General features: G+C 37.8%; 1 protein-coding gene across 2 annotated transcripts; it reads right to left on the reverse strand.

Annotated features, from left to right (window-relative positions):
* Positions 1-14,608: 14,608 nt before the first annotated feature.
* On the reverse strand, positions 14,609-16,449 carry LOC147641749 (purine permease 3-like). Of its 2 annotated transcripts, none has more exons than XM_086817601.1 (3): positions 16,337-16,449; positions 15,958-16,119; positions 14,609-15,755 (listed from the first exon to the last, which is right to left on the reverse strand). In XM_086817601.1, the coding sequence occupies exons 1-3, from the start codon at positions 16,350-16,352 to the stop codon at positions 14,689-14,691; spliced, it is 1,245 nt and encodes a 414-aa protein (XP_086673727.1). In that variant the 5' UTR covers positions 16,353-16,449; the 3' UTR covers positions 14,609-14,688. The 2 variants fall into 2 exon arrangements, with proteins under 2 accessions (XP_086673727.1, XP_086673643.1); XM_086817517.1 differs by having other exon boundaries at positions 16,243-16,449.
* Between the last annotated feature and the right edge of the window lie 55,640 nt (positions 16,450-72,089).

The following is a 72,089-nucleotide window of genomic DNA, read 5'->3' on the forward strand; positions in this document are numbered from 1 at the left end:
CTCAAGCAAATGATAGGCTGACTACATAGCTAGGGGGTTTTGACTAGTACCCTTGTTTTGTATAACCTATATATGGCGGCATAGTGTTGAGGAAGAGCAATTTTTAGTCTAACCTTTCCATTATGTTAACATCCTGAGCTAATGCCCCAAGGGTACCTCCTCCTTTGTTAATCATCTTGGGTTTCCCCCCTCTAGACTCAAACACATTCGCATTCATTATTCCACATACACATCCACATTCGTACATCCACATCCATATCCACATCCACATCCGCATTCATACATCTACGTCCATATCCACATCCATACATCCACATCCACATGCATATATCCACATGCATATATCCACATCCATACATCCACATCCACATCCACATCCATACATCCATTTCCACATCCACATATCCACATCTACATCCACATTCCATATCTACATCCATACATGCACATGCACATCCACATCTACATTCATACATCCACATCCACATCCACATTCCATATCATATCCACTTCCACATCCATACATCCATACATCCACATCCACATTCATACATCCACAGCCACACATCCATTTCCACATCCACATTCATACATCCACATCCACACATCCATTTTCACATCCACATTCATACATCCATATCCACATTCTCATTCATACATCCACATCCATATCCACATCCATACATCCACATCCACACATCCATTTCCACATCCACATTCATACATCCATTTCCACATCCACATCCACATTCACATTCATACATCCACATCCATATCCACATCCATACATCCATTTTCACATCCACATTCATACATCCACATCCACATTCCATATCATATCCACTTCCACATCCATACATCCACATCCACATCCATATTCATACATCCACATCCACATTCACATTCACACATCCACATCCACATTTACATCCATTCATCCATATCCACATCTATACATCTATACATCTATACGTCCACATACACCTTCACATCTATTCTTTTACAAACACATCCACATTTATACATCCACATACACATGCATATCCCTTCTTTCACATATACATCCACATTCACATCCGCGTACTTCGCATCTCACCCTTGCACATATCCTCTCATCTCTTTCTCATCTCATTATTCACATTTACATCTATTTCCATTACCTCACATCTTATCCTATTTTCATCTTATCACATTCATTCACATCCTATCGCATCCCATACACACATCCATTCACATGCTATTACCATTTAATAGCTTTTTTCTAGATTGATACCGACAATAGGACTTTTTCTAAATTTTTGCCAATTGCTTGGCCTAATTAAAGATTCTTTTTCTGACAACTATTTCCGTATTCCTTCTTAATTCCTCAATTGAATTATATTCAATATTCTTCTTTTGAATAAAAGAATTCATGGGATTTGTAGAAATCAATTCTACCCATATTTCTACTTTTAGTAAATAATCATAAATTGATTTATACTAGAAATTCCTCTTCTTCTCATTTAAATTTCTTGGATCTTAATTACCATGGGAATTCGTCTTTTTGCATTTAATTATTTACATTCCAATGTCATGGGAATTCCTCTTTTCCCATCAATTATTTCTCATAAAATAAATTTATCTAAATTAAAATATCCATTACTTCGATATGCTAAAAATTTCTCTTTGCCCATCTAAATGATGGAATTCCAAATTTCATAAGAATTTCTTTTTTGACATTTAATTATTTCTCATAGATAAATAAATTTATTTAAAAATTTATCTTTGAATTTAAATAAATTATCCCAAAATTTTAATATACTAGGAATTTCTCTTTTCCCATCCAATTGATGGAATTCCAAATGTAATAGGAATTCCTCTTTGAACATTTAATTATTTCTCATAGATAAATAAGTTTATCTAAAAATTTCATTTTTAAATTTAAATGAATTATCCAATAATTCCAATATACTAGGAATTTCTCTTTTCCCATCCAATTGATGTAATTCCAAATGTAATAGGAATTCCTCTTTTATCATTTAAACTTATCTGTGCAATAAGATAAATTTAACTAAATTTTCTCTTGAAAATTGAATAAAAATATTCATTAATTCCTTTGCACTAGGAATTATACTTTCCTTATTAAAATATTTGGATTTCAATATGGTGGGAATTCCTCTTTCATCATAAAAATTTATCTATACAAAAAGATAAATTTAACTAAAACCTTTCTGTAATTTTTACATAAAATATACATTATCTTAGTATTCCAATTTTTTCTCTTAATTCTTTGGAATACATGGATTTCCATTAACATGGGGATTACTCTTTTAACATAAAAATAAATTACTAGAATTCTCTTTTTTCTAATTTATTAATTAAGCATAAACATAAAAATCAATTTCTCCATGATTTCAGTGAGAATCATTCAATTAATCTAGGATGATATTCCTAGAATATGGTAGGAAGTCCTCTTTTCATATTATGAATGAAAATGTTTTATGTGTTTATTTTACAAAAATTTTACCATAGCTCTGCTGGTGTTATTACTGATAATTCTCAATTTAATTGAGAGAATGAAGTTTAATATGATTAGGATGATTAGAATGACCACTAATTGGATCATTATCCAATTATGGATTGATTCATAATTTCTCTATGAAATAAATCTCATAAAATCATTAAAAAGCCATTATTTTGGTCTCCAATTAAACAAGCATAAAAATTACTTTTAGATTAGAGAAATGCTTCATGAGAAGCTTCATTTGGATTGATAATAGGTTCTTTGGGGGGAGAGAGAGAAATGCTTAAAAACCATTAAAATTAAGCATAAATAAAAATTTATGTGTTTCTTTATTACAATATATCAAAGAACTTCAATAGTATTCAAAAGCCATTCAAATTAAGCTTCTCAAGTTTGAGAGGGGTTGAGAAGAGAGAAACATTTAGAAATTATAGAAAAAAGATCATAATCCACTCTTTACCTTCTAAATTGCTTGATTCTTTGATCACGGTGTAGAGGCCCCCAACTAATCAATTGGTTTGGTATGTTGATGGAGTCACCAAGGAATATTGAAGAGAGTGGGAAGCTCCAATTTCTTCAATTTGGAGAGGATTTTTAGAGGATAGTAGAAATTATCATTATTTCAGCATAATACTGGCATAGTATATTTCTCATATTTTTTACAAAGGCTAAGGATCTATTTATAGGTGAGGGAGGCCTCTAACCAAGTCCAACTAATTTCTAGCATTTTCCAGGTTCAGTTTGGTTGAATTTGGACAAGATATGGACCTAGTTTGGTTCCCTTTTGATTTGGTTTGATCCAAGAGAGAGGAGAGATAAAAATATCACAATATTTTTGAGTTTAAAACTCCACCACACATGTGAAATAGGCACCTCCTTGAAGGGACCCCTTTTCCTTACACATGTGTCAAAAATGAATCATTATACCCAAAATATCTCATTTTTTTAGTAATACTCATAGTTTTTTACTAATAAACCTTGTACATAGTCAACTCTTCATCTTATGTGGGCATTTACTCATTTTTGGGTATCTTTCTTTTACAAATTGGATTTATCTCCTTCCCACACATAGATTGATCCTATTGGCCCATAGGAACCTTAATTGGACCATAATCCAAAATTTTTGAAAATCTAGACCCTTCGGCGGCTAAGGTCCAAGGGGCACATCAAGACAAGCATTGCAAAGATAAGACTTGTGCAAGAGGCAGTTTCGGAGGTGGCTATATAAGTGGTCCAAGGAATATACAAATGGATATCACCAAACAACTTATATTGGATACAGTTGACATGAGGCATACAAAGGATGGATCAAATATTAGTAACATGGAGTTGTCGCTATTATTGGAACACATGCATCCCCTAATTTAATGTCAAAGGTAATGTGTATTCCATAAATTCTTTGATTATTCTTCTCAACTTAAGTTTACATAGTTTGTTAAGTTCTCTGATTCTCTTGTAGATTCAGGAGGATGGTACATGCTTCTAGGATCAATGGTTCAGTGCAAGGTGCAGAGTCAAGTATCCTAGAATTGAGGAGATAATGAGTTATTGAGCTCTTCCAGTAGCTGTTTTCCTGGGAAGCTTTTGACAAGTCACAGCGGTGTTATATGTTTAAAATGTCAACCACAGGGCTTGCATCAAGTTTGGATCTGGTAAACCATATGCGCTAAATAGGAGACGATGATTTGAGGAGGGCTTGGTTTTATTTTGATCACGTCAGGTGTCTACACGGATGGACAACAATGGCTACACATGTATATGATCCAAGGTACATTTTGATCTTGTCAAATTCTTTAAAATTATGAACTTGTTTTCGGCTACTTTCCAATTGTTATATGATGGCATGCAGCCTACAAGAGCTTAGATAATTGCGACTTGTGAAATGAAAGAGGAGGACACAGTGGCACAAGTTCTTTTCTGGGAAATGATCAACAATGTTATGGTGCAAAAAGGCTTTTCCAAACCTAAACTTTTTGGCTTCATGGTTGATGAGGCAGGGGCCAATTAGAGGGCAGTCAAGATAGTCTATAATAATGGACTAGAGAATATAATGGAAGGTCGTTAGTGTTCCTGTCTTTTTCATTGAGAACAAAGCTTGAACATCCATACAGTACAATATGTAGTTAGGAATTTTCAAGAAGAGCATAAGCGACTATGCCGTCAGTGGTGTTGTTCATTGAGTGAACAAGAGGCACTCTTGAAATACAGACACATTAGATCATGGTGGATAAATGGTAAAGTTGCTAATGTGAGCTTACCAGCAATGGATTGTTGGATTACTAGATACCCCTATTGGAGAAAGCACCTTGTAGGGGTAAGTATAACTTTCTTAGATTTGAAAACCAATATCTTGCATTTGAAATCTGAATTGTAAATCTAGTCTTTTGTTATGGAATGCGGTTGGAGCTTACAACTTTGATTCTTATTAGCAGTTAATCTTTTGTTCTAGGGGGCAGACGACACTGCTTTGTCGAACATGCCGACCACCAATCTAGCAAAAAAAAAACATGCAAGTTGGTTAGCAGGAGAGGGTTTCAAGGGAACCATCTCTTTATATGATGCTTCTTTTATTTCAGATCTTGTCAATGCCCTCTTGCAATCCACAAAGAAGCATGAATTCATGCAACTTGGTAAATATCACGGAGCAAACCCTAAAATAGCAAAGTTGATGGAGAAGGCCAGAACATGTAAAGCTCCAAGTCCATCAAGCACCAACAGCAGATTGGTGGGGGAAGTAGTGAGTGGCACTCTAATGCATGTACAACCAAACTATATTTGTGATAACATTACAGTTAGCCGTCGTTGAAAACCCACATTTATAAATCTTGAGGAAGATAACTCATCACATCGTCCGAAGTATGTCACAAAAAACCAACCATGTAAGAAATAAGGTAGGAGATTAAACTTTTCACCCACTATTCCTACAACTGTAGAAGGTGGTCACAATGTGGAGGGATTAGCAACTAAATGTGAGGTGCATTAAATTTTAGAGGATGACATACATGACTCAATGTGGGCTATATGTCAAACACCTCTACTACACAGCAAGGTCACTTGCTAAGGATGGTTAGGTGGCCAAGCTGGCAAGTGTAAGAAGAGCATCAAGAACTGTGGGCAAGGTGTTCCAGCTCCATCTTTCTATGGTATGACAGAGTGGTCAGGGAGTAGAGGCGTCAATTCATATGGTTTTGCAATAGTAGCGTGGATCATAATTGAAGAGTATGTAATACCATCTGTCAAATAACCTACTAGACCCCCAGTTGTATGGCCAGTTGTGGATGAGATACAAAGCTTACTATGAATGAGGTTTGAACATTGGAGGCTGGTGGATTTGTGTTGCAAAAGGGACTACGCCAAGAAGCAAATGATGTAGCCAATCAGTCAACAAAGTATAGAATTGGCCTATCGGATACGGCAACCAAGAGAATAGATTCGACAATTTCAAACACAATTAGTCTTTGAGCATTTTGTCATTAAGGCTGAACAGATGGAAGTGTTTGTAATTGAGACTGAGGAATCCCTCCTACGTAATGAAAAATATCGGGTGACTATGGGAAAGAAAACATTATGCACATGCCTCGATTTTCAAATTAGGGTAGCTGGTGCTGGGTAGAACATATTATGCATGCAAGCACCTTTATTTTGTATATTTGTGTATCTTTGGGTTAGATGTGAACCATAATATATTTATACATCAACCCACTCTAAAAAAGGAGGACATAATGAGAATGTTCAGCAGTAGGAGAATAATCTAAAAAGGACCTTGTACTATTGATGTCATTGTATTATAGTTTTGAAAAGGTCCTTTATTTTGCAATAATAAAATATCCTTTGTCTCTCAACTGTAAGACCCCTACCCTGTAGATTAACTAAAAAACACGCAGCGGAATAACGACTATGCAGGGTAGAGCGACTTACTTGGGGCCTCGCCCCCACGAATATCCGGGCAAGAGACTCATCCCTCGTTTCTTTCCAAAAACGATCCTAAAAAATTTTTCTTGCTGGGAAAACGTAGGCGATTCCTCCAAGTAATTTCTTTTCGAATCTTTCTAACGTAATCAAGAGCCTTAACTATCCTTTATATTCCGACCGAACCCGCAGGTCACATGGCCGAATCAAAGGAGGAACTTGCACTTGGTTCATAGATCAATGCTTTTTTCCCATTAAGTGAGGCACAACCGTTGATTCTTTCCCATAGAACAAGAATTATCCCGTGACTTACTTCAACTATCGTAACTTTGAACAGAATTGAACTTTATTGTAGGAATCCACCGATCCAGCCGCCAACCACCCAACCACTGTATTGGTGGGATCCCTCTTTATAAAAATTTGGTTGTGTTTTATCCTGGGTACCAAGTAAAAGAGTTCCCAGGCCCCCTAGCCGGCGCTCATGCAAAAATATTAAATAGACACACCACCACTTACACACCCAATATGAAATTGCCTTTTTCTCATATTCAACTATTTTCAAGATAGAATTGCAATAAAACCACAGTGTTTCCATCATAATCCTCAGTATTCTAGTTCCAGGTTCCAAGTTTCAACTTTTCCAATGTCCAACCATAAAATCCAAATTCCATTCATACCTACCTCAGCGTGCCTATGGCATCAACCAGAGCGTCCACCACCTGGTCAATCCCTCTAGGTTCACCTAGTACTTCACTCAGGGGCCGTTTCATGGTTCCTAACTCATAGTACCTAGGAGTATGATCTCTTTTATCCATAAAATCCATAAGGACTCTCCATTGAAGATCAGCTAGATCAACCAACGAGATCAACTAGATCAACCAACGAGATCATACTCCTAGGTACTATGAGTTAGCTAGATCAACCAACGAGATCAACTAGATCAACCAACGAGATCAGCTAGATCAACCAACGAGAACCAGTTTACCAAAAAGGAGCCATGGACTCATCCGTTGGAAGACCAGCAAGGTCAACCAACCAGAATCTAGACCTGTGTTCAGAAAAAAAACTCCAACTCAATGTTCCATTTCTTCCTCGACGCACGCGTGGGTATCCTAGGCAAACCGTATGGCCAGCACCTAGGATTCTTTCGCAGGTGACCTAGCGCTTTACTCATAGTTCGCTTCCTTGGCCCCTCATCCACCGTACTGGAAGCTCACCATTTTAATCGAGGCTGGTTCAAGACCTCGGCCGACCTTGCCACGCGAGACGTCCTTCTTTGACTCTCCGTCTGGCTGTTGCAACATTCTCAACCTAGGTCCACGACCTCTTTCCAGAAGATAGTCAAAATGCTTCCTCCAGCATTCTTGGCATAAAACAATCTTTAAAAATAGGTTTTACATGCAAATACATTTTTCAAGTAAGATTCCCATCTTTACACATCATTCCTCGTCATTTCTCATCATTTCTAATCATTCCATATCATTTCACATTATTCCACATCACTCCACATCATTTCTCATCATTCCACATCATTCTACATTATTTCATATCATTCAACATCATTACACAGTATTTCACATCATTCCTCATCATTTCTCATCATTGCACATTATTCCACATTACTTCACATCATTCAACATCATTCCACATTATTTCATATCATTATCATTTCACATTATTTCACATCATTCCACATCTTATTTGGATTTCCACAAACAAGATAGTCTCTTTTGGCTCAGATTTGGCTATCAACTTTCCTTGATCTAGTTATTAGAATTTTTGTTCCATAATCAACTAGGTTAAGAGTACAGTTACTCTACTTTTCATGCTGACAGAACTTTCTAAGTCTTGGCCATTACTTGGCTTTGTTAAAGATAACTTTATTCTCGACTTAATTCAATTAATTTTGAATTTTCATTCACTTTTGGATCCTCTATCCTTTCAAGAATTCCAGAATCCTTTCCCAGGGAATCTTGAAATAAGTTAATCTCAAGTATTTACATTCATCCAACTAAGCATGTTTCTAGTCTTTTTTTTGGGAAATCCTTTTCCCGTCAAAAACCTAACCAAGAGACAGAATACGGGTTGGATTAGATTCTTTATCAAGCTATTTCAGTCCAGTCTCAACCAATTCTTTAATCATCGTAGAAAGCCTTTATGTAATTCCCTTGTCCATAAATCATTAAATCTGATTATGGTGGAATTCTTGATTTAACCAATAATTTTGGTAAGAGTTTCCACTCACCTTTTTCTCGTTCAGAACGTACTTAAGATTTTATTTTTCGAGAATCTAAACGTATACTTCATAATTCCAAAAGTTAAATATGTTCCTGATTCCTCTTTCTAATTAAAAATATTTTCACTTTCTTTTCTCAATTTTTCCAAAATGAAATATGCTCAATATTCCTCTTTTTGAATAAAAGATTTATGCATACATTCTTATGGGATTTACAAAATCAATTATACCCATAATTCCTCTTTCAATATAAAATATTTATGCACACATACTAATTCATTTTTATCTAAATGAATCATATTCATAATCCCATTTGAAACTTAGAGAAGAATTGTACATAACCTTCTCGTAATTTCTAAAATATAATATACTCAAAAGTCCACTTTTGATGAAAGAAAAAATTTATGTGAATCTTTCCATAATTCCCATAAATTGAATGAATCTAGAAAAAATTGTGCATAACCTTCTTTATTTTTCTGGCAAATGAATAATGCTCAAAACTCCACTTTTAGCATAAAATTTATTATGCATAAATTTAAATTCATTTTCTAATGAATAATATTTTTGCCATAGCTTCCCCGCATTTTCTATGAAATGAGAATGCTCAACATAACACTTTCCATGTAGCAAAATTTCATTTATGCATAGATTCTCAATCCATTTAACTTACCATGTTTAGAGCATCACTAATCCTTCTAATCAAGAAAGAGATTAAGGAAATTTTAATCCATCATTAAAGAGATTAATCTAATCCATTTATGATTCTAATAAGATTAGTAGGTTTGGAATAGAGAGAAGATAGGAAAAGCCTTTTCAGGAGGCATAACCTTGAGAATCCTATTAATTTGTTCCCTTACCCATGCTTAAAGCTTGGAATCAAAATTCATCAATCAAAGACAATCATTCCTATTGCTTAGAATAGAATTAAGCAAGATTATGAAAGAAAAACTCATTAAGATAATGAATTCATGAAAATTGGGAGTAAACCTTTCAAGATTAGGCTTACTTCTTGATTTTCGAGGTCCTTGGGCTTGAGGAGAGAGCTTTCTTCCACTTCTAAGAGCAACTTTGCCAAGATTAGAAGAGGTTAAAAAACAAGAGAACAAAATTGATTTATGGTAAAAATCAATGTGTGCTGTTAAGAAATTATGAGGGTAACGGTGTATTCACACTGTTAAATTTTCTAAAGGGGGAGCCCTCTATTTATAGGAAAAAGTGAGCATCTAACCAAGCAAACTGATTCTAGAATTTTTCGGCTTTGTTTGGTAATTTTTGGACCATTTTTTTTGTCTAGTTTTGATCCAATTCAATTTAGTTTGCTAAGGTGTCATCCACATGCTTGAAAATGCTGAAAACAAGGAGGGAAAGACTTTTTTACTAGGCACCTACATAAAGGCAATCCTTGGCTCCTTGCAGTGTCTCGCAAGCTGGGTAAGGTGTCAAAATTCACATTTTTAGACTACTAGTCAACTCTTCATCTTATGTGAAAATTTACTCATTTTTGGTGGATTTTCTTTTCTTCTTACATTTTTCTTATCCAAACACTTGGATTAATCCCATAGGCCCATTAGAACACTCTTTGGACCTTAATCTAAAATTTTCTAAAAACAGGTACCCCTAGGTTAAGGTGCACATATTCAATTAATTTCTAATGCACATTGGAAAACTCTTTTTAAACTTCTATTTTAGGGGAATTCATCTTACAGGGTAACTTTATATCCAGAAATATCTCAAAATCGTATTATCTCTCTCTAAGTCAATTTAAGAGAAAATGAGCTATTTCAAAGATTAAAGTCAAGGAAAAGTTATACAGTGATGTCTTAACCTTCTAGATACAAAAGAGGAGGAATCTTACATTAACTCTCTAGAAAGGTCTATTTACTTTTCTTTTTTAGATGTTTTAGTAGGACAATCAATATGGTTGTATGTCAAGGGATGGAATATGTTCATTTATTATTTCAAGGTCTTCTTAATGTTGATGTATACGTAGATTTTCTTGAATATATTACTTATTCATGCAATTCCTCTTTTTACACAGAATACTTATCCATGCATCTACTTTTCTAAATTTAGGGAATAGGCATGCATCTAGTTTTCTAAATTTAGAAAATATCCATGCAAAATCCCTTTTTGCTTTTAGCTTTGTGTATCTATAAATATGATCCCTAGCTCTTACTCTAATCCTCACTTCCAAATCTTATTGCCTACCTCTCCCTCTTATTGTATTTCTCTCCTTGGCCATCGTTCTCTTCCTTAACAACCCTCACCGTCATCAACTAACCTTTGTTGACCTCAATTATGTCTTCTTCTAATGGCCCCAACTACACCATAAAGGATACCCTTGATAGGGTTTGCAAAGATTTGTGCAAAAAACAGGCGAAGATACGGTAGAACATCTAAGAATCATGATAGAGGCTTGTAATCTTTGGAGCAAGATGCTAGCGGATGAGTCTATTGATTCTGGAGATTTGTATGTATGGAATATGAAGATTGGAAGTGCTATTGACAATTGGAAGAGTTATGGATACATTGCCGAAGAGAAGGAGGAGCCCCTCCAAGAGGAGTTGAAGAATAGAGTAGCCCATAAAAGCGCATAGGTGTAGGAACCCTAGGTAGTTATGGTATATTATCAATTGTAAAGAGTGTTTGATTGCTGTAGCCCTTATAAGTACGTAGATGTTTTTAGCCCAATAGGATGATATATCAGAATCATGATAAGGCTTGTAATCTTTGGAGAAAGATGCTAGAGTGGATGAGTCTATTGATTCTGGGGATTTGTATATATGGAATATGAAGATTGGAAGTACTATCGACACTTACCAGAGTTATGAATACATTGCCGAAGAGAAGGAGGAGTCCCTCCAAGAGGAATTGAAGAAGAGTAGCCCTTAAAAGCGCATAAGTGTAGGAACCCTAGGTAGTTATGGTATGTTATCAATTGTAAAGCGTGTTTGATTATTGTAGTCCTTATAAGTACGTAGATGTTTTTAGCCCGAGAGGATGATGTAATAATCTTTCTAGAATAAAGTGATCTTTCAACTATCATTTGCCTTGTATTTTTTATTAATTTCCTTGTCAAATTGGTTTGAACTGTTGTTTTGAGTAAACAATATATGATCCAAATGAAATTTATTTTCGAGAGTAAAATTTTCTCTTGCCCATAATTGGCAACTATATTAACCTATTCAATTTTGTAATGTTCATTGTTCTTCATGACACACTCACTCTTTCCCAAAAAAGAAAGAAAAGATGTCTTTATTATTGGGGTGTAGGATTTTGAGGAAAGATGCTTTTATTATTGACATTAAGAAAAGAAGAAAGGTATCATTTTTTGTTTGGTGCAAAAGAAGAGCACAACACCTCTCCCATTACTATAAATACACAGATAACCTCCATACAACACCTCTCCCATTACTATAAATACACAGATAACCTCCATACAACTTTGTTAACCACCATTTAGCTTAGCATTCTTAGTAGAGCACACCATCCAAAACCCTCCTTCATATTATTTTTGATGGCCTCATCAAAAAGTAGCATTGAAGTTGTTATTGTTGCACGTATTACTAGGGAGGCCACCAATGTCGAGGTCAAGCAAAAGACTGTAGATGGTGCACTTGAGCATGGAAAGCTCTCACATCCTTACCACTTCCTAGTAGAGTGATGATGATATTTCTTTAGTAGTGTAGACTAAAGTGGTGGGATTAATTACTATATGGTGAGCCCATGGTTTTATTGATGATGCTTCTGAGCGTCTCTTGCTAGAGAAAGTGTGGAAGGGAATGAACATTGTTTGCCTACACCTCGGAGGATAAGCAATGGCCATAGAACTCTTGATGGAATTGAATAACAGTTATGATAAAGGATTTGTATTTGCAAATTGTTTGTGTTCGATCCTGAGGATGTAATGTTGTCATGTTGTTCTCTCTCTCACTCCCTCTCGCTCTCGCTCTCTCTCCCTCTTCCTCTCAAATAATTATGCCATGACCTTAATAATAATTATAATTTTTTTAACTTTAATAAGTTTACATTGTTCACTGTTTTTTATGAAATAGTATGCAAGGCATACTAGATATCTTTCCTAGAATGAAATTATCTTGTATGTATAATTGTGTACATTATTTACCTTGTCAATTGTACTCGCATGCAATGATATGAAGTCACATGCAAAGGCTTCAAATGACATACAACACTATGCAAAGGGCAAGTAGTACCATGCAATGACATGCACATGTAATAACATCCAAATGCAATGCCATGCCATGCAATGCAATGTATTGTATTGTAATGGCACATACATGCATTGACATAAAAAAGAGTAAGCAATGTCATGTAAACACAAAAAAATAAATGCAAAAATTAAACTCACATCAATGCTATGCAAAGGCATGTGAAGATGAGGTGAGAGAGAGAGAGAGAGAGAGAGAGAGAGAGAGAGAGAGGGTGAAAGAGAGACAGGGGGACAAAGAGAGGGAGAAGGGTTGAAGATAAGTGTGAGAGAGGAAAGAAGAGATAATGCATACAGAGGGAGTGGAAGAGAGAAAAGGGTGGAACAAGGAGAGAGAGGGCAGGTGGGAGAAGGAGAGAGAGGGAGGGAAGGGAAATGAAGGAGAGAGAAAAGGGTGGAAGAAGGGGAGAGTGAAAGGGAGGGAGGAAGAGAGAAATGAAGGAGAGAGAGAGACGGGAAGGGAAGAGGGTGGGAGAAGGAGAGAGAGGGAGGGTGGGAGAGTGAAAGGGAGGGAGGGAGAGGGAAATGAAGGAGAGAGAGAGAGCAGGGAGAGGGTGGGAGAGGGAAAGAGAAAGGGAAGAGGGTGGGAGAAGGGGAAGGAGAGAGAGTCAGAGGGAGGGTGCGAAAGTCATCATGAAGGTCTCTAATATGACTTTAAGTAAGAAAGGGTGAGAGAGAGGGAAGGAGAGATTATGCATAGGAAGAGTGGGAGAGGGAGAGGGCAAGGAAGGAGAGAGGGAAGAAGAGGGCGATGAGGGAGAGGGAGAGGGAGAGCGAGAGAGAGGGAAGAGAGCGCGAGAGGGAGATAGGGGTTAAAAGAAAGAGAAAGGGGGAGAGAGAGAGAAGGGAGGAGCTAAATTGGGCTAGAGGGGAGAGAGTGGGTTGGGGGCTGAGAGGTGGTGGGGGAGGTAGTTGGAGGAGATGGGAGGAGGTAGTGGTGGAGGGGCTGGAGAGAGAATGTCCACATTTTGAAGAAAGAAGTTGCTAGAAAAAGCTCCCTACCCCAAGCTCCGTCCAAAGCTCTCGTTACCAAGCTCTCTCAAAAATTATACTCGGGTTGTCGTTGGTGACGTTCTTCAAGGTATAGAGCATTGAGAACATGCTCTATGTTCATGTGTTGCAAATAGCTACAAGATAAACGCGCGCACACACACATATACATATATACATACACATATATACATACATACATATAACTTTGTAATGAATAGGATTTTCACGCATATGCAAGGTACAAGAGAGGCATACGATCATGGACGTCTGAATGACATGAATGACAGTAAAGTTTGTAGTCTCAGATTTGAGCAGCCAAAAGTGACCGCCGGGCCAGAAAAGCCTTTTTCGTAACATCATGGGGGGATAAGAGCATGGGGGGGGGGGGGGGGGGGGGTGCGGAGGGGGATCATGGGGGGATAAGAGCATGGGGGTGGGGAGGGGGATCATGGGTGATGGCAGAGGGGGTAATAAGCGTCACTGTAAGTGCCATTTGCCAATTAGTGATTGGTCCTTTCACGCCGTCCATTTCATGTGAAAGGGGCTCATCAAACAGGCATACTTAATTGTCCGGCCTGATTTTGTCAACAGAGGCCCATTTTTGTATCTCCCAGAATTAGAGTCCAAATTGAGCCCTTTGGTCCTACTTATTAGAGCACATAATCATTGTGTTAACCCCAAGAATGTTTTGTTAACTCCAACAAGATACTGCCTCGTTAGAGGCCATTAAGGCTTTCTTAACCATCATTAGAAATAAACATAACATCAAAGCAATGATACTGGGCCTTTTACAGACTGTGTGCCATCTTTAACACCCTTTTAAGGTACTTGAAGCTCAGTGGATTTCTTCTTGGCTTTGTGTACAGTGTAGCCATCATATATGTAAGAGATGAAGCCCCAGATGGAGAGCATCATGGCAATGCCTTTGAGGACTGAGAAGTTGTCATGGAAGAAGATGACCGCCAGGATGGGCAGGATGGGTATCATGGCAGTCGTGAAGACACATGACATGAGGGAGGAAGACAAGAAGATGATGCCAGAACCACCTAGAAAGCACAATTGCCACCCAATTGCAGACCAGAAGAGTGTCATGATGTAGCCATGCAAGCCCACATCAAATCGCATGGCCTCTTGACGCATGGCCTTGAAATCACCATTGACCCACATGCCCAGCAAGGAGCAGGCTGCAGCGACTGCGGAGATGGCAACCTGGACCTCGAGCACCACCACAAAGCTGGCCTTGCCCACCACTTTTCTGTAAACAAGCTCGATTAGAGGCAGCAGGAGAGCGTAAATTGCAGAAGCTGCAATGGTTACGATGAAACCCATCATGTATTCCTTCTCTGTGGTGCCCTCTGGCTTATCAGAGCCTGCGCTGACGCCCAGAAGCACTGTGCCTGTGCTTATCACCACAATGGAGTTCATCACATATGGTGATATCTTCTGCCCCACTAGCGCATAAGAAAACACTGCATTGAAGGCTAGCTGGCTTGAGCAGACCAGTGAGTTTGTAGAGACTGGCAAATAAGAGAAACCCAGAGAGTAGAGAAGATTATCGAATGCAGTTAAGCAGCCCAAGACTAAGTAGATTAAGCATAATTTGGGTGTCACAGGAGTTGGGCTCACGGATTTCTTCCCATAGCAGAAGAGCAGGGGCACTAATATAACTGGCCAGCCTGCACTCTCTATCCATGTGTAAACCCACCTTCTTGAGCCCCCATGCACGAAGTAAAAACGCCCCAGAAGAGAGGCTGATGATAACCCAAGTGTTAGCGCTAAGCTACTTGCCAGCATTAAAGCCCAATATGAGAAATGCTTTCCAAAGAATGTCGCCCTAATTGCAGAACCATTCACCACAACTTCTCCTAATTTGCAGCCATTAATCCCTGCATTGATACAATTCTGATGTTTAGTGAACTAGAGTACCATATACACTCAAATTACTAATCCAATAACTAATAATCGACCCAAGATTGTAGCATTAGTAAGCTCAAAACCAACATTAGCTTATTAAATTCAAAATCTACAAGCAGCTTACTATAACTGATTCCAGAAAGGTGAATGAGAGTGATCAGAGAGGCAGCTAACCTTGCTGATGAGTTGATTGACCATGCTGTTCTTCAATGGAGATTTGTTCTAAAGCAAGCTCCTGCATTAGGACTGTATGCTTGCTGTGGGTACCTGCCTCTGCTTTCATTTTTTCACTGGTTGGCAGATTTTCTCCAAGCATGCTTCTTTTTTTTTTGGTACCTTAGAAAACAAGAAAAATAGTGAGAATTTGAATATATTGAAGAGAGTGTGAAAGGCGGTAAGCTATAATTATATTGTGTTAGGCCTTGTGCAATGAACACTTGAGACGGCCTCTCTCTCAACCTTGGGAGTCTTTACTCTCCACATTTACCAAAGGTCTAGAAAAGCCTAGATTAATCATGAGCCCAAAGGCCATATAATAAGCCTCAAAACCTACGTTGATTAGATCGCATTAGTACAAATCTATGATGGTAGTTCCAAGGTTTTGAAGGCAGAGCTGAGGGAACAAGATCATGGTAGTCAGAAGAAAGTACCAAGGTATATCTATTAATAAAGAATGCAAAGCTCAAAGCGAGGAGAGCTTGGGTTCACATTATATAAAGGCCAGCTGACCCTCCCTTCTATAAAAGACACAAATTAGGGGAACTCCACGACTACCCCTAATTTTGGTTGTGTAAGTGTTTGCTCATCTGCCAACTTGCCACCTTTGGGACGCTCACACACACCTATCTCCAATTTTCATCATTATTGGTGGCGAAAAGGTCACATGTCCCCCCCCCTTTTTTCTTTTGCATTTTGTTGTTGGTGCAAATGTTGCAATCGGCTCCACATACATCATGATTCATGATGATAATGATATGATACCAATGTCAAACAAGTCATGTTCTATCCAATGCTACCAAAAAACTTTATTTCCTAGCTAGTGAGAAAAAAGACAAGGTTGGATTGTGGCCGGTTTTCTTTCAACAAAACCATGTGATCGATTGGTTTTATAACTAAAAACTTTAAATTTTCACCGATTTTCTTCAAGTCAAGGTCAAAGTTCAACCAAGATTTCAGCAGGTACAAAATACACTAAAGGCCAATTTTTTCCAAGTATTGGTTCAGCTTCTATCCCCATACTGATAGTTAAAAGCACCCATATAGCTACCTTAAAAGAATTCTACAAGACCTTACTAAAAAGCACATTGTTGGACATGTGAGTGGGGAAGTCCTGATAGGGTTAGATGTCATTATTGCTATCCTATTTTCAAATCACTATAATAAAAAGAGGAGTGCTAAACCTCTAAACTCGTGAAGGACTCTCAAAAACACAATGAAAAGTACACTAAATTGGATTTGTGTACCCTTCCCATGCCGTTATTATGCATCATCCACTCACTTTAACATCAAGATATAAAGGTGCCTACATTGCTTTGTCTTTTGTTGATGTGGTTGCCTTAGTAAATTTCTATTCTCATCCCTCATTGAACAGGATGGGTGGAAACTAATGCAATCTTGAACATACATGAGAGTTTGAATTGTTGGTAAACGTGATGTGTGTCTTGTTGTGCTACCTTATTTAGAATATGTAAAGCAATTTGAAGGATTCTCAATTTAATTTCCTCTCTTTTGGTATATATAGCCTCTTAAGAACCCTTACAAGCTATCTATTAAGGGTGTCTCATAATTATCCTTATAGGCAAAAGCTAACCATTTCAAATGTGTACACATTTCTTTTACTAAGTGTGAGTTAAACAAACCCCTACATATGTGATAGCTATGGAAACTCTTTTCAATGGAACTTTCAATAATTGGTATGTCTATCTAGCCAAGCATCAAAGATGCCCCTTTTTCTTGGATGTGCCTAATATCCAAAAGAAAGAAAATGGACCCATTTACCCTCTACATCGGCGGATAAAGGGCAACTTGTCTAGAAAAAAGAAATGAACCACTTTGTCAGTCCCTGATCGATTGAGTCTAGACCATAAAGCCTAACTACCCACTATGTTATTCAAGAGGATGTTTTTAACATTAACACGCTCCATGAAAAAAGGTATTTGTTTTTGACAATGTCATTGTAGAAAAGTAATGCACTACCAAAGTGATCCTATGCTTAAATTTTTTTCTTTATTGGATATCTTTTTCGCATGTAGGTCAATTGATATCTTTTCTACATGTAACTCAATTGATAAAGACTATAAATTGATATACTTACTCAATTGATAAAGACTATAAATTGATAAAGACTATAAATTGATATACTTACTCAATTGATAAAGACTATAAATTGATAAAGACTATAAATTGATATACTTATTCAATTAAACTCATTTGATTTGAAATATTGTACCAAGTTAGTATTAATATATCAACAAGGAGAGTTTACTAAAGGTAACTTTGATAATTTGCAAGCTTTGGGGGTTAGTTTCAAAGTTACTATTAATATATCAAGGAGATTTTGCTAAAGGTATCTTCATAGAACTTTGATAATTTTCTAGCTTTGGGGGTTAGTTTCAAAGTTTGATTTTGAGGGAGGGATAAGGAAAAACACAACATTGTAGAAAACCATGTTTCCCCACCACCAAGGCAAAACTAATCATGTGTGTGCAACAATGTAGAAGATAAGGTAGTAAAAAGTGCAACATGAGGATCTCGTTTTGAGATGGAACTTGCGAGTGTAGTTGTGGAAAAAGTACATAGTACACTAAAAAACCTTTCAATTATGAAATGTGTACATTTAAGGATATTACACAAACAAAAAGGGTTGGATGCTGATTTACTCTGTCTTGGAGAACAAAGGAAGGTTTCTTTAGAAGAACCTTGAACCTTGCTCTAGAAGATTAAACTTTGCTTTGCTCGTTTTCCCAAGAATGAAATGTCTATTTTCTATGTATCATTATATGTTAGTATAATGACGATAATATTTCAACCTCCATTTGTACCCTTCAAAAAACGGCTTAAAAGATTTGAACGTATAGCGGCACTCTCATATCATGAATGGATGAGTGCCTTAGCATGCTCAAAGTGAAATGTGAATTCCCTATAGATGACTCGGGTATAGGCTACCTTGAGGATATCCTCCTGCCACCATTGACAAATTCCATGGAGGACACAATGGAGATTGCACTAGAGGCAGCGAGGAGCATGAAACAAGCTCATGTAATTGAGGAAGAGTTTCAGACTGCCTAGAAAAATCTCCAAATTGTGGACGTGTCGTGTTGGGAGATGGGTGGCGGGAGTCTAAAGAGGGTAGATTTGGATGAAGCACGAGGTCCAAGATTGATTTGGAACGCAAAGCCAACATGAAGATTAAAAGCAAGAAGCTGTAGTGAGGGTCGACACAGTTGGACCATGCAAGGTGGGGGGTTGCGTAGTTCCACTAGCCCATACGCAGCCCTAAACCATTATATTCTCCATCTCCCTGTGGATGATTTTGTTATAATCCATAAGGACTTCACCCTGTCAACCACTTTCCCACTTTTTGCATTGAAAGCATTGTCAAAGCAGCTGGGCGTGGCCACTTTAGGCCAGACAATTTAGCTATGTCATATTAGTTAAGAAGTCTCTTGTAATGACTACATTTGGTACCAACTATAGAGGCAAGGTGTTGGCCCACAATCCATAGGCCAAAACTCACCCTAGGACATAGTAGAAGCAATCTTAGCAAAGGGACTACCCATAGCTAAAAAGCATTGGACAACCCTTGTAGGAAAAATCCCACCATCTCATATATAAACTCTTTTATAATCTCTTTCATAATGTTATGTTGCAATCTCTATGAATCATTGTTGAATTCAATTGCATTCTAAATTGTAATTCTTCTTTTGTGGAGTTTGTATATGATTCATCTTTTTATGTTTTTTTAAATTGTAATTCTTCTTTTGTGGAGTTTGTATATGATTCATCTTTTTATGTTCTCTATGAGCTTCTCCGTGCATTTGAATTGCACAAAACATCAAAATCCATAAGGGCCAGAGGGGTGCAAAAATGCCCAATGCGGGCCTCTCGCATAGGCCTTTTTTGCACCCTTTTGGCCCACTTGTTTTTTCATTTATTTGATATTTGGTTGATTGTTATGGGCTACCACACCTCCAAGAGGGGACTCAATGAATTCACCTAAAGGATGAGCAATAGAGCACAACTATCGTAGGGCACTTACCAATACTTCGAACTTGAGTCCCTTGAGGCCTCCAAGCTCACTTGTTAAGCTCCAAACCTCCAAGCTCCACCTCCATGCTGTCACACCGTAGAGTCGCTCGCACCGTTGCATAAGGCAATCACTCTCTCTCACTCTCCCACACAAGCATGAATCATACAAGCATAGAAGAGGAACAATGCTAGAATGCTCTCTCTCTCTCAATCTCTCTTAAGACACAAGGAAGAGCTCTCTATAGCACAAAAGGGGATTGTGTATTTTCATTATAAGAAAATGCCTTATATACATTTGGCCCTTATTCACACTTGGGCACCCAAAACTTACTTAACTAGGCCTTGGATGGCCAATATCTCATAATGTACAACTTTTATAGTGCCGTTTCATGACACTATTAATGTCCTCAATTGGAGGATCATGTTTGTTAATCTAAAATGGGATTAATATCCCCCCTTCCTAATGTAGGTTCTATCTGCACAGAACCTGTTACCGAGGTCTAAAGACCTGGTCACCGAACTCATGTCGGTAGAAATTTCTTCTTGACTGGAGCTTTCTGAGTGTGCCTCGGAATGCTGATTGGGAGCGCCAAAATCCTGTGTCCACCACGTCTTCGAACATTACATGTATGTAGCCTTGAAGACATCTTAGACGGTGGTAGTAGAGCATTATGCTCCAATTGTTCAGCTTCAATTGTTTAGCTTCATAGCCATTGTAGGGCTCCTTAGGTTGATCAATCAACACCACCAACAATTTCAAAAATCTGATGCTCGCCACAATTGCTGGGTCGTCTGGAATTCTTCGGCATGCTTGTATCCATGTAAGCATTAAATGCTGTCTTTGCTCCTGTATGTCTACAAATGTTGTTGGCATGAAGATTGGAAAATTATAGCAAACATGGGAGTCGTGCCTTTTGGCATCCATCTTCTCTTAACTGGCATATATAATGGGTCAACCCGCTGTGTTGGTGGCACGCACATATAGACCTGGCTGTACTCCGGAATTGTCAAGTACTCCTTCTGCCAGTCTAGTTGTAGTCCAAAATCTTCCAATTTGGGTTGCACCTCATCGATGACAATGGTGGCATAGCCGCCTCTTATGTGTACAGGGTGTGCCTTCCTCCACCTGCGGGGCGGACGATCCTTATTTCCAGCAGGTCAGCTAACTGGGGGTTTTCCAACTTTGTGTGCTTTGCCACATTTGCCCATAATGTGCCCTCTCCAGCCAAAGGAATTAATTCTTCTAAATCAGGGCATGGAGCTTGTAGAGGGTATGGCACATTGTGCTGTTTTGTTGGTGTGATCTCGAAGTAGGCTTCTAGCATGATCCGTCGAGTTGGCTCAAATGGAATAATTTTCATGAGGACCTTGAACATCAATTTTGGCTTTAAAAGAGGGTTGCCAATGTGAATGAAACCCTCGTCCTCTGCACGTGACAAAGATTCCAAAATTGTGTCGTCAGTGAAGGCTTCAATATTATCCTGTGGAATAGGATAGCGTACTTCTTGAGGGTGCCATTGTGGGGACGGGTGAGGTGCCAGTATCTCCTGAGGGTGAGAGGGTTAGTGGGAAAATCTATCTATTGAGGAACGAAGGTTGAGAAAATGCAGTTAGCTTGAGATGTGTTAGTAGGTGGTGTATTAGGATAGGGGTTAAGTAGCTTACTATAGCGACATTAGAATAGATAGGGTAAGTTGACTTTGAAGATGAGGAAGAGGATTCTTCTTGACCCTGACCTATGCTAGGGGCAGGGTGGCTAGGCTTGTGTGACTTTATAAATTCTTGTAAGTCAGGGATCTCCTCGGGATTGATAGTTGGATATTCAATGTGGGTAGCATCAAAATTGTATAGTACATTTGTTAACATATCTTCTAAGTGCTTGTAGATATTAGAGTATAGCTTTAGAATGCCAAAAGGATAATATAAAGTAGACTCACATAAGTTTAGATGTTGGTGTGAGTATTATATACTTCGAGCCACCCATGACTTATAATCCACTAGTAACTATGTGCTACCACCTCATAGTTGGCATTTGTCTTGGTAATGTCATCTGGGACAAACATGTCTAATTTTTCGACACTGTTGTCTAGAATTTCAGAATTTTGGAGGATCCGACACCAACTACAAAGGATTAACACTATAGGATGTAAAAGGTAAAGAAGATGTCTTGTGGATTAGTTAAAACTATGTCCCCCCCGCAAAATTCCCATTATTATTGTAGGGTCACCATCTCGTTTAGTATTTTATTTAATTAGGGTTAGTTCACCTAGGCCTATGTCTTCAAATAGATTTATATCATACTGAAGTAAAGAGAGGGTTAGTGGTGTAGACAAAAACAAAGTGAGTTTGAGGAGGGGCCCGAGGAGTTATTGGCAACAACTTACCCAACTTTGAGGCATGCTCAAGGAGTAGGCGGAGGTAATCGTTAGGCTCCAGCCACTGACTTCTGTCTTGGATCGCCAACTGAACTTCTAACTCTTATAAACGAGAGTTGGTTTTGCTAGGAGGTTTGAAATTGCAGTTTTTCGAACCATCCTTGCAGCATCTAACTCCTCGAATCTTTGGGTTGCATCCTCTTGGACACGCCTGGCCGTTGCTTCTCTTTCTTGAGCTTCAGTGCTTTGTTGGACCCTTTTGGCAGCTAGCCTTTGAATGTCTTGTAGTTGCTGTGTAAGATGTGTCATTGCTTCTTGGTGGGCCAATTCTTTCCTTTGCACTTTGACCTAGTTTGCACTTATTGTGTCATTAAGTGTTCTTATTTTTTCTGCATGGGCCTTGTTTGTTTGTTCCCTCTCTTGTTGTAAGTGAGTTGCCCTCTCCTCCGATGCCTTTAGATGTGAGGTTAACTACTGGATCTAGCTTTGCAATTCTTCTTCTTTGGCCCTGGCATTGGTTTGGAGCTCCTGTACTTGGTGGGCATGAAGTGTAGTGAGCTCATTGGTGTGGGCGACCTCTTTCTAAAGCTGCTCCTTAGCTTGTTCTAACTTTTCCTTGAGGTCCACATTTTCCTTGATTCTTTGTACAATTGTTTGGCTTAGGACCATGTTATTGCTTTCCAGGGCTTTATACCTATTCTCCTGCTCCTATGTGGCCTTCAAGCTTTTCATGTGATGACATCTTTATGTGTAGCTTCAGCTGCTGCCAAGTGGTCTTTCAAGGTTTGCACTCGTATGCGCGTTAACCCGCTTCCAAAGGGCGAGGATCCAGTGGTGTTAGCTTGAGTTGCAGCTAGGGTCTCAAGAACTTCCGACTCTGAGGCTGACATCTGTATACATGAACAGCACATCAGTCTTCCAATTGGTGGGGTTGATATCATTTTTTCATTTTTTCATTTTTTTTTGTTAATGGGTAGCTGTAGTTGAAATGAGGAGTGTGCTAGTGTAGGAGCAATCACATGGGTGTGTTAATAGATAGGCGAAGGCTGTGGCATGAAGGTGCAGGGTGAGAGTGGTTTCGTGAACCTATAGGCCATGAAGTTAGGTTTCGTGAACCGGTGAGGTTCTGTGAAACAGTGGGGTTCTGTGAAATGGTGAGGTTCCATGAAACACGGTTTCATGAGGTTAGGTTTTGAGAACTAGTTAGGTTTCATGAAACATTAAGGTTCCTTGAAATAGTGGGGTTCTGTGAAACAGTGAGGTTCCATGAACTGGTTAGGTTTCGTGAAACATTGAGGTTCCGTGAAACAGTGGGGTTCTAGGAAATGGTGAGGTTTCATGAGGTTCGGTTTTGTGAACCAGTGAGGTTCCGTGAACTGGTTAGGTTTTATGAATTGGTTAGGTTTTGTGACACGTTGAGGTTCTGTGAAACGATGAGGTTCCGTGAAACATGGTTTCATGAAACATTGAGGTTCCAAACCAGTTAGGTTTTGTGAAATTGCAAGTTCACGAACCTGAGGTTCCCTGAAACCACATGGTGATAATATCGTGAATCTTTAGTGAAGGTGTCATTTGTTATGTTATTGGTTTTTCATTTTTTCTTTTGTTGTTAAGATGTCTACTGTGCTCAATGCATGTGAGGATATCGTGAAGAAATTTTATGATTCTGTAATTTATGTACAATAAGCATTGCCGACATCAATCATGAAGATTAAAAAACTAAAAAGAAAAAGAAATGAAAGGGAACGGATCGAGTTCCCACCTCGATAGAAGACAATCTATTATAGCCCAAAATTTGGGATGGAAGATGCACAACGATCAGTAGCGGAAGCGTGATCGAAAAGCAAAGGTCACACAATGAAAAATGACAAAAAAAGGAAAGAAATTTGATTTTACAACGTAGTCGTATGACAGGACGGCTGCCTTAATGAAGAAAACTATGTGGTGTTGTTTGATTAGCCAGTGAGAAATGACTGTTTCATGGCGTGAACCTTTGTGAACCAGTTCACGGCGCGAATGTTTTTGAATTGGTTCATAGTGTGAACCTTTATGAACCAGTTCACGGCGTGAACGTTTTTGAACTGGTTCATGGCATGAACATTTTTGGATCATGAATGCATAATATCGATACCTTCTCTTTTTTTCTTCATGCTGAAGCAGTTAAACATGAACATAATAATGAGTGAATGATACCCTGCTTACCTTATACCCATCGTGTAACCATTGGATACCTTTTTGTTTTACTGCCACACGAGAACCAAGGTGACACCTGGGCACTTATTGGTATTTGTTGATGTAATCGTTTTAGTTATATGTGGGAGTTTTTAATTGTAGATGTGGATGTGGATGTATGGATGTAGATATGGAATGTGGATGTGGATATGGATGTATGGATGTAGATGTGGATATGTGGATGTATGAATGTGGATGTGAAAATGGATGTATGGATGTGGATGTGGATGTGGATGTGGATGTGGATGTATGAATGTGGATGTGGATGTGGATGTATGAATGTGGATGTGGATATGGATGTAGATGTGGATATGGATGTAGATGTGGATGTATGGATGTAGATGTGGATGTGGATGTATGAATGTGGATGTGGATGTGGATGTATGAATGTGAATGTGGATGTGGATGTGGATGTGGATGTGGATGTGGATGTGGATGTATGAATGTGGATGTGGATATGGATGTATGGATGTAGATGTGGATGTGGATGTATGAATGTGGATGTGGAAATGGATGTATGGATGTGGATATATGAATGTGGATGTGGATGTGGATGTATGGATGTGGATATGAATGTGGATATGGACGTAGATGTATGAATGCAGATGTGGATGTGGATATGGATGTGGATGTCCGAATGTGGATATGTATGTGGAATAATGAATGCGAATGTGTTTGATTCTAGAGGGGGGAAAGCCAAGATGATTAACAAAGGAGGAGGTATCCTTGGGGCATTAGCTCAGGATGTTAACATAATGGAAAGGTTAGACTAAAAATTGCTCTTCCTCAACACTATGCCGCCATATATAGGTTATACAAAACAAGGGTACCAGTCAAAACCCCCTAGCTATGTAGTTAGCCTATCATTTGCTTGAGGATATGTTTACCAAGTTTTCAGTGGGCTACTTAAGTGGGCCAAATTTGGGGCAAAGGTTGTGAAGAAAGTGACATAAGAGAATCACTTGTCCAGAAAGGTATCTCAATGGATGGTTGTAAACAAAGAGTCTCCAGGTCTGTTACATGATATACCATCCACTCTAAGACAACCCATCTGAGAGCAAGATGTGGGTGTTGAAGTCAACCCGAGAGGTGTAGCAATCGCTAGATGAACTTCTTGTCGAGGTGACATAGAGAGTACAACAAGCGGTGGGAAAATATAATGAAGCATCTGAGAGTGTGGAGGAAGCAAAGCGCAAACTACATCGGATGGAAGGTACCCTTGATGTGATGATGTCTTTTCGTGTGAATGCTGGTGGGCTAGAAGAAGCCAAGGTGAAAAATGATCCAATGATTCAAAAGTTACAGGAGAAAGTAGAGACTACTATGAGTGCATTAGGAAAAGGATAGGTAATTACATAGTCCACTATAACAATTAAGTATTTTCATCCCCATTGTTTTTTTAAGGTAATTTTTATCCTCCTTTGTAATAGGCTAATCTAGAGCAAAAGTTGCAAGATCGTTATGAAGCCATGCTTTAGCAGTCATTTATTATGCCATGAAGAGTGAACTATCTCTGTTCTCTATTGTTCTACAACCACCGAAGGTTCCTAGACATAGCCATAGCTTGCTAGTTGTGGTTGATATGTGCAAGGGTTGTGGTCTTTCTTTTGTTGACAAGGACAATGTTTTTGGTGTTTACATACTGCCATGTAAACACCAATACTATGCCTTTTGTTTTGCACAACTTTGTGCTTAAGGCAAGTGCCTCTCAAAGAGTTGCAACAGTCATTCCTACAAATTCAAGAGAAATGGTGGTGAAAGAGCATGTAGCTAGCCCAAAGGTTCCCAAAGGAGGTAAGAAACATTCAAACCAATACTAGACTAGTTCTCATCTGATTGCTCCTCAGAGACACGTTCTACAGGTATGTTAACATTTCTCCATTGGTGTCCAACCAGTGGGTTAACCAAGCATCCAACCTCTACTACATCATGGCTACCAGTTATAACTTTCTTCTATAACTTTGACACTTTAAATGTATATATTGTAGCCAATATTATGACATCTACCAGCAATTGTATCTTACCAGTAGGCTTCATACTAGCTTTAAACCACTATGCTACTATTCACTATGCTATTGATACCATTACTATATTGGTCTCAAATTGATATAATACTGGTCTCAAAACGGATCATAGTTAAGAAGTATGGAGTGTCACCGGTACTATATTGGTCTCAAACCGGTATAATATTGGTCTCAAACCAATCATAGTTAAGAAGTGTGGAGTGTCACTAGTACTATATTGGTATTTAGCCTATCCATGAAGTTTCACAGGTAATTACATCTAAGCAGTTGGTATCATAAAGGTTTTCGATCGGTATGATACTGCTCACAAACCACTTGGAACGAGATAAGAAGTGTGAAGTGTATCATAAAGGTTTCCAACCAATATGATACTAGTCCTAAACCACTTGGAACTGGTACCATAAAGGTTTTCAACTATTATGATACTAGTCTATACAATATGGTACTAGTCCAAAACCATTCAAAATGACATAGGAAGTGTGGAGAGTAGGTGGGGTTATACCTATATGAGTACCAAACCAGTTGTATTACACTTGATCCATAAAAATGTGATCCATCATCTAATTTAATAATGTATGTTGGATGTTAGCAGGATCAACTCAATCCCTATCCTCTGCTCAGGAACCAATGTTCAATGATGTCAATGAGACCAAGGCTACCAAAGGTACTCATATTAGCATCACAAGATATTTATTTCTTGCAAATGCCTTACTGGTTTAAGTTTCTTTTGTATAAAAGTTACAGAGGATGGTTAGTTCACACAAAGGCTACGTAAGTGGTTCTTCTCATCATGAACCCATTAGTGTTGAGGAATTCATGGATGACTACATTGAGAAAACAAACTTTAGGTCAGGTGCTCCATTAAAACATAAAGGTTTTGTGAGGGATAATCATGTGTTAAGGTCTGAACGTGTTGTTTGCACCATGATGCCAAGAAAGCGAAGTGAAGTTGATGACTATTCATCTAGTGAGTTTTGTGAGATGTTAATTTTTAGTGCGCAAAAGTAGTCCACCTCAGTTTTGTGAGATGTATTGATGAGAACTTCACAGATGATTGCACAAAGAATCCTACTTCAGATAGCCCTACTGCTACATCAAACCATGAATATTCCATCAAGGAGGGTGCTATGAGAATCCCGGTGGAGAGGTTTGGACGTAACTATGACACCAAGCAAGCAAAGCAAATTGGACGATTTCCCATCTGGTGAGTATTTGTGAGATGTTGATTTTCAGTGTGTGCGAAAGTAGTCCACCTTAGTTTTGTGACTCATGTGTTTATGAGAACTTCATGGATGATTGCATAGAAAACCCTACTTCTGAAATCCCTACTATTCCATTAAACCATGAAGATTCTATTAAGGAGAGTTCTATGAGAAACCTAGTGAAGAGTTTTGGACGTAAACTTGCACCAAGCTTTGGAAAAACAAGGCATGTCCCTAATTCATTCTAGATGACCTTGTACGGCAAATCATCAAAGATCAAGGTGTTGTTTGGATCTAGCTGAGGCCATGTTTTGTGCAGGTCATTTAAGCTTTTGTGAAATACAGGTTTTTCCTCACCAGTTTTGAAGCTAGAGACCCTCTGGCGGCACAAGCCTTGCCTGATTATGCACCCAAATCTAACTGCATGTTTTGGAAAGCATATAATGTACTCCACCTTGGGTAATCTAGCACAAATCCAACCATCTAAAGTAGAAATCCAGAAACACTTTAGTATCTGGTTGAACAAGAATGACGCCATAGTTGTGACAATACATGCGTTGCATACCCAATGCATTAGAGGAGTCCTTGGTGTCTTATTTGAGGAGCAACCCATTCATGTCTAGAATGAGCACTCTTCTTTGCTGGGTAAGTGGTGGTGGTGGAGCTGAGAACCTTAGAGGCTAAAATGCCTTTTGAAGCACAAACAACTTTGGATTTGTTAACACATATTGATTCTTAAAACACTTTGAATATGGCTTACAAATCAACATGATCGAAGGTTTCCCTAGCACATAATTGTGACAAAACAGATAAGCCTGTGCCATCACCTACATCTATGCCAATATCCAAGCATGTGCCATAAAATTGACATGATTAATTCAAATAACATAAACTCAACAATTGACACAAGAAAAGAGACATTCAATATTGAGAGGAAGAAGGCACCAAAAGCAAGAAGTATGCATTACAACCAAAAGTTGTACATAGAAGAGGATGGTTTTCTCACAAGTGCTTTTTAAGCTTTTGGATCTAGAGTTTTGGATCTAGAGTACAAAAAAGAGGATGGTTCACATAGAACGTAAAAAAAGCTCTACAAGCACTTGTAAGATTTGGGTTTAGAGTATAGAAAAGACGATGGTTCACACAGAATGCAAAAAAGCTCTACAAGTTTTTGCAAGCTTTGGGTTTAGCTGTTAGACAAGTGGCAGTGTTTTCTTCATCAACTGTGTTCAACATTTATAGCTCCATGTACTGTCTCCTTCTTTACATTCTCTACTCTATAACTGCCTCATTTTTCTCTCCTTCATTTCTTATCTTATCATCTGTGGTTTCTGCCTATAGTTTTGCTATCTATCTTTTTATGTGCTCTACCTTTAATAGCAAGTGGCACAATCTTGTACTTCTTTTTCTTTTGCCCCAATTATGCCAATGTTACCTCTAAATAATTTGTCTCCACCTTAGCTCCATCAACTGCAAGCAGCATGCTAAGTCAGTGAAAATAACTAAGGTGGACTACTTTTAGACACTGAAAATTAGCATCTCACAAAAATCACTAGATGGGTAATCATGTACTTCACTTTACACCAGAGTGAAAATGCTTTCTCAAGGACACTATGGTATATTGGCTCGCCATGTGGCTATGTGCGAAAGATCTGTGAGAGTTCACATGCAACACAGTCACCTACAAAGACCTTGATGCAAAGACTATGTATATCAAGAGGTGCTACTGGAAGATGAGGCTGAGAGATATCAAAACAAGAAAGTGTTAAGGCCCCACGTAGCCAATTTTGCATACACACAAAAAACTTTTGTATATTTTACAAGGATGTAATAACTTTTTCCTGATATATGAATACAAGCCTCATTTCTTTTGGTCACCTCCCTTTGACGCGACTGGTTTTGGGTGTTGTTAGTCTTTAATGAAGTAAGTGTTAAAGACAACGCATGCAAGTGTAAGTCATAAATGTCGATTGTACACAAGTAGAAGCCAATCATAAAGTCATTATAAACCGGTTATAGTTGTCTATCTTGTCTTTTTTAAAATGTAAGACATGCAAGTGTGAACACAAGAAATACGGGGCTATAACTGGTTTACTTTAACTACTTAATTTATTTTTCTAATTTATTTAATGTATTTCAACATTATATGGTGATGTCCACAAAACCTTACATTTCTATGTATTAGATGATGAGCATTATATGGGTCTCCAACATCAACGCACAAGGATATAAACCAATTTTTAAATCTATAAGCTGATTATAAATTAGTTTATAAACTTATAAACCACCGGTTTAAAATCAATTATAAACCAAAGACAATCAAGTTATACACCAAATACAAACTGCTCATAAACCGAGTAGTCTGAGGCAAAAAAATTTAACAATCTTTACACTATGGAATCAGTTATAAATCGAATAGTCAGACAAGGAATGTTTTGATAGACTTGTCTTACCAATCAAAACAAGAGGCTATGGACCAGTATAAATTGGTGATAAACCTTAAGAAAACTGGCTACTAAAAAATGTAACATGGGGAACATTATATGGGTCACCAACATCAAAGCCAGATGCTATAAACCGTATACAAATGACTTTCATCAACCAGTCCAAAATACAGCAAAAAAATGTAATTAGTTGAGTAGTATATATGTCTCACCAACATCTCAATTTCTACTTAAGCTTGAAGGGGATGCTATTGTCCACATCTTCATTGATGTCAGGAGGCAACATGAACAATTTCTTGTTATGTTTATGCGAGGGAATTTGAAACTTGATTGCTCAAATAAGGTGTGAATAGATAAGTACCTCAGGCTGGTCATCCCATAGCTCATAGATTTGCTCGGTCTTTCTTGCATAGTACACACCTCTAACTATAGAGAAGACCCTCGAGCAATGACATTTTCCCAATGATCCTTTGCCACCTTTTGCAAATTTCCTTCTCTTTGATGCATTTGAGGATGTAAAAGTCAATGGTTTCTTTATTTTTCTTCTCTGCAACCATTGCAAAATTGTCTCCGACCACAAGGGCATCCCTAAATGTGTCATGATGCCCTTCAAACATTACATCATCAGCAAGTTGATCATCAATATTGTTGTCATTATTACTGACATCTGCCAAAGGCTCCATAATTATGTAATCCCAACTAGAAACATGTGAGTGATTTGAACATTTCCTCCATCTCGGCGTTGAATACAAGCACTGCAAAAGCATAAGAGTGGATGGGTTTTCAGTGTTGTTGTATCGCTTTTAGAATACCCGCACAAACAGAATGTAGTGACCGAGTTTTGGGCATAGCTTTGGTATCCCATCTCTTCTCTCTATCCACTTCTTCCACTTGAATCTCCCAAAAGACTCTAGTAACATGATGAGACTTTTCATACGTGGATTCAACTCCATTTATCAAAGTTCTTCTCAATAACTACACACCATTAGCATCACATTTTAGCTTTGCACCATCCACCTTCAATTGTTCTTGGGTTACTGCTCTTTTAACAACAGCTCCTACACCATCGTGCTCTCCCTTTCCATGACCGGAGCCAAAAAAAATTCTATGTCATTTCCAAACCTTTCAAGATAGTATACCTAGAAACAAAGTAGAAATCCTACTTTGATTTGAATTGAGATGGTGCTCCATCAAACTAGACCCATGAAAAGATGCAGGGGGGAAGAGAGCTTGAGCTCTTGCAAGCACACACACACTTACAAAACCCTAATAGAGAACACACAAGGTGAGAGGCTGAAAATCTTCTTCTTCTTCACATAAGAGTACTCACAATATGAAAGGTACTCAACCAAATACATACAAGGGTTCTCTATAGTGTGAACCCAACTAAATGAGCTGGTGCTATAACTATGCCAGCCTCTAGAATGGCTCACACAGCCTGTCATCCCACTGGCCGCATATCACCCAATATCTCACCAACCATGCCAATGGTGTAAGTGTGGGGCCTATCCCCCAGGCGGGTCATCAGTGTCACCATGTGTACACAAAATTATGCTGGATAAACCTAAAACTGGCTATGAACCAGTAAAAGAGGGGTTTACAATAGGTTAAAAACTTACATATAGAAAGATTAAAACTCATTATAAACTAGTAGAAGAGAAGTTTAACCACCAGTATAAAAGAAGTTTAGAGCAGTTTAGAATTGGTTAAAACGAGTAAAATATGGGCTTAGAGCAAGTTATAAACCTACACGGAAAGATTAAAACTGGTTATAAACCAGTATAAGAGAAGTTTAGAGAAGGTTAAAAGCTTATATAGAAAGATTAAAAATGGTTCTAAACCAACTTATAAATGGAAAACCAATTGTAAAATACAATCAATTTCAAATTGATTGTAAACCAGATACAACCAATTGTAAACTAGTTATCAACTAAGTTCAAATGGGCTTGTACTATAAGGGAGGTTCAAAGAATTAATGCAACCACTATAAGAGAGGTGTACTAGGATAAACTTATAAAACTATGAGAAGGAGATCTCACTCCCAAAGGAATCTAGCCACATGAATCACACATTTCTAAGCCTCCTAGGTTTAAGCCATATTCTAAACCCTTTGAGAAACCCAAGTTAGTGCAAGAAGCACAAAGGGGTGTGGTTGGGAATGATCAGCAGGTCTAGTCTCAGATTCTAGTGGTGGGTCTACAATACCATGGGGATTGTGTGTTGCACAACCTTAGTGCGGGTACTCCATTCATGTCATGGTAAGTCCATGTAAAGCAATCCTTATATTCCTTAAGGAGAGTAATGAGTTTTGTTTTCTGACTTTGGATGAGGTCTTTTTCTATAAAAAATTGTTTAGGGTCTTCCCAAGGTTCAGCCAAGTCTACTTCTTTTACTTCAGCTGGTGGGCCATAGACTTGTCCTACCTCACTTGTTGATTTTCATGTGACATTATTAAACACACTAACTTGTGGTCTCCAATTGTAAAAGATTTATAGTGCTCCCGTGCAGGGCACAAGTTAGGTGTTGGCTCATGATCTTCTTTGGTTGCTTTAGCTCTGTAGCTTCTACTTCCTTCTCCTTTTGGGCTAGCTCTCTATTTTTATTTTGTCTGGTTGAAAGACTAAGTTTTGGTTTGTCAATGATATCCATTTTTGCTATTAACTCAGTGAGAGGAGGGTGGCTAGACATAACCTTTTGTAATTCCTTCCCTTAATTGTTAATAAACTTGCGATATGCATCAATTGCACCAATATAATGTAGTCCCATTGGGTAGTAGTCTTCCTTTTGTGTAGCCTTTTATGAACTACCATTTTTTGAGATATTTCTTGGTGTTTTGAGAATTCTCATTCCTTTCTTTAGATTGGGACTTAGTGTCGATTTCATAGCTACTACTCTCCATTTTAGTTTCACTTCCCAAGGTTTCTTTTGATATTGTTAGTTGTGTTTTGTTCTTGGTTTCTACAAAGTTAGTGTCACTTTTGGTTTCCATCTCATACTCATCACCATTGGTGCTTGTGTCATCTCATGTGAATTCAAGCTCACTATATCCAGTCTCTTCAATGTAGAGTGTAGAGCATGAATCATTTGGAATGGTATAAAATTAGGGAGTTCTTCACCCTCAGTGGTAACCCATGTAGATCCTCTTGTACCCCAACTATCAATTGTGGCCATCATGTGTATCTAATTCATATTATCTTCAGGTTCTATGGCTTGTTTTTCAGTATCCTTGTAGGGTGGGTCCTTTGGTATCTTCTTTGCAATTATAACAATATTTCAATGGGGCTGAATGGATGGTGGTGTGTCAAAATAATTTTCAAATAATCCTCCATTACCCATAGGATGTACACAACTGGAAGATCATCTTGATGATCGAATGATTACATTGGATGTAGACATGTATCTATTAAGGTCAAGGAGTTAATATTCTCCTTTTGGGTGGGTCATACTCGTGTGTCATAAAAAAAAAGGGATGTGTGCCAAAAGTGCATTGGCAGAAAGTCTTATGTTAAGCATCTTGTGCACCTCTTTGAATAATCTCAAGTAACAACCACAATAGCTTGTAGTACTATGTAGAATACTGGCTATCATATTGCTATATATTGGCAGTTTCATTAGAGATTAAATTATTTTCTAGTTTAGTCATGGTTTACCTTCATGTATGCCGCTAATATTCATCGTGGCTATTGGATGGTTTATTTAGGTAGTCAAAACCTCTCTTATATAGTGGTTCTAACTTGTCTATGTAACTCCCACTTGCATTATACCTCTCTTATAGTGGTTACCCTAATTCTTTGAACCTCCCTTGTCTATGTAACTCCCACTTGCATTATACCTCTCTTATAGTGGTTACCCTAATGCTTTGAACCTCCCTTGTAGTATGCGCCCATATAAAGCTAGTTTATAATATGTCTATCTAATTTTAAACCTTATCTAGACCTCTCTTATAGTGGATTTGAACTAGCTTGTAATTAGTTTTAATTTTTTTTATGTAAGTTTATAACTTGCTAAAATGTCTCTTATGCTGGTTTATAACCGATTTTACTCTTTCTATGTAAGTTTATAACTTGCTCTAAATAGGATCCAGGGGATTCACTCTAAGTAAAGGGGGGACATCACTTGCATGTAGAAACCTCTCAAAAACCCCCTATCTATGAACCTTATAGGGCTGATATGACCCCCTTGTTGACACTTATACAATATATTTCTAAGAGTTGTTTCATATCCCCTTTATTAAATGTACAATTTTTCTACACCTTGTCTACATTAAGACTTTTTATTCTACACATTGTAAAAGGGTATGCAGGGCTCTGGTATCTACTTAGGAAATGAGTTGTGCCAAATTTCTTTTTAAAAAAGGAATCTATTTCCTTTCTTGTCAAGGTTTACCCATTAGGAAGGGTATTCCAATCTTCAAAATTCTACCTCCACCTCCCTTCCACCCCACCCCTCTCCTACCCCTTCCTTCTCCAACCTACCACCACCCCTTCCTCCTCCAACCTACCACCACCCCTCTTTGCTTCCCCTCCCCCCCTTAATTTAATCTAGGAAGGAGAAAATAATAGGGGGCTACTCCTAATGTATACGCTTATATCCATACTTCAAAAAACCCCCTCCCTCACACTATACGAGCTTCCATAGTGAATCTCCCATGGTTTGGGAAAATCCCCATACTTTGGGAATTCCAAATGGTGGAACTTTTGAATCTACTTAATAGAGTAATTTAAGCACACCAACTCCAAATTTATTGGTGATTTTATATTTAGAGCCTACACGTCAAGATTTCCAATTATATGTCACATGACAAAAGATTGATAGGGCTTACCATACTCCCCATTTAGAGATATTTACAAAGCAAGAATTGGGAATTTTCTGAACTCCCTAATATTTCTTTAAATTTAATTGAGTCATACTTTGACTGCATGGTCCGTTGAATATGCTAATGCTTCCTCCAAGGAAGTTGGATCATGTGTACTCTCATTATCTTAGCCACCATTAAGGCTATATTCACAATGTAAGCAAAGGTCCTTTTTACTCCTCTATTCTCTTGGATCTACGAACATCTACTAGCTCTTATGTGATTTCTGGTGGAGCTATCCCATCTAAAAGCTGCTTCACCCATTTAGGATAGGGCCCTTTTAGGGTGTTGAAGGCTTCCCTCATCCATCATCTGATGAATCTACCTCTTGTGAAGTTGGTACTATCAATAGTGATTATGTCTACTAGGCTACTTCTTCATTGAAAGATAGTGTAGATGGAGCCTTCTCCTCCACCTATAGGAGGATGTTCCTCAAGCACCACATCACGACTTATAATTATCTTCTTTGCCTCTAGGTCGTATAGTCAATAATCCTTTGACTCCATACTATACCCCAAGAAGATACACTTCTTACTCTTAGAACCCCACTTTATTTGGATGCATGTACAAAACAATCAAACCAAATGTCCTAAAATAAGCAACTGCTTATACGGACAAGATTGCCTCACTCCATTAAACTAGATAAACCCTATCGTTAGAGTAAAGATCTCCAAAACAAACAGATGTTGGATAACATGGATCAAAAAGGATATCAAGGAAACTCAAGATCATCAGAAGGAGTATGTACATCCAAACAGGTTCGTTTCGTGAGTTTAAAGAAGGGAATATGGTGTTCATTCAAGTTTGATCCAAGAGAAGCTTAATTTCCTTAGACAAGTACAAGAAACTATCACCAGGATATTGTAGACCATATGTGATTAATCACAAGGAGGTTGGAGATCAAGCATATGAGCTTTTCTACCTGCTTACCTATATGTCCACAATGTATTTCATGTCAGCTTACTTAAGAAGTATGTACCTAAGGTCAAGCATCTGCTAGATGATGAATAAACAGTTCTCCTCCTAGTCCAAGGTCAAGTGAAAATAATCAAACCCAAATCCATTAGACATCCTAGAGAAACCACTTCATAACAGAATCCTTTGAGAATGCCTAACTAAATGGAAGTACTATCCAGTTGAAGATGCAACTTGGGAAAATCTATTATGGGTCTATACCAAGCTTGCGAGATGAAGACATCTCGAATATTCAAGCGAGGGAGAATGTCAGATACCTCCTTTTTGGTTGTACTGCTAAAGAAAAAATAATAGAAGAAGGAGCCTTCTTGTCTTATAAATTAAAAATAAAAGAAAGATATTGTGTATAATTAAAGTGATTATATGATATAAAAGTATAGGACATTTCTTGTAACCCAAGATTTAAAAAAAAAAGTGCATTAGAAAATTAATAGAGATCCTTAGAGGTGCTCACATGCATAAATTCTTAAACATTAGTTTAGAAAATCGGTTAATATGTGTAAAGTTGGGACATAAGCTATTTAAATTATAAATATAAAAATAATAGTAAAAATAATAAATTTACATTAGGATTTAGTAGGGAGATATACAAAGATAATGTAAATACATGATTAGGTAATCTCCATGCTAAGTATTTAATTAAATTGTAAGGTTGGATGGTTGTACGCTCAAAAATAAAGGATAAGTAGACTAGATGGTCCTCAAATCATAAAGAGAGTGAGTGGTGTCATAAAGAGAGTGAGTGAGTCCTTAAATCATAAAGAGAGGAAAGGGTGGTGTCATGCACTTCTTTGCCCAAAAAAGGAGGAGAAAGGGATGCCTACATGTAAACATCATAAATCAAGGGTGAATGGATAGATAGCAAGTATTTTGAGAAAATCAAGCCTGAAAACATGGGGAAAGAAGCTAAGGCTATTCAAAATGGTCCAATCTTAGTCTAGGGGATTGAACCCCATCACTATTTTCCATAGAACAATTACTATCCAGGATTTACTTCACCTAGCGTACTATAACAGAATTGAGTCTCATTTTACGGATTCATCAGTCCAGCCTAACCCCATCCAGTCCCATGGGTTAGCCAACCGCCCAACCACTGTAGTGATGGGATCCAATTAGGAATTTGGTTAGGTTTTGTCCCGGATACCAGAGGGAAAAGAGTTCCCATGCCCCCTAGCCGAATATTCATGCAAATTTAACGCCAGCCACACCACTTACACACCCAATATAAAACTGCCTTTTTCACAGAGTCAGCTATCTTTAAAACAATCATCTAATGAAACCATAGTGTCACTGATTATAATCCTCCAAAATATCCGGTTGAATCCTAATTTCCAATCATTCCTTCATCGGTGTACCTATGGCATCATTGGCAACCAGAACGCTCACCACCTGTTCCTTAGGGGCCTTTTCGATAGTTCCTACCTCATAGTACTCGACAATATATTCACAAAAAAAAAGTCAAGTTGGAATCTCCGTTGAAAATCAGCAAGATCAACCAATAGCTCCATATAAAAGAGCCATGGACTCATCCGTTGAGGACCAGCAAGGTCAATCAACCAGATCCATGCCCGGTTTTAGAAAACAACTCTTACTCCTTGTTCCAATATCTTTCCTGACGCACGTGTGGGTATCTTCAGCGACCCAGAGCCTGTGGTCAGCACCCTCTAGGATCCTTCGCAGGTGACCTAGCGCTTCACTCATAGGCTGCTTCCTTGGTCCCTCATCCACCGTACTGGAAGCTCACCATTTAAATCATCGAACTGAGGCGGTCGACCTTGCTACGCGAGATGTCCTCCATTGACTCTCTGTCAGCTATTGTAACTTTATTAGTTAGGTCACCCCACGACCTCATTCACAAGATGGTCAAAAATGCTTCCCCAGCATTTTTGACATAAAACAGTCATTTAAAAACAAGTCATAAATACAGTTCCTATAATGAACTCTCGTCTTTCACATTGTTCCACATCTCTCCACATTACTTAATCCATATCCAATTCATATGTATACCCATTCTCATCAAATCACATCATTTTCCATCATTCATATGTATACCCAATCACATCATTTTCCATCATTCATATGTATATCCAATCACATCATTTTCCATCTCATCACATTTTTCCTCATTTATTCTCATCACATCTCATCCACTCGCATCAACCCATATTCACATCCCATCACACCTCATTCATTTCACATCTATCTCAATTTACATCACATCTCATCTCATTCATTTCACATCTATCTCAATTTACATCACATCTCATCTCATTCATTCTTATCCCGATTCACATCACATCACATCACATTTCATTCATTCACTCACATCGATATCACATCCTTTCACATACATATCCACATCCATTCTTCCACATCCATTCTTCCACATACACATCCGCATTCATTCTTCCACATACACATCCACATCCATTCTTTCACATACACATCCACATTCATTCTTCCATATACACATACACATTCATTCTTCATCCACATTCATTCTGCCACATACACATCCACATCCATTCTTCCACATACATCCACATTCATTCTTCCACCACATACACATCCACATTCATTCTTCCACATATACATCCACATCCATTCTCATCCCGTTTACATCTTATCACATCCTATCACATCCCATACACATCTTATCGCATCCTATTTTTACCTTATCTCATCCATTCACATGCTATTCCCATTCACAATAGCTTTTTCTAGGTTGATCCCGATAATGGGACTTTTTCTAAATTTTTGCCAATCACTTGGCCTAATTAAAGGTTCTTTTTCTCAACGACTATTTCTGTATTCATTCACAATTTCTCAAATGAATTATATTCAATATTCCTCTTTTGAATAAAAGAATTCATGGGATTCACAGAAATCAATTCTACCCATATTTCCACTTTTGATAAATAATCATAAATTGAATTATACTAAAAATTTCTCTTCTTTTCATTTAATTTCTTGGATCTCAAATACCATGGGAATTCCTCTTTTTGCATTTAATTAATTGCATTCCAATGTCATTGGTATTCCTCTTTTATCATCAAATATTTCTCATAAAGTAATTTCATCTAAAATAAAATACCCATTAATTCAATATGCTAGGAATTTCTCTTTTCCCATCTAAATGATGGAATTCCAAATGTCATAGGAATTCCTCTTTTAACATTTAAATATTTATCATAGATAAAATAAATTTATCTAAAATTCATCTTTGAATTTAAATACAATACTCATTAATTCCAATATGCTAGGAATTTCTCTTTTCCCATCTAAATGATGGAATTCCAAATGTCATAGGAATTCCTCTTTTAACGTTTAAATATTTGAATTCCAATATGGTGGGAATTACTCTTTCATCATTTAAACTTATCTATAAACAAGATAAATTTAACTAGAATCCTTCTTTAATTTTTTAAATAAAACATACATTATTTTAGCATCACAATTTTTCTCTTAGTTCATTGGAATACATGGATTTCCATTGTCATGGGGATTACTCTTTTAACATAAAAATGGATTACTAGAAATTCCTCTTTTTCGTATTTAACTATTTATGCATAAACATAAAAATCAATTTTTCCATGAATATAATGAGGATCATTCAATTAATCTAGGATGATTAATCCTAGAATATGGTAGGAAGTCCTCTTTTCATATTATGAATGAAAATGATTTATGTGTTTATTTTTTAAAAATTTTACCATAGCTCCGCTAGTATTACTGATAAATCTCAATAAATTTGAAAGTTTAGTATTATTCGTGTGATTATAATAACCACTAATTGGATCATTATCCAATTATGGATTGATTCTTATATTTACCATAAATTAAATAGCATAAAAGTATTAAAAAGCCATTATTTTGGCCTCCAATTAGACAAGCATAGAAATTACTTTTAGATTAGAGAAATGCTTCATGAGAAGCCTCATTCAAATTGAGAATAGGTCATAGGAATGACCATTCTTTGGGGGAGAGAGAGAAATGCTTAAAAATCATTATAAATGAAAATTTATGTGTTTCTTCATTACAATACATTAAAGAACTTCAATAGTATCCAAAAGCCATTCAAATTAATGCTTCTCAAGCTTGAGAGAGGTTGAGAAGAGAAACGTTTGGAGATTTAAGAAAAAGAAGACAATAATCCACACTTTACCTCCTAAATTACTTGATTCTTTGATCACAGTAGAGGCCCTCAACCAATCAATTGGTTTGGTATGTTAGAGAAGCTCCAATCTCTTCAATTTGTAGAGGATTTTTAGAGGATAATAGAAATTATCATTATTTCAATATAATACTGGCATGGTATAGTTCTCATTATTTTTTACAAAGGGCTAAGGATCTATTTATAGGTGAGGGAGGCCTCTAACCAAGTCCAACTAGTTTCTAGAATTTTCTAGGTTCAGTTTGGCTGAACTCGGAAAAGATTTGGACCTAGTTTGGCTCCCTTTTGATTTGGTTTGATCTAGGAGAGAGGAGAGATAAAAATATCACAATATTTTTGAGTTTAAAACTCCACCCCACATGTGAAATAGGCACCTCCTTGAAGAGCTTCCTTCTCCTTACCAAGGTGTCAAAATTGAATCATTATACTTAAAATATCTTATTTTTTTAGTAATACTCATAGTTTTTTACTAATAAACCTTGTCCTTAGTCAACTCTTCATCTTATGTGAGCATTTACTCATTTTTGGGGATTTTTCTTTTATAAATTGGGGATTTATCTCCTCCCCACACTTGGATTGATCCTATTGGCCCATAGGAATCTTAATTGGACCATAATCCAATTTTTTTTGAAAATCTAGACCCTTAGGCTAAGGTCCTTTATACTCCTTTTCAATTAATTCCAAATGCACATTGGAAAGTTCTTTTTGAATTTCTATTTCACGGGAAACCATTTTAGACACTCGGAGGATTTTCATATCCAAAAATATCTCAATTTTGAATTACCTCTCTCTAGATATTTTCTCTCTCTAGGCCAAAAGAGGGTAAAATAGAATCTTTCTTTTATTTCAAAGAGGGGAATAATTACAAGATCAAAAGGGGAGGTTCTTACACCTGTACACCTCAAAAGCTAGAGGGAGGAATCTTACACTTGTCATCTACAAAAGAACTGAGACTAATTTTGTACCTTAGTAAGAGCTTCTTCTAAGTATGTTCTTTTGAAGGGGAGAGGAGGCATGTAGTAGTCTACATCAAGTACTTGCACATCCCCCAAGACAAATAATCAAAGGTATTTGCACCCTAAGTTCAAAAATTAACACTTATACTTGGTTTTTTGTTTTCAATTTAAATTTGTTGTATTTATTTAAACCATAGTCAACTCATATTTAAATTTATATTCCTTGCACAATTATAAAAAGTAGAGAGTGACTTTTGACCTTAGTGCACCCTTAGTTAATTTATTCATGCCTAAATCTTAGTATGACCCCCTAAATCTTAGTATGACCCCTTAAATTAATTTTAGTGAACAAATTGGATGTAGGATTGATTTGTGATGATGATGGAGAAATAAAATATGGATTAGCTAAACTCTTGACCCCAGAGGGGGGGGGGGTAATATGTGGTTCTTATGGTCTCTAGATCACCACCTACTCCCAAAAAAAGGGGTGGGGAGGGCTACAGTGCCAGTGGGTGCTATAGCCCTCATCCCCATTTCTTTAAAGCACTTTAATAGGTCGATCATGAGGTTTATTTTTAATGCCACAAAGGGTTGATCATGAGATCCTCCATCGCCACCTACTCCAAAAAATTTAAAAAGGGGAGGACTATAGCACTGGGACACCATGAAAACCCTCCCTCCCCCTTTTTTAAATCACTTATAGGTCAGTCTGAGGGTTATTTTAAACGCCCCTGGTAGTCCCAGCCTCCTACATGTACCACAACAAGGGCTAGGCCTCTCTCCACCTTTTCAACACCACACACGACTATAACCCCGTAGGTATGCCACCTTCCAAGTCCACCTCCCACAAGTAGAACATGACATTAGGTACAATTAGACTCTACTTGCATGCATAGGTGTGTGGAAAGGGTCATGGGGAAGGAAAGGAGGAGGGCTCTTTGTGTGCAACTTATGCTTAGCCAATATTGTTGGTAGGATGTAGATGTGAGGGGGAGACATCATGCGATTACTTAGGGAACCCAATGGAAAATTGGGAAGATCAATCTCACTTGCCTACAAAGACAAAGACCTCCATCGCCACTTGCATTCAGTGAGAGTCTCCAAGTCATCACCATCTCCATGGCCACTTGTGTTTTGGTGTCTTCTTTAAAAGGTTTTGAAAATCTCTCTCTCTCTCTCTCTCTCTCTCTCTCTCTCTCTCTCTCTCTCTCTCTCTCTCTCTCCATCAACCCTTTAGGGATCGCACCCCCTCTCTCTCTCCCCTTCCATCAACCCTTTAGGGATCACACCACCTTCTACATGTAGGTATCCACATGACTAGTGCCCATGACATGGCCATCACCATAATTCACCTCAATGCTCCATACAAGAGTCCCTACATATTCAAAGAGAAACCTTGACATTTGAAGAGAGAAGAGCAACATTGACATTCAAAGAGAGAAAGTTGGTCAAGATCCCATCTAGGGCATCTACTCAGTTGAATATTGAGGAAGATGTGGTAGTCGAGTCTTTGTAAAATCAATCGATGACCAATTAATAATTAATCGTGGCTTTACATCTGGTCATGGTATGCTCATAATTCCTTGACAATGGCTTTACATCCGGTCCTGGTGTGTTGACAATTTGTAGAAATGGAACATGTGCCATAAATTACTTCTATGCATGGGCATCCTTTATTTAATGGGTAACACAATGCATAGCTCTTTGCTAAGTGCTTAACTTAAGCAAACACTTGGGTCAGAAATCAAATGCTATATACTAATTATTTTGACGATGAGATCAATTTTGTGCAAGTAGTTAGAGTGGAGGAGCTCGGGATCTTGCTATAGAGAAGAGGTTACCTTTATAGTAGCCATGGTGAGGAAGAAAGCCAATGAAAACATTCCAAGGTGCACTCTTCGTTGAAGATGATTTTGATTTTGATTAATTTGTGTAGGTAGTTAGAGTGGACTAGCTCAAGATCTTTCTACAGAGAAGAGGTTGCCTTTACAGCCATGGTGAGGAAGAAAACCAGTGAAAACATTCTAAGGCCCACTATTCATTCAAGGAAGACCCTGAACTCCCTCCCACCTCTGATTCCCAAGGCACATTCTTAGTTCACAACCATGATGAATAATGATCCACCAAAGGAGCCCCCTCAAGATGTCTCTCAATCATCTATTCTGTCTCACCCAACATGTAGCCTTCCTCCCCTATCTCTACACCTCCTCCAGGGTCAAAGTGGTTATGCTTGATCGATATGGAAAGTGGCATGATATTTTGATTCCACTAATTTGTTCTGTAGTATCCATCCCTATTTCTAAAATTTGTGTTAAAGGTTGTGCTATTGGTCCCTCTCAAACATTCTAGGTGGTCATGCTGGGGCCTCGAACATGCAAGGGGGTGATGTGAAGTAGTTTTCAAGGAGGGGATTGGCACATAGGAGCCGGTAATAGTCATATTCTCATTGGGGACACTTTAGTAGAAAGTTTAACAAGAGGAGGTAGTTGGATAGCTGGATGCACTTGGTAGGATGAAAACGGGTGGTTTGGGACAAAAATCACCGAGTGAAGGCTTGGATGTCATGGATTGAAGAAGGTATGTTAAATATATTGATACAAGATGATCATCTCAAATCTTACTATATGGTAAACATCACGCATACTTTTGCATGCAGCATTCCACGATGAGAAGGAATGATACATCCGTGTGCCTTGCACAATCATCTCCTTCATAAAAAGGGGGATGAGAGAAAGATGATTTTGGACCTTGATTGTATGAGCAAGTATGGAATCCCTCATCCGCTCTCGTGTGCTTACACATTATACTCAACACAATTCTCTTGAGAGTCTTCAAAGAATACACACTTTGAAGACTCTCATGGAGTGAGACCTTCCTCATGCAAAGATATGGGATAGGCAAAACATGTCTTGAATGAGGATATAGAGAGCGAATCAATGGAGACATGCAACAAGAGAAAAAGCACAATAAGAATGTGTGGTGTCAAAGGGGCTTCTAATGCAGCATATACAAGGCAATTATACAATTAAACAAACACTTCTTTTCTCTCTCTTCTTATGTAGCTCATATACAAGGCATATACAAGGCAAGTACACAATTGCACACCTCTTTTCTCTCTCTTCTTATACAACACATATATACAAGGCAAGTATACAATTGTACATCTCTTTTCTCTTTCTCTTCTATATACTTACACCTTACCTCTCAAAAGGTTCTTATTATGTTCCCTCATCACTTTCCTATCAAATGAGATTCTAAGTGGTTCTGGTTTTTGTTGGAGGAAGAAGAAATAGAGAGACTCCCTCTCCTAGGTGGTGGAATGGTGATAGAGCACATATGTAATGTCACTCTTTCCATGTGCAAGAGAGGATACTCATGTTGTTTGTTTAGGGGGTAGGCATTTATCTCAACAAACATACACAATAATTTTTGAAAATGTAAGAACATTGATCCAACTAGCAAATCATATTGTCTCATGTTTCTTCATAGGCCTTGAGAGAACCATCAATAATCATGTGTTTGTAGGACATGCAACTCATAGTATGCATCTTTGCACGTTAGTGGGCAAAGACCCCCTCCATTAGAGCATGAAATTGCATGGGGCTTATGTAATGAGGGCATGATATTCACTACAGAGGACTTCATGCAACTTCATGTGGGAAATAATCGCAATTCCAAGTAGGTCTTTATTACAACAATGAACCATGATTCTACAACACCACTTCGAGGTGGCACAGAAAGACATCCCTTTGGCACATAAGTCTACCTTGAAAATCAACAATTTAAAGTTTCTCTCATCATACAAATGTAAACTTGAGTGAACCACTATGTATGTGGTTCTCTTGTTGTATTGTGCACAAAGACAAATGAAATTATCATTGACTGCTCAGTAGGAGTTGGGAGCATGGCTAGAGTTTGCACCCACACGGCATCCTCTATTCGCATCGAGAGAGATCTTCAGTGTCATAAGCACTGCCTGAGCTATATTGGGACACGGTTTCATTTGTGTGAGTTACCTTTACCATGTTTTTATGAGACTAACATCTTGTCACTCTTTTCTAGTCTAGGTAATTCAAGTTTCATTCCATATGAGAGCACGGGTATGTAGGCTTTAATGAGTTTTAATTTCATCTATGTACTTTTTGTGTTTCAAGAGCAATGAGCATGCTTCAAAGTTTTCACCGGTTGCGACAATAGTGTTAGCACTCTTTGCCACCAATAGTGCCTACAGGCAAGCAACACTTCCACCTTGATCCAAATATATTCTTCAAGAGGACAGTAGTCATTAGCCAAGAACATATGGAAGTAGTCATTCACCGGTTGCGACAATAGTGTCTAGCACTCTTTGCCACCAATAGTGCCTACTACAAGCAAGCAACACTTCCACCTTGATCCAAATATATTCTTCAAGAGGACAGTAGTCATTAGCCAAGAACATATGGAAGTAGTCAATCCAAATCTCATCCTTGACAGCATCATAGCCAAAGCCACTCCCTCAAGTGAAGACAGTCATGGTGGTGGCTATGGGGCTAGGAAACATCACCTTATGATGAGTAGTCAAAGCCAATCTTGTCATCACCATGGCTATAAGTGTCATCGATCCACTAGCAAGAGCCATCAACATCAACATAGTAGCCATAGTAGTAGTAGAGGCAACTATCGTCACAATTATACACATAGTAGGTGAAGCCATAGATAATGCAGCCCGCAACCAACCTACATTGGGGCAGCCATGGTCATAATAATAAGAGAAGACAAAGTTTCCCAAGAAGCCGTTCTAGCCATCGCAAACCACCATCACTTAAAAAGATATGAGAATGAGTTTTTGCTACTCTGATGAGTAGAGGAGCTAGCAACACGCTCATTTAGAGGTGTTTCTAGTTCTCCTAAGATGCTCATGATCTCAGCATCATATGCCTCATCTTCATAATAAACAACGAAATCACATGAGATGGATTCACATATATTACAAAGAATTTCATCCTCTTGCATATATTAAAAACTTTCATGTCCTATAGATTTATCACTAATAATAAGGAATGTTTTTACATCATAGGTACTATTGCATCTTGCTTTCTTCTTCTTTTGGATGAAGCTCCATAAACAAATATTGGATCACTCATCTGCAACTCTATGAAGGCATTTTCTTCATCTAAAAGCATTTCTTTGTTCTCAAGCTTCTCAAAGTTTACCTTGCATAGCTCTCTTATTTCTTTGCTCTACAAGTTCATGTTGGGTGTTTGCACATTATGCGTTCTCACTTTGTAGAGAAGAAAAAATAATATAGCCATGTCTCTCTAGCTTCTTTTTCTTATTTGGTGTAAGCCTATCTGTGAGATCTTTTATGTGTCTGGTAATGTCTATAGGGATTGACGTAGGCTCTCTATCTTCTTTTTCTTATTTGGCATAAGCCTATTTGTGAGATCTTTTATGTGTGTATATATGAGACATAAAAAGAAAGGGGATGATAGATAGATAGATATGTGTGTGTGTGTGTATATATATATATATATATATATATATATATATATATATATATATATATATATATATATATATATATATATATATATATATATATATATATATATATATATGGGATATAGAAAGTGAGGGGATGAAACCACTCACCCTAAATTAGCCTCTATACTTAGTATATCATGTGATTCTCTCTCTCTCCTCTCTCTCTCTCCTCTCTCTCTCTCTCCTCTCTCTCTCTCTCTCTCTCTGCCTTATCGCATGCACACCATAGAGAGAGAGAGAGAGAGAGAGAGAGAGAGAGAGAGAGAGAGAGAAGGATTTGATAAATTAGAGAGTAAAATTATAGCAACTCTAATAACTTCACAAAACCAAAAGGGAAAATTTGTTAAAGGGGAAAAAATCATTAAGGTCAAAATTATCATTATGCTTACTTTATCCCAAAGTTTATGGAAAACTAGGATACACCAAGCAAAGGGGTGTAACCAGTAGCTCAAATTATCCTTTGCACTTAGTGTATCCTTAATATATATATATATATATATATATATATATATATATATATATATATATATATATATATATTTGTGGTCTCATCGTGTAGGTTGCCAAGCCTAGACTAGACATGATCAATTGCCTTTTTCCCATCGTTTGAGGTCTTGAACTATATAATAATAGTCCTCAACATCCTTTGGTTCATTGTTTTTTAGTCACAATTTCCTTTTTCCATTATTGATGAAGAACCTCCAGCAATTGGTACATATAATAATGTCGATCCTCCAGCACAGTTGGGACACATGACAAGAAAGGCGTACCACCAAAAGAATAAGTCGATGAAGCACATCGTGAAAGATCATCACACCATAAAACCATGCCAAATAAAATGTAAGCATCTGCATCAGCAACTCATGGATGGTCGAATCATCCACCGAGGAAATTATCACAGGACCCTTTTGTACTTCTTGAAGAATTAATTAAAAATCTCACAAATTACATCATAATTAAAAACAAAGACTTAAATTAGAATTGATAATTAAATAACTTAGCATAACACAAGGCAAAATAATTAGAATAACATCAAAATCAAATAATAGAGAATCCCACACAGTAAAGCAGATTGGGTGCAATCTCCCCCCTCAAGTGTGTAGCTCCACTTCTATGACTTGAATATTTAGAGAATTTTATTCATAAAAATAGCCCAAGGAGCTAAGAATAAATGAGCGTACAAATTAGGCTTTCTTTTTCCACTTTTGGGGTATTTCTTTACATATTTTTAATCATATCAAAATCCCTAAGGTTTGTACACGTAAAAACCTTTGCCCAAATATAATTGCTAGTCGGCCTTGTTACATAAAATGACTTTGAGTACATTTTCACATATAATAATCTTGTGCACATTCCATTAAGTTGATTCTTACACACCATAAATCAAGCATATTTTTCTTTGATTATATTATTAATTCATAAAAAATATGATAAATATATACCTATAAATAGTCCTCCCATTTGAGGGAAGCAACTGTCCTCGATTGTGTAAAAGAAAATGCTACAACATTAAAAATCTCGTGCGACACCTAAATTAGTGATCCTCGCACCATCATCAATTCACAAATAATAATAAATAATAATAATATGATATAGACAAGATCCGTTATGTGTGACACACTGTAAGATTCCTCCCCAGTCTCTTAGGATGTCCAGTATCATCCCCTCTAATCAAATCCCTCTTCAAAAATATAAAAGATCTTGTTTCTACCTGTTCTGGCTTAGAGAGAGAAAATGTTCTAGAAAGAGGTTATTCAAATTTTTGATATTTTTGGATGGAAAAATATCTCTTCTTATTAAAATAAATTTCCCCAAAATAGAAGTTCAAAAAGGTTTTCAGAAGGTGAATTAGAAATCAATTATAATCTGTTCAAAAGGCCTTATCCTGGGGGTCCATATTTTTGAAAAATTTTAAATTAAGGTTTTGAGGGGCCAATCAGATTCATCCAAATATGTGGAGAAGATAAATAGAAGAAATAAAGAAAATCCCCCCAAAAAATGAGTAAATACTCACATAAGATGAAGAGTGGACTAAGGACCAGGACTAAGGACCAAAGGAATTACTTAAAAAATAGATTTTTGACACCTCAGAATGGGAATTTCCCCCTCATGAAGGAGGCGCCTGCTTCACATGTGTGGTGGAGTTTAAAATTATCAAAAATTGAGATATTTCATCTCTTCTCTCTCCTAATTCAAGTCTAGTTCCAAAAAGTAAGCTAAACTGACCTAAAAATGGTCAAAAATTGACCAAACTGATTTGAAAAATTCTAGAATCAGTTTTCTTGGTTAGAAGCTCACTTTTTCCTTTAAATAGAAGCCTCTCCCTTTGTTGAATCTTAATAGTGTTTTATGCATTGTTACTTTGCTCCTCCCAAGAGCCAAGAACTGTGAATTGCTTAATAATTCACTAGTTTTTGACCATTCCCTCTTCTAAAGAATTGGTGGCCACTCTTGTTGCAAACAAGAGTAGATCCCTCAAACCATCAAGCCAAAGGAGAGCTCTCAGAATTTCATGTAAGTAAGAAATCTTACTTTTTCTTATTCTTTAAATGGTTTTCTAAATTGTTTGTTATTTTAAAATGATAAACAGATGCTATGCCTTCTTGGAAAGGCTTTCCCCCTCTCTCATTCTTTAAATCAGCCCTTCTTTATCCTAGTTAAGTGATCTAATTGTTGGAATTAAACTTTTCATATTGTTTCTCTCTTAAAAGTGAAAATTGATTAGTTTAGAATGATTTAAACCAATTGGGGATCATTCCTAAGTAGGATAAGGTTAAAAAATTTGAAAAATGGTCAGCCATACAAAGGAGGCTATGGAAAAATTTTCTAAAATTTTGTGAAATAAAATTCATCTTTTATAAATCAAAAAGAGTAATCCCCATCGTTTGTGTATTCTAAAAGTGTCGTTTTCATTCATAGAAAGATGCATATTGATTATTTTTTATTGAAAAAGAGTGATATTTAATAGTGTATTCTAAAAGTGTCGTTTTCATTCATTCATAGAAAGATGCATATTGATTATTTTTTATTGAAAAAGAGTGATTTTTAATAGAATTAAATTCTATGCATAGAAAGATGCATATTGATTTTTTTAATATAAAAGAGTGATTTTTAATAGAATTAAATTCTATGCATAGAAAGATGCATATTGATTTTTAATAGAATTAAATTCTATGCATAGAAAGATGCATATTGAATATTATTTTTATTATAAAAGTGTTACTTTCATCAAAATGGATTTTATGCATAAATAGATGCATAAAAGAATATTTTTTTTATTATAAAAGTGTTACTTTCATCAAAATAGATTTTATGCATAAATAGATGCATAAAAGAATATATATTTTTTAATTATAAAAGTGTTACTTTCATCAAAATGGATGCATAAAAGAATATATTTTTTTAATTATAAAAGTGTTACTTTCATCAAAATGGATTTTATGCATAAAAGAATATATTTTTTATTTTAAAAAGGTTGCTTTCATCAAAATGGATTTTATGCATAAATAGATGCATAAAAGAATATTTTTTTAATTATAAAAGTGTTGCTTTCATCAAAATGGATTTTTATGCATAGATAGATGCATAAAAGAATATTTATTTTTATTATAAAAGTGTTACTTTCATTAAAATGGATTTTTATGCATAAAATGATGCATAAAGGAAATTTTTTACTGTAAAAGTGTTACTTTTACTAATATTGATTTTTATGCATAAAATGAGGCATAAAAGAAGTTTTTTATTACAAAAGTGTTGCTTTCACCAATTTTGATTTTATGCATAAATAGATGCATAAAGAATTTATTTTTATTCCAAAAGAGTTATTCTCATCAATTTTGATTTTATGCATAGAAAGACGCATAAAGAAATTTATTTTGAATTCAAAAGAGTTATTCTCATTAAAATTGAATTTATGCATAGAAAGATGCATAAAAGATTTATTTTTATTTCGAAAGTGTTATTCTCCTTAAAATTGAAATTATGCATAAATAGATGTGTAAAGAATCTTTATATCAAAAATAAGGATTCTCTTGCATTCTAAGAATAGATGTGATGAGATGTGATGCGAATCAAATAGATGAGAATGAATGGATGGATAGATATGATGAGAATGAGAGGTAAATAGATGTGATGAGATGGGATGCGAATCAGATAGATGGGAATGAATGGATGGACAGAGGTGATGAGAATAGATGTGATGAGAATGAGAGGTAAATAGATATGATGAGATCTGATGCGAAAGAATCAAATAGATGAGAATGAATGGATGGATAGATGTGATGAGAATGAGAGGTAAATAGATGTGATGAGATGGGATGGGATGCGAATCAGATAGATGAGAATGAATGGATGGATGCGATGAGAATAGGAGTGATGAGAATGTGAGGTGAATAGATGTGATGAGAAGTAATGTGAATCAGATAGATGGGAATGAATGGATGGATGGATGTGGATGTATGTGAATCAGATAGATGGGAATGAATAGATGTGATGAGAAGTAATGTGAATCAGATAGATGGGAATGAATGGATGGATGGATGTGGATGTATGTGAAGAATCCCTCTTCAGAAATAGAAAAAGATCTTGTTTCTACCTGTTCTAGCTTAGAGAGAGAAAATATTCTAGAGAGAGGTTATTCAGATTTTGGATATTTTTGGATGGAAAAATATCTCTTCTTATTAAAATAAATTCCCCTGAAACAGAAGTTCAAAAAGATTTTCAGAAGGTGCATTAGAAATCAATTATAATCTGTTCAAAAGACCTTATCCTGGGGGTCCAGATTTTCGAAAAATTTTAAATTAAGGTTTTGAGGGGCCAATCAGATTCATCCAAATATGTGGAGAAGATAAATAGAAGAAATAAAGAAAATCCCCCCAAAAAATGAGTAAATACTCACATAAGATGAAGAGTGGACTAAGGACCAAAGGAATTACTAAAAAAATGGATTTTTGACACCTCACAATGGGAATTCCCCCCTCATGATGGAGGCGCCTACTTCACATATGTGGTGGAGTTTAAAACTATCAAAAATTGACATATTTCATATCTCCTCTCTCCTAATTCAAGTCTAGTTCCAAAAAGTAAGCTAAACTGACCTAAAAATGGTCAAAATTTGACCAAACTGATCTGGAAAATTCTAGAATCAGTTTTCTTGGTTAGAAGCTCACTTTTTCCTTTAAATAGAAGCCTCCCCCTTTGTTGAAGCTTAATAGTGTTTTATGCACTGTTACTCTGCTCCTCCCAAGAGCCAAGAACTGTGAATTTCTTAATAATTCACTAGTTTTTGACCATTCCCTCTTCTAAAGAATTGGTGGCCACTCTTGTTGCAAACAAGAGTAGATCCCTCAAACCATCAAGCCAAAGGAGAGCTCCTAGAATTTCATGTAAGTAAGAAATCTTACTTTTTCTTATTCTTTTAATGGTTTTCTAAATTGTTTGTTATTTAAACTTTTCATGTTGTTTCTCTCTTAAAAGTGAAAATTGATTAGTTTAGAATGCTTTAAACCAATTGGGGATAATTCCTAAGTAGATTAAGATTAGAAAATTTGAAAAATGGTGAGCCATACAAAGGAGGTTATGGCAAAATTTTCTAAAAATTTGTGAAATAAAATTCATCTTTTATCAATCAAAAAGAGTAATCCCTATCGTTTGTGTATTCTAAAAGTGTCATTTCCATTCTTGCATAGAAAGATGCATATTGATTATTTTTTATTATAAAAGAGTGATTTTTAATAGAATTAAATTCTATGCATAGAAAGATGCATATTGATTTTTTTAATAAAAGAGTGATTTTTAATAGAATTAAATTCTATGCATAGAAAGATGCATATTGATTATTTTTCTTATTGTAAAAGAGTGATTTTCAATAGAATTAACTTTTCCCATCTCAATGATGGAATTCCAAATGTCATAGGAATTCCTCTTTTAAAATTTAAATATTTCTTATAGATAAAATAAATTTATCTAAAATTCATCTTTGAATTTAATTACAATACTCATTAATTCCAATATGCTAGGAATTTCTCTTTTCCCATCTCAATGATGGAATTCCAAATGTCATAGGAATTCCTCTTTTAACATTTAAATATTTCTTATAGATAAAATAAATTTATCTAAAGTTCATCTTTGAATTTAATTAAAATACTCATTAATTCCAATATGCTAGGAATTTCTCTTGTACTAATACAATTTATGCATAAACATAAAAATCAAAATTTGCATGATTATAATGAGAATCATTCAATTAATCTAGGATGATTAATCCTAGAATATGGTAGGAAGTCCTCTTTTCATAATATAAATGAAAATGATTTATGTGTTTATTTTTCAAAAATTTTGCCATAGCTCCGCTGCTATTATTGATAATTCTCAATAAATTTGAAAGAATAAAGTTTAGTATTATTCATGTGATTAGAATAACCACTAATTGGATCATTATCCAATTATGGATTGATTCTTAATTTTACCATGAATTAAATAGCATAAAAGTATTAAAAAGCCATTATTTTGGCCTCCAATTAGACAAGCATAGAAATTACTTTAAGATTAGAGAAATGCTTCATGAGAATAGAAATTACTTTAAGATTAGAGAAATGCTTCATGAGAAGCTTCATTTGAATTGAGAATAGATCATAAGAATGACCATTCTTTGGGGGAGAGAGAGAAATGCTTAAAAACCATTATAAATTAAACATAAATGAAAATTTATGTATTTATTAATTACAATACATTAAACAACTTCAATAGTATTCAAAAGCCATTTAAATTAATGCTTCTCAAGCTTGAGAGGGGTTAAGAAGAGAAACATTTGGAGATTTAAGAAAAAGAAGACAATAATCCACACTTTACCTCCTAAATTACTTGATTCTTTGATCACAGTAGAGGCCCCCAACCAATCAATTGGTTTGGTATGTTGTTGGAGTCACCAAAGAAGATTGAAGAGAGAGAGAAGCTCCAATCTCTTCAATTTGTAGAGGATAATAGAAAATATCATTATCTTAGTATAATACTAGCATGGTATAGTTCTCATATTTTTTAACAAAGGGCTAAGGGTCTATTTATAGGTGAGGGAGGCCTCTAACCAAGTCCAACTAGTTTCTAGAATTTTCCAAGTTCAGTTTGGCTAAATTTGGACAAGATTTGGACCTAGTTTGGCTCCCTTTTGATTTGGTTTGATCTAGGAGAGAGGAGAGATAAAAATATCACAATATTTTTGAGTTTAAAACTCCACCACACAAGTGAAATAGGTACCTCCTTGAAGAGCTTCCTTCTCCTTACCAAGGTGTTAAAATTGAATCATTATACAAAATATCTCATTTTTTTAGTAATACTCATAGTTTTTTACTAATAAACCTTGTCCTTAGTCAACTCTTCATCTTATGTGAGCATTTACTCATTTTTGGGGGTTTTTCTTTAATAAATTGGATTTATCTCCTCCCCACACTCCTATTGGGCCATAGGAACCTTAATTGGACCATAATCCAAAAATTTCTGAAAATCTAGAGCCTTAGATTAAGGTCCTTTATACATAATTTCAATTAATTCCAATTGCACATTGGAAAGTTCTTTTTGAATTTCTGTTTCAGGGGAACCCATTTTAGACACTAGAAGGATTTTTATATCAAAAAATATCTCAATTTTGGATTATCTCTCTCTAGATATTTTCTCTCTCTAGGTCAAAACAGGGTAAAAACAGAATCTTTCTTTTATTTCAAAGAGGGAAATAAATACAAGATTAGAGGAACAGGAGGTTCTTACACCTATACACCTCAAAAGCTGGAGGGAGGAATCTTACATCTTATGTGAGCATTTACTCATTTTTGGGGGGGGTTTTCTTTTATTCTTCAATTTATCTCCTCCCTACATTTGGATTAATCTTATTGGTCCATAGGAACCTTAATTGGACCATAATCCAAAAGTTTCTAAAAATCTGGACCCTTAGGCTAAGGTCCTTTATACCTATTTTCAATTAATTCCAATTGCACATTGGAAAGTTCTTTTTTCAGAGGAAACCATTTTAGACACTAGGAGGATTTTTATATCCAAAAATATCTAAATTTTGAATTACCTCCCTCTAGATATTTTCTCTCTCCAGGCCAAAACAGGATCTTTCTTTTATTTCAGAGAGGGGAATAATTATAAGATCAGAAGGGGAGGTTCTTATACCTGCACACCTCAAAAGCTGGAGGGAGGAATCTTACAATATAGATGGTGGAGCCCAAGTCTGTGTAATGAGAGAGGAAGTAGTTCATAACCTAGGTTTAAAAGTGACAAGGAAGTCCATTTTTAGTGTTAAAATGGCTAATAGCTCTAAAGTCAAATGCTTGGGGGTCATTGAGGCTATAGAAATGAATGTATTGGGGAAAAAGGTTGTGATTGACATGAATATAATGCCAAATGGGGTTGGGGCATACCCTATCATATTATGTAGGCCCTGTCTCATTACTATGAGGTCCATACAAGGCTAGTATAGAGGGTGTATATACCTATTTGTTGATAGACCTATTTGTTGATAGAGGGTGTATATACCTATTTGTTGATAGACCCAAGCAATAAGGTATGATCTCAAGATAGGTAAAATATTGGAGATTGGGGAGAAGCTGGAGACAGAGAGGGAAGATGATTCAACTCCTGCTGGTAGCTATGAAGATTTTTCTATAGGTTCATACACAGATGGGGAGTCAGAGAGCTAGATCAAAGTCTATTAGAACTAGATAGATATATGTAGTGTACAGGTGACTAACCATACAACAAAGTCAGTTGGTATTTAACATATGAAGCCAAATACTCCCAAATGAATTGATGCAGATGCTAGCAAAGGATATGACTAAAGAAGAGAAAGAGCAGTATGAAGCATTGGATGGACAAGTATCCCAAATTGTTTACAAAAGATTATAGTCAGATAGGGGAACCGACAGTGTTGTACATGAAATTAAGTTGAAAGAAGGTGCTAAACCTGTAGTTCAAAAGATAAGAAGATTAGGAGCAATACAGACACAAATTTTAGAGACAGAGGTTACCAAGCTGCTACATGCAGGTTTTATGTATTCTGTAGATGATGTTGAGTGGGTGTCTCCCATTGTGATTGTTCCTAAAAAAGGTAATAAATGGAGGATTTGTGTATATTATAAACCATTAAATGCAACTACTAAGAGACATCACTATCCACTTCCCTTTCAAGATGAGATCCAAAAGGTACTCTATATGTGATGTATTTAGTGGTTACTATCAAATAAGAATTACTCCCGAGGACCATAAGAAGACTAGTTTCATTACTCCATGGGGAGTAGTCTACTATAGGGTGATGCCTTTTAGTTTACTTAATGCCTATGATAGCTTCCAGAGCTGGGTAGACAAGATTTTGGCACCATACCTGGGGATTTTTGTGAGAATTTCCATGGATGATTTTTGTGTATATAGTGACAAGTTGCTGCATGTACAGAGGTTGGATGTTGTTTTCAGGCATCTGGATAATAATGAAGCCCAATTGAACCCAACCAAGTGTAAAATAGCTAGGGCTAGGGTTGTTTTGCTGGGACATGAGATAAGTGAGAATGGAATTGCACCAGACTCATCATCAAAAGTGGAAAGTTTGTTGTAGATGGAGAGCCCCAAGACAACTAAAGAATTGATAAGCTTTGTATAAAAACTCAGATATCTTTCCATGTCTTTTTGCATGTTGGCTGAGTTTGTCTATCCTTTACAGAAGGCAAGTCAACAAGATCCTTTTAGTTGGAGCAAGGTTGAAGAGGATGCCTTTGTGAGCCTTAAGGATAAGCTATCTACCCTACCACCCATAATGCCCCCAGACTGGAGCCAACCATTCTATCTAAGTCTTAGTGTTGGGAAACATGCAAGAAGGGCTGTATATGTAGAAAAGGTTCCAAATAGTCATATATGAGGCCATTATTTTACATTAGTAAGGCAAGGGTGAGGTTGAGAAAGCCTGGCACTAAGTTGAACTGCTGGTTTGGAAACTTGTCCATGCAACCAAGAGGTTGAAATCCTATCAAATCTATAGACCTTTTATTGTGCTTACCTCCTATAACCTTCTTCCCATATGTAATGAAGTATCCTAGGGATAACCCAAAAGTTCAGAAGTGGATCATGGCATTGCAGGAGTATGATATGAGCTTTATTAAAGAAGATAGTGTGAGAGCCCATATGGCTGATATGTTAACCTATATAAAGAGGTACATGTGAAGCCCAAACCAGTGAAGGACATTGAAAAGCAAGTGGTTCCAGAGCATAAGATACATGAGGAGATTCAAGATGTAGATGGGACTCTCTATTTTGATGTTACGTAGTACCGCAGACACCCATATACATAGTCTTCGCAGGACCCCATACATCTGAATGCAGACACCCATAGACATAGTCTTCGCAGGACCCCATACATCTGAATGCACAACATCTAGTACATTCTTGCTCACATTTCTGTCATGTGGAAATACATGTTTTGTTTGCTTTCCAAATTGACATGCTTCACAAATGTTCTACATACCTTCAACTTTAAACCTAGGCAGCCCTGTCACAATTTGTTTAGTCTGCATATACTTCATTCTTTGCACATTGACATGCTCAATTCTCTTATGCCAAATGTCTATATCTACAACAACTCCTAAATCATTTGCAAACATTGCAGCACTCACTTCAGGCATATTCACCCATTCAATGTAAACATTATGCCCACTCTGTTGCCTTTTATAACCAACCTGCACTTTTCTTTGAAGAAGGCTACATAACAGCCATCAGGGTTAAACCAAACTTGCAAACCCTACTCAATCATCTAGCCAACAAAAACCAGATTCTTTGTAATGTTTAGAACATGAAGTACATCTGCAAGCTACTTCACTTTACCATCCTGCAAACCCTACTCAATCATCTAGCCAACAACAAAAACCAGATTCTTTGTAATGTTTAGAACATGAAGTACATCTGCAAGCTACTTCACTTTACCATCCTGCATAGACAATGGCACATCTCCAACATGGGCAATCGGATGAGCAATGTCATCCCCTATTTTAACAAAACCTGGCCTTTCAAGACTCTTCATTTCCTTGAACCACTCACCATGACTTGTCATGTGGTTTGAAGCACCTGAATCAGCATACCATACATCATCCTTATATGCTGCTACATCATTTCCAGACACAGCATTAACCCCATGTTGCATAACAAACAACCTCTCATTATCCTCATTATTTATGCTAGAGGATGCATAGTTGTTTTGCTGCACTTTTCCATTTCGCATGTCACTCTAATTCTTATAGCAATCTGCCTGCACATGCGCAGGCTTACCACATTAAAAATAACCTCGTGTATCATTATGCTGTCTTTGCGAATTACCATGACCTCGTTGACTCCCCTTGCCTCTAAACTGGCCTCTTTCACCTGTATGTTGTTGTTGTGAATCCTCGGATTGTTGCTTTGCTGACCATAATTCTGATTACCTGTTTGGCCACCACCTTGGCCACGTCCATGACCTCTACCTCATCCTCTACCTGCACTTGTGTAGAAGGCCTGCTGCTCTGAACTGTTTTTGTTTTGTGAAGTCTGTTGATCTTCACCTAAGTTCTTCTCTTCAATGATCAGCATTGACACCAAATATGTGAAGTTGGGAATGTTCTCCTAAGCCTGAATAGACGTCTTGAACGCCTTGTATTGTGGCCCGAGACCACGTAGACACACTTCCACCTTATCATCATCATCAACAAAAACACCAATTGATGTAAGGGATTCCACAATGCCCTTGATCTTCAAAGCATAGTCATTCACAAACATCTTCTTTTCCACAGTATGAAGCTCATTCTTCAACTGAATTTTTTGTGTCTTGGTGTTGGTTTCATACAGCTTCACCAAGGTGTCCCATGCCTTCTTAGGTGACTTGGCATCCTGTATTTCCCAATCATGTCTTGTATGCTGAAAGAAAGACAATACATGACTTTTCTTGCTCCTTGATTCCAATCCTTGAATTCTTTTATATCCACAGAAGAGCAGTTGGATTAATCTCCAGTATCTCGAGTGCCTCCTCATGTTCACCTTCAATGTACAGTAACCTTTTTCCATCAGGAAATTTGTCAATCTAAATCTCCACGCATGGAAGTTGTTCTTGTTAAGCTTCTCTGCAACAATCTGTTTTATTCCATCATTTGACATCTTTTTTGCAACATAAATTGACCAGCAAACAACACTCTTGCTTAACCTGCACAAACTATTGTAATCTTTACAGCGATACTATACTGCACCCAAATTGTCACAACCAGTGACCTTACTTTGCATACATACACCCAATGGCCACTTTGAGACCTTTGTGCAGCACACACAGTGTCTACACAACCAATCACCCTTCCTGCAGTTCCAAAAACAAAGTTCTACTACAGAGAATCAAAACTTACCCACAGTGCTTGTGAACACCTACGAACTAAAAAACGGAGGTCCAGACACGCCCGAAACACGTTTTTCGCCTAAAAAATCTATCCAATAGGACGATATAGTTTCCCTGTAGCTTTCCTCCTGCAAAGAAATATCCTCAATTGGACTTCGTTTGCCATGTCTCCGGAAGAGCTCCCAACAAGGGTGCAAACACAAAGGGGTAAGAGTAGATGAAGCTCTTACCCTCGTACTGCTTCCTGTGCTTCTCTTGCTTGCCGCTCAGCCCTTAGCATGAACTAGGCTCTGATACCATGAAAAGATGTAGAGGAGAAGAGAGCTTGAGCTCTTGCAAGCACACGCACACTCACACAAACCCTAGAAGAGAGCACACAAGGTGAGAGGCTGAAAATTCTTCTTCTTCTTCACACAACAAAAGAGGTCTACTAAGAAGATAAAGTGATTAACACACATAATAGAGTATGGACAAGTTGTGAACACACTAAGAGGAGTGGGTAGATGTGGACTAGTTGGTGTAGTTCAGTTGTAGAATCTCTGGCAAAGATATGTCAGTGCCAGCCACCAAACCCGCTTCAGTGATATAAATGTCGAATAGTCATGCAGGCGCCTCGTGAGTGTCAGCTCATGTTGAGCTTGACATCTCAACACTTATCGTGTTCACATTATGGACCGCTTGTATATAGTACTTATATTGGTTTTTACTTATCTTTTGTATACCTCATTTGAGTAGAGAGAAGAAGAATATTTCATCCTTCCATCTTTGTGTGTGTGTTATCCATTGTTGTGTGAGTGTGTGTGTGTGTGTGTGTGTGCTTGCAAGAGCTTAAGCTCTCTCTCCTTCCCCAATCTTTTCATAAATTGCTCCATGACTAGAAAACATGAGAAAAGTACATGTGTCCCCAATAAAAGACCAGATCCCACAACACAGGAGATGCATAATATTATAACACTACATGCATCAACACAATACCATAGAAGGACAAGAAGCCTCAATAATTACCACAGTGAAGCTATTTTGGCATAAAAACATGATAGTTTTTATCCAAATAATAATGGCATATGTAAGTTGTGGGTTGAATAAAATCACTATAATAAACACACCATTCACATGTTTGATATGACACAACTATTCTACTTACCTCTTACATAGTTGTGATCCTAGAGAGAGAGAGAGAGAGAGAGAGATAGAGATGAAATAAGTGATAACCATCTAAGTGGTTGAGCTAGCTAGCTTGTTATTTTCACCATTGTGCTTGTTGGTTGTGGTGGTTGGATCAACAATTTATAAGCTGGCTTGACTACTTCTTGTCAACTAGCCTCCTTGTTGGTTGTTGTGGTTGAATCACTATAACAAAATGACCATATAGCAACACCCCATAACCCATGGAAGGCTAGTGGTTATGGGGTGTTCCCAGATCCTATGAAGAAGGAGCATTTTGCAGCTACATTGGAAGGTCGAGCTGTGAGTTGGTTCTCTTAATATAGATTAGCACATTTTGTAGATTATGCAGCTTTCAGAGCTGCATTCTTGGCCAGGTTCAGAAAAGAGAAAACACCTAAGGATGTGCTCAAGAAGCTCAGAGAGTTAAAACAAAAAAAACTTGGAGTAGAGGATCATGCACAGAGATTTAGAACCCTCTATAACAGGTTGTTGGTAAATCAGAGACCAGACCAACACCTGAACAATTGGGAGATTATTTCTGTAAAGGCCTCATAAAAAACTTGCAGAGCATGATTTTAGTGTGTTTGGGAAAATGGTTGATCATTTAAAACACCTCAGGCTTTGCTTTGAGAGATGTAGGATGGTGGGTTTAGCACTTAACCCCTCAAAGTGCGCTTTTGCTGTAAATAGAGGCATTCTACTTGGATATGTTATTTCTAAAGAGGGAATGCATATTGATAGCAGGAAAGTCTTTGCAATCCAAGAAGCTGTACAACCTAAGAATGTCAAGCAATTGGCAAGGTTCATAGGACAGGTGAAATGACATAATAGGTTTTTGAGATATTTATCTCATGTGTGCCATCCTTTGACAAAATTGATAAAGAAGAAGATAGCTTTTATTTGGGGTGAAGAACAGGATAGAGCTTTCAAATTATTAAAGAAGTTGGTGGTGGCACCAATTCTTCAGCCACCTGACTCGAATTTTTGGAGTTTCATGTTTTTGTTGATGCATCCCATATTGCAGTAGGAGCTGTACTGATGCAGAAGACAAAGGGCTGGTTTAGACCAGTATATTATGCAAGCAGAGTTCTTGCTACTACACAGAAAGGAATTATTCAGTTTTACAGAAAGAGAAGCATTAGGCATGATATATGCTCTCAAGAAGTTCAGACATTATCTTTTGGCCAACAGGGTGGTTTTTCATGTAGATCACCAGGCTCTTCTTTATATGGTGAATAAACCTAACTTGTCAGTGAGGATGGCTAGATGGGTATTGTTATTACAAGAGTTTGATTATACAGTTATCCATACACCAGGAAGAAGTCATGTGGTAGCAGACTATCTTAGCAGAATAGAAACAAGAGAGAAGCCAGAGGGAATTTCAGATGATTTCCCTGACTCTAAGATTTTTCAGACTCAGTCAGTTGAACCAGAAAATTGGTATGACCAGATGTTGATGTTCCTTACAGATGGATTATTTCCCAAATTAATGAGCAAGGACAGGAGGAAGAAGTTAGCTTTGAAGAGAAAATCCTTCCTTGCAAGGGTACTTTACTAGAGGGGCATAGATCAAGTAATCAGGAGGTGTGTACCTGAATTTGAACAATCAGTTGTGATTAAGGAGGCACATCAGGGAATAGCACGAGGACACTTCTCTGGTGAGATAATAGGGAGAAAGATATTTCAGGCAGGGCTATGGTGGCCCACTGTGATTAAAGATGCCCATGAATTCTCAAAACAATGTATCCAGTGTCAAAGAGATGGCAAGCCAACTTAAACAAACAGAATGCCTCATCAACCTGTATTACCCTTGGAACCATTTCAAAAATGGGGGATGGATTTTGTAGGACCATTCAAACTAGCTGCAAGGTTTACAAGAAATAGGTATGTCCTTGTTGCAAACTGATTATTGTACAAAATGGGTAGAGGCAGTAGCTTTGAGAGACAATAAAGCCTCTAGTGTGGCCAAGTTTTTGTATAAGAACATCATGATCAGGTATGGGTGCCCAATAGAACTAGTTTTACATCAAGGGGGCCATTTCCTGAATAAGGTCATCAAGAAGCTGACCAGAATTCCACCTGATTATTCACAAAAAATCAACAGTGTATTATCCTCAAGCTAATGGTCAGGCAGAGATCTCTAACAAAATCTTGGTTAAAATCCTGAAAAAGATTGTTGAGAAGAGAGCAGGAAGGATTGGGACCAAAAGTTGGACTCTGCTTTATGGGCTTTTAGTGTTGAGATATCGAGCTCATCTAGTGAGGTGGTGGACACTGAGGGGATAGGCCCCACACTTACACCATTGGCATGGTTGGTGAGATCATGGGTGATATGCGGCCAGTGGGATGACAGGCTGTGTGATAGCCATTCTTGAGACAGGCATAGTTATAGTGCCAGCTCATTTAGTTGGGTTCACACTATAGAGAACCCTAGTATGTATTTGGTTGAGTACCTTTTCATATTGTGTGTACTCTTATCTTTGTATATGGTGTGTTGTGTGAAGAAGAAGAAGATTTTTAGTCTCTCACCTTGTGTATTCTCTTTTAGGCTTTTGTGAGTGTGTGTATGCTTGCAAGAGAGCTCTCTTCTCCCTTGCATCTTTTCATGGCATTAGAGCCTCATTCATGCTAAGCAAGAGAAGCACAGGAAGTGGTACGAGGGTAAGAGCTTCATCTACTCTTCCCTATTTGTGTTGGCGCGACTACACCCTTGTCGGGAGCTCTACGGGAGGCACTGGCAAACGATCTCTGATTGAGGAGCTTTCTTTGTGGGAGTAAAGCTATAGGGCAACTATAGCTATCGGACAAAATTTTTTGGGCCGAAACCGCGTTTCGGGCTCATTAGGACCTCCGTTTTTCAAAAAGCAAGCGAGTTCGAGCACTGTGGGTTAGTCATCGATTCTATGCAGAACTCTGTTTTAAGAACTGTAGGAAGATAGATTGGTTGTGCAGACATTCTGTGTGCTACAAGGAGGTCAAACAGTTGCCATTGGGTGTATGTATGCACATTGAGGTCATTGGTTGTGACATTTGAGTGTAGTACAGTACCGCTACAGAAAATACAGCAGTTTGTGCAGGACAAACCAGAGTGTTGTTTCTGGCATAAACCAGATTGTTGCTGAGAAGCTTGACAAGAACAACTTCCATGCTTAGAGGTTCAGGTTGACAAATTTCCTGATGGGAAAGGGTTACTGGGACTACATAGAAGGTGAGCATGAAGAGGCACCGGAGATACTGGAGATCAATCCGACTGCTCTGCAGATGTGAAAGAGTTCAAGGATTGGAACCAAGGAGCCAGAAAAGTTATGTATTGGCTCTCTATCAGTATACAGGACACCATGATTGGGAACATACAGGATGCCAGGAGGCGTGGGACACCTTGGTAAAACTCTATGAAACGAATACCAAGGCACGAAAGATACAGTTGAAGAATGAACTTCATACTGTGGAGAAAAAGAGTATGTCTGTGAATGACTGTATATAGAGGAACCCACTTTTTCATGCTCGCACGAAGCATATAGAGGTCCACTACCATTTTGTCAGAGAGAAGGTTTTGGCAGGAGACGTTGACCTTGTTTATGTCAGCACACAGGATCAGGTCGCTGACATCACCAAAGCATTGGGTACAGAGAAGCTCCGCAGATTCAGGGCTTCGCTTGGTGTACATGAGATGGAGTTGAGCTTGAGGGGGAGTGTTGAGATATTGAGCTCATCTACTAGTGAGGCAGTGGACACTGATGACCCGCCTAGGGGATAGGCCCCACACTTACACCACTGGCATGGTTGGTGAGATCATGGGTGATATGCGGCCAGTGGGATGACAGGCTGTGTGATAGCCATTCTTGAGACTGGCATACATTAGGAAAAATATGGACTCAAAAAGGGGCCGTGTAAGAGAGCCCATGTGGTGGGGACGTGTAAGCAAAAGGCGAATACTTTTGAATATAATATTTGCTTGTGAAGCCTTTGGATCCCTCTGAAAGGCCCAATTTTTTATTCAAATGCCTGACATGTGGTGTATTAGTTTATTCTAAAGGCTGACATGTGGTGTAATAATTTATTCCAATGGTGGCTGACACTATGGTGCAAAGGAAAACGCTTCCCTAATCACATTTTTGAAATGTAACTAAACTAAACCTTAACCACATCTCCTAAAACTGGACCCTTCCATCCAACAACCCCTCCACATTGTCCCCTTCCCTCTCCTTCAGTTTTTCATGTCCGCACACTTCCTCCTATCCAAATCCTAGTTCTTTTGAGCGGGAAGCTCTTTGGGTTTATCTCTTTTCCACCCTTTCTTTCCATTTTTGAGCCGAAATAGCCTGCCTGTTTCTCATTTCCCCTTCCATTTCAATGAGTGTCTCTCCGCCTCCACCTTTGAATCTGTTGCATATTCAATGAAACATTGATTTAGCACACGTCGAGCTTTGATGAGATCTTTGGGTGGCATTTTTGAAAGAAGATGGAAGGGTTCTTGATCTTCAAGCACTTACTTTTTTTTTAATGGAATTCTTCAAGCACTTACACATGTGTGTGCATGAATATGAATCTCCTTCCATCCATCTTTCAAGGGAAGGTTGTTTTGACAGCATTCTGGTGCACTTGGGCTATCATCGGCCTCTCTTCACGCGAGGAGGGGCAGCTATTTTGTTTGCCCAGGCTCCTTGCATTGTGGTGAATCGTTTTCTTCTTATCAACAAGTACTTTGAATCATGTGTGAGTCGATTCACAACAACAACACAAAGAGGGGCCGCTCTTTTGTTTGCCCAGGCGTTCTCGCATTGTTGTGAATGGGTTTTTTCTCATAAGCAAGTACCTTTGTGTTTTGTGTGAGTCCATTTTTTCTCATCAGCAAGTACTTTTGTGTGTGTGTGTCCATTCACAACAACGCGAGGAGAGGCCGCCATTTTGCTTGCCAAGGCCTCCTCGTGTTATGGTGAATCATTTTCTTTTTATCAACAAGTACTTTGATCTATGTGTGAGTCGATTCACTACGACGTGAGGAGCGGGCACTATTTTGTTTGCTCAGGCCTTCTCGCGTTGTGGCGAAACGATTTTGTCCTTACTTTAATCCTGTCTTTCTTTTTGTATCAAATGGCTCGCGTCAAGCATACGGCCAGGCCGAAGGACAAATCGACTTCGAAAGCGACCCCTAGATGTTGAAGCTGAAGGAGTCGAAAGGCAGGAAGGCTGGCACTCCGAGGAAGCTCGGGCAGAACATTCCAAGAAATAAGCGTGTTCAGCAACACCGGTCAGTTCTGCAGGAGCTGAGGAAGTGCCAGAGGAAGATCACCTCGGTGATCCCCCGGCTCCCTTTCCAGCGGCTGGTTAGGTCGATCTACCAGGACTACGGCCTGACCTTCCGATAGAAAATAACGGCCTTGTTAGGACTTCAGGAGGTAGCGGAAGACTTTTTGAGAAATTTTTTTTCAGATAGTTATATTCTTGCGGCCCATGCACATAGGGTCACTATTATGGATAAAGATTTTTATAGCTTAAGGGCGCTGCGATTCAATTTTGACAAGGGTTTGGAGCCAGTGGTCCTGAGAGATAAAAGAATGATTGCCATTTTGGAGGTGCCCCCTGTGCAGAAGGTGAGAGTTGAAGATGTCACAGAGGGGATTGAGAGAAGGGATGCAGGGCCCCATGTGGAGACCAGGTCCTGCACTAGAAAGGAGGCCTAAACGGAGCAACAAATGGAGCACCAATGCCGTAGGCGAGAGACCATTCGTGCGCTTCGGCAGATGAATAGGGGGTCTCTCGCTGTCCTCGAACCACGATTCAATTTGGGAATACAAGTTCGAGGTGTAGAATGCTTATTCCCCATGCTGGACGAAGAAGTCCAGATTTTGAATGATCCTCACAAGGAGATGAACGACAAAATCTTGCGGTATGTTTTGAGGTATGTGATAAAGCTCACCTTCTCCAACCCCTTTTTTTGTACCTTACACGATTCATGACAACGCGAGAAAGATAGTGTTTAATTTTACGTAAGGTTCAACTCGCGTTGTGATGAATCCAGAGATTTTTGGGCCTGTTCTTCAAGCAATGGTATTCTGATGCTGATTCCAATTGTTGTGCAGCTATATTTTTTTAATTTTGCCTCGGGAGGTTCAGGAGCAGGTGTACCAAATTGATTCGCTAATCTCTACATTGCTGATCAGCGATTCAAATTCTTATGTTGACATCTGTCCCTGGTTCCGGGATGCTCAAGTGGACACCGCCCGAGTCTTCTTTTTTGCATACTTCGAAGAGTAAGTATTTTTTTTGGAAGATGGCATATCCATGACATGTGTTGTTTTATTCCTCCCGCCACATATCGAAATAAACTAAGATATCCCTACTAATGCAGTTCCCACTGGAGCGTGGTACTCGTTGACGTGCAAACAGCAAGGGTGTACCTCGAAAATTCAGTGGCGGGCGTCCACGCCAACGTCGAGCTGTACGTACAACAAAAGTAATCTCAGAGATATCTAATTATGCGTTCCAACTATGCAAAGAGTGAGGGTTGCCCCAGGCAGGATGACGGCCATAGCTGCAGGTGGCGAGTGGCTCTTAATGCCCTCTTGCTTTTACGCGGCTTGTTCGGGGTTGCATCTGACGATGTAAGCATCCCAATTTGTGTTTTGTGCTGTTCATTCTTTATCGTCTGCGCTAATGATAAGTTGGTAGAATCCTTATGGTGTGCTTATGCTCTTTGAAATTCTTCTTGCAGTACCCTTCCTTGTCGCTGTACACGAATTTGGATGTCCATTCTTTTAGGGAGGACACCATATGCCACATTCTGGAGCACGCACAGGATGTAGCTGCAGATGTAGCCGTCGATTTTGTACCCCCTGCTCCGTGAGGATCGTTGGGGCTCATTGAAACTAACGTTACTTATGCACCTTATTTTGGAGAGGAGCTGTGGAATGAGGCCGAGGCCTCGCATTGGTGGGGGTTCTAGGCTCCATTTGTATGAAGTTGCCAAAGTGTATTATTGTTGTACATTTAATTCAAAATCATAGATTTCGCCCATTCTGTTTTGTTGTGCACATTTTCAAATGAGTTTCCTTGATTTATGTGTGAATATGGCCCTTGATAACAAATTTGTGAGTATGGCCCTTGATAATTGTGAGTATATCAAGGGAATTTGCATTCCTAAATATAATTCTAAGTTTAACATTCGACTTGAATGAGTAGAGAAAGCAAAATAGCAACCGCCGATATTGCCGCATATAAATTTTTTTACAACGAGAACAGTGTAGTCATCATAGAATTTTTTTCCCAATGTCAAATACATTTTAATCATCATACAATTTCTAATGCCTCCAATTCATGTGGGGCTACAATGTCTTTATAGATGATCTATCTTTCTCTTCTTCTACTCAACTTGCTACCATCAAGCTTGAAGTAAATTGGTCTGGAGAATTCTGTACTGCAACCTCCATTTCATTCCTTACATATTCGAGGGTCCAATTCTCTTCCACTTCCAATGTCAATGATGGATGACCCCGTCGTAGAACAACAATATCTACCAATGGAGAGTGGTTGTCAAGTCTCGTGTCTTGGTCCATGCTTTCCCAATGGTTGTTAATCCATCGCCATCTTGCCTGCCAATATAATATCTGATACCCAGAAACAAGTAAGACATATTATTTTCAAATGCCATGATAAATTATTTGAAGACGACTATTTCCAATCAATACAATTGATAGTCAACTCACCTAAATGTAATGTCGATCATGTTCAATCGACATTGAATGAGATCATCTCCCTCCACTGTTCTGACTGTCCACCCTTTCTCTAACAGACTCTCAAGCCAAGCTTCATCCAAAAGCTTGCACATAAAAGTTGTTTTGGATCCTCTTAGTTGTTGGCAGAAAAAAATTCAACAAAGCATGCAAATGGAAGAAACCAACTCAAGTGGGCATTTTTTCCACCAGTGCTAGGCTTCATGGCACATTGAATGTCGTTAAACATTTTTGTCCTATATGCCTCTATCACTTGTGTATCAGGCAATGGCCACTCGGGACTATTAAGTGCAGGAAGAGGAATATTTTCAAGCTTTCCTTGTCGTCCTGCTTGAGTGGGCACAATATAAAGCGAATCATAAAAATATGTCCCACTTCTTGCTAGATCAATTGGTGAACGGCATTCAAACTAAAGTTCCCCCACCTCAACATGTATAACATTCAGGAAACCCGTCAAGCATTGAGCGGATTGCCACTCCTGAAGATTGGAAGGATACAAATCTGTGAATGGGTAAAACAATGTTCCTTGCATTAGCACACGAGCAATGTATTGGAAAATCAATCATGGTTGGTGAAGAACATACATGTACTTACAATGTGGTCTATATCTTGGAAGTCCTGTGTCTGGTCGTCCCACGATCTCTTTTTGCATGAAGACGTGTTGGATCAACACCTCTTTGACAGATTTTCCTCCTGGTGTCATCTTGACGTCGAGGATCCTTCCTTTCCAGTGTTTTGATAAGTCTTATGAGCCCTTTCCCTTCACACGATCTCTTTTTGCATGAAGACGTGTTGGATCAACACCTCTTTGACAGATTTTCCTCCTGGTGTCATCTTGACGTCGAGGATCCTTCCTTTCCAGTGATTTGATAAGTCTTATGAGCCCTTTCCCTTCACACGAGACTGGCCGATTGCATGATGACCCATGAGTACTTCTTGTATAGATGGGGAATCCAATCTCCCTTCTCATCCTTGATGTTATACAAAACCACTAATGAGATATACTCCTTGCCCGCTTCAACAACCCACTTTCGCTTGCCATAGAAAATGAACAAATGTCTAAGCAAGCAAGGAGCAGCAAAAAGCGGACGTCTGCAGGTCAAGAAAGGTTAAGGAGCAACCACTGTCTCTCTCAAAAGGGAGGAAGAAATGAGGGACTGACTCAGAATGATAGTTTAAGGGAGAGAAGAGATCCAAATGATGAGACTTGTTTCAAAATATGGGGGGAGCAACCGGACGTAGATTCAAAATTTGGACTTAGTTTGTGGATCTATGTAACGAATTCGTTAGTTTGAGTGTGGTGAAAATACTTTTATATTGCTGAAGGTCTAACAAACAAAGCTAATAAACATTATTTTATAATATGAGGGGCAGATAGTAGGCGTGACAGAAGAATTTAAAATTATCATAGGACTGACACACATGTTTTGTTAATATTTTTTGAAGATTTGGAGCATCTCCACGTTTTGGGTGGGTTTGTATAGAGGACCCACCACCAATGAAGCCCATTGGGAGGATTTCCTGCCACTGAACCCATGTGGTTATTATTATATAGAAGTCTGAAATAGCCCCCTTTTGAGTTCAAATTTTTCCTAATAGTTATAGCGCCAGCTCATTTAGTTGGGCTCACACTATAGAGAACCCTAGTATGTATTTGGTTGAGTACCTTTTCATATTGTGTGTACTCTTATCTTTGTATATGGTGTGTTGAGTGTTGTGTGAAGAAGAAGAAGATTTTCAGTCTCTCACCTTGTGTGTTCTCTTTTAGGGTTTTGTGAGTGTGTGTGTGCTCAAGAGCTCAAGCTCTCTTCTCCCCTACATCTTTTCATTCAGGATAGCATTCAAGGTCACAACAGGACTCACACCATCCAAGTTAGTTTATGGGTTGGAAGCAGTTGTACCAATGGAGTTCCTGGTCCCTAGTCTGAGAACTGTAGTAGCCCATAAGCTATCACCTGAGAAATCCTTGGATTACAGATTGGAAAAATTGTTGGAGTTGGAACAGGACAAAATTCAGTCATCTTATATTTCAAAGGTCATTCAGCAGAGGAGACAAGCATGGGTTAATAGAAATATAAAGTTTAAGGTGTTCACGGAAGGTGATTTCGTGATGTTCTATAATTCAAAGTTGGGACCACATCCAGGGAAGCTGAAACTTCAATATGTGGGCCCCTTCTTTGACAAGTTATGGGACAAGGCACGTTCCTGTTATCTGATTTATCAAGGAATCAGTTTGGTAAACATGTCAATGGGTTTTGACGAAAAATGCATTTTGGGCCACACCCGACTGATAATGTTATAGCTGTCCGACTCATCATGGCAGTCGGTCAAGGTCAACATGCATCTATAAAAAGGGATGGACATGTGCAAATGGAGTCACTTGACGTGAGTTGTTACACAACCCAAGCTTATAATTGCCAATGTATTGTTCGAAAAGACGCCCTTACACGTGGTCGATGAGGAGAGATTTCCAGCATGCACAGAAGCTTTGTGAACCTGGACGATGAAATCGTTGAGGCATTCATGGACCCCTCCAAGAAAAAGGGCCTTGTAAGGCGCAACCCTCATAGCAGAGGCACACCAGCAAGAGAAGATAGTTCTTATGCAATTTTTGAAGATGATGACGTTGTCGTCGAAGAGATCTCCAACAAGCTTGATACATCAGCAACTTTCATCAACTCAAAGGTAACATTAGATCTGACTCAATCCAAACACAAAGCATGGTTACAGGTTGTCGACCTGTTGGATTTTGCATTATTGCCCTGGGATCAGTGGATGGGAAATGAGTAGGCTAAGCAGCAGTTTAAATTTTTGCAAAACAGTGATGGTTTTGTCTCACCCAATGTATTTCTGTCAGTAGGATTAGTTTCCTATGTATTTAAGCTATCCATGGAGGGGGAGCTGAGGTTTGACAAGGCATTCCTGAAAGGTTTGGAAAAAGAATTTGGTACGCTTGAAACATCAAGGAAATACTATGTTGTCAAGAAGGCAAGAGACCCAGAAAGAAGGATGCAAATGGAATGGTTTTTAGAAAATGTGTTGTTATTGATAAAGTGGGAATATATGTCAGACAAGGACTTTGCTTATCTGCACACTGCAGAGAGGGGAAAGACTGTGGGTTGGGCCCATATAGTCCAAAAGATTATGTTTGAAATCAAGGAAAAGGATAAAAGGAAGGTGGACAAGGCATCTAGGTTAGGTCCCATGCTAGCAGCTATTTTCCAGACCATGAAGAATTTGGAGTATATGTATGGGGGAAACTTCATCTCAAAAATCAGGCCATATGTTAGGAGCATTAAAAGAACTTCAAAGATGTTAGATGATGAACCCCCACAAATCAGAAGCAAAACACTGAAGCTAGATATAGTGGTGAATACAAAAGAATTGTCAAGGGATTTGCAAAGGGCATGGTATTCAATTGAGGAGTCAAACAGGGCTCCCAGAAGTCACAAGGCCCTTACTGATCCTCTGTTTGTGACTCCCTTAGTTCAGAGTTCTGTAGAGAAAGATATCAGTGGATCTCCAAGCTTTAATCAAAAGAAGGGTTTTAAGTTGAAGATGAGCAAAGGGAAAGATATTAAGAAGGGACTTCCTGAGATTTTAGGGAAACTTGAAAAGCAAGAAACATAACATGCAAGTGTGGCACAAGAGATCTCTCTAGCAGAAGCTAAGAAGGTTTGGAAATTGATGGATGACTTTTTAATCCAACAACAGATGTAATTAAGAGCAAATAAAAAGAAAAATAGGGAGCTAGAAGGAAAAGTGCTCAGCTTGGAAAGACAGTTGGTAGAGAAGGATGTTAAGAATGACAGGGTTACAGAGTTAGAAGCTCAACTGCATGTTCAGGAGCAGTCCCATTTGCAGGATCAGAAAAAGCTGGAAGAAGACCTGAGAAAATGGCAAGAAAAAGCTACAGCCAGAGTACAAACAGAGATGATCCTTACAGATTGACTTACAGAAATCAAGGTGTCATATAGCACTGAATTAGAGGAACTGGCAAAACAAAATAT

The sequence above is a fragment of the Cibotium barometz genome, chromosome 1, assembly GCF_041138505.1.
Source record: "Cibotium barometz isolate CiBa-2024 chromosome 1, ASM4113850v1, whole genome shotgun sequence".
Taxonomy (NCBI): domain Eukaryota; kingdom Viridiplantae; phylum Streptophyta; class Polypodiopsida; order Cyatheales; family Cibotiaceae; genus Cibotium; species Cibotium barometz.

Coding starts and splice junctions, on each gene's coding strand:
- LOC147641749 (XM_086817517.1), bottom strand. CDS start 16,315: ATGGCCTTTGGGCTCATGATTAATCTAGGCTTTTCTAGACCTTTGGTA. Junction 16,120..16,242: donor GGAGAGTAAAGACTCCCAAG/GTTGAGAGAGAG, acceptor TTGTTTTCTAAG/GTACCAAAAAAAAAAGAAGC. Junction 15,756..15,957: donor TCAATCAACTCATCAGCAAG/GTTAGCTGCCTC, acceptor GTATCAATGCAG/GGATTAATGGCTGCAAATTA.